Source organism: Salvia hispanica, chromosome 4, assembly GCF_029641045.1.
Source record: "Salvia hispanica isolate PSC_SH4W2 chromosome 4, Shi_PSC_v1, whole genome shotgun sequence".
Lineage (NCBI taxonomy): Eukaryota > Viridiplantae > Streptophyta > Magnoliopsida > Lamiales > Lamiaceae > Salvia > Salvia hispanica.
Window position 1 is genome coordinate 40,521,594 of NC_142695.1, and position 72,089 is coordinate 40,593,682.

The following is a 72,089-nucleotide window of genomic DNA, read 5'->3' on the forward strand; positions in this document are numbered from 1 at the left end:
GTTGTCATGCTGACTCATCCATCTCCGGGTTATTTACAAATGTTATTTCCTAATATTATTCCAAAATCTAGCATGTACTGTGATACTTGTGTTTTTGCTAAAAGCCATCGAAATACTTATCATTTGAGTGATTCTCGTACTGAAACCTTATTTGCCTTAGTACACTCTGATGTGTGGGGGCCCGCACCCGTAACTGGGGGGCAAAGTCTTAAATACTTTCTCATTTTCGTTGATGACTGTTCACGTATGACGTGGATCTATTTTATGAAACATAAATCTGAAGTTTTTGACCACTTTGTCCACTTTTATAGCCTTGTCCAAACCCAATTCCAGAAACCGATCCGAATGCTTCGTTCAGACAATGGGGGAGAATTTTTTAATTCCAAAATGAAACAGTTTGTACTAGGAAAAGGAATGATACATCAATCAACTTGTGCCCACACCCTAGAACAAAATGGAGTAGCAGAAAGAAAAAACAAAATCTTACTCGAAATGACTCGTGCCATCCTCATTGAATCAAAAGTACCAAAAACTTTCTGGCCCGAAGCCCTCGCTACTTCCGCTTACATACTAAACCGATTACCCACTCATATCCTAAAATTCCAAACATCACTTGATGCCCTAGCCTTACATACCAATATACCACAACATCTATCTCTAGAACCCCGTGTCTTTGGTTGCTCTGTCTTTGTTCATATTCCCAAACATGAAAGAACAAAATTATCTCCTTGTTCTATTAAATGTGTCTTTCTCGGCTATGGGATAAACCAGAAGGGATATATGTGCTTTGATCCTGAAACTAATCGCATGTACACCACGATGAATTGTGATTTCCTTAAGTCTGAATATTTCTTTGCCCACCTTAGCAGTCAGGGGGAGAGTGAGAATGATATTAAGAGTAATGTTAGTGACCCACTAAGCTAGGTGTCAATGCCAAGTGCACCAGAAGCGGACCTACCAAAGAAAGCAATACGCAGTTCCGCTGAGCAAGTCTCTGATATAGTACAAACCGCCGCAGACGGTGACATATCTACGAGTACTTCTCCGCTTCTGATATCTGATGTAAGTCCCCCTTTCCCTGTGAATGTGTCTATAGACCCTAATGCTGAAGGTGAAAGTCAGGAAACAAGTGATGAATCATCGGACAAAACAAGTGATGAACAGTCAGATGATACACCTATAGTTGAGGTGGAAAGAATCGATCCAAACACTGGAAGGTATATATTACCTCCCCGAGCAAATAGGGGAGTTCCACCCAAGAAGTATACTCCAGAGAGAATCAACCGGAAAGCACGATACTCTGTTGCAAACCTGGTGAAAGGACATCTGTCAGAAATGGCACAAGCTTTTGAGGAAACACTCTATGATGAGGAAGAAATTCCATACTCGGCGAATGAGGCCATGAAACACAAGCATTGGAGGGAAGCTATGAAAAAGGAGATTGATGCTTTACTCAGAAATCAAACTTGGGAGAAGTGTACGCTACCTGAAGGAAAGAAACCAGTTGGGTGTAGATGGGTATTCACAATCAAAGGGAGACTTGATGGATCAATTGAGCGATATAAAGCTCGACTGGTGGCAAAATGATATACTCAGACATATGGGATGGACTATTCAGAGACATTCTCCCTAGTAGCCAAGATGGATACTGTTCGAGTACTTCTGTCGATTGCGGCAAACCGAGAATGGCCACTTGATGCACTATTTTTTAGCACTATAAATACCTGCATGTATACAGAGTAGGAATAGTATAGCTAAAAGTCAGTACCGGGATATCGAACACGGGGAAGATGAACACAAAGTGTCTATCCTCTACTAAGACTCAATTACCATCTAGAGAACCAAAAGATTTTGGAAACTTTTGAAAACTAAAAATATTTGAAAGCAAATAACAACTAGATGCAAATAAAACACAGAGATAAACGATAGAGATAAGAGGAATTCCAGGGATGTGCGTTCACAGTTATGGTTATACAAATTCCAAACTACAATACCCTAGTGACTCAACTTATTTTTAACACAAGTGAACCCGCAAGTGTACGAGGCTAATGTAGCAAATAGTAAGCAAAGACTATCGTATCCACAGAGACCATCAATGTCAACCTAATTACCACGAACCAACCTCAACTACTATCTAGATGAATCGGAAAGTTTTAATTTTTCTAAATCTACTTAAAAGAAAGGTAAAAGCAATTAAAAACAACTAGAGAACTAAAAGCAAATAAGAGAAAATAGGTGTAGATCAAGGATGAGATAGGTAGAATCCTACGGGATCGATAACAACTATCCTATGCTCAATTAACTTTCAAACTATGCCAACAAAGGGTCTCAAAGGTTATTAAGCTATCACTAAGGTAAAACTATATCTTCTCCCGAGGCATACAATTTGTAGATTGCTACCTAGAACCGAAGTGTCCTTCCTAGAACTAAGGCAACAACTCCTAAAAGCTCCTAAGATACTTAGCTTCATTCAAAGGCTCAAATCTGTCGATTATATTGGCAAAGACGTCAACTTCTCTTCGTTCAAATTAAACTACTCATCTCCCGAGTATTGTAGTAAAATCCACATGCATTTATAAGGTGATCAATCAAATAAATGTATAAGCACAAGAGAAGTCAAAATAACCACATGAGCCAATGCATAGAAAAAGGAAATCAATTAAACATAAAATTCATTGTATCTCCCCCGTAGAACTCTACGAAGGATTTAGCTACTCATGTTAAAAACAAAAGTCAAATAAATATTCAAAGAAATATTCAAAAACATTGTTTGAACAAGAATAAAACTAAAAGTAGAAACTCCTAAAATTGGATTGGGTGGATTGGAGGCCTCGTATTCAATCTTGCGATGAATACTCTTCCTCTGCTCGTTCTTCTCTTCTTCCTAGGTGAAAAAGTGGTATTTTTGGGGTAGGAGGCGTGTAAGTTGTGTTTGGAGGCGTTTCCTAGGCATATATATATACCTAGGGTTGACTTTGGGCCCAAAATGAACTATCGGACGACGCCAGTTTGGGTGTGCGTCGAAGCTGGCGAGTCGCCAGCTGCTTACGACATTTTTCTCGTCTTTTGCTGGCGGGTCGCCAGCTATGTCACTGCTCCGCACAGTTTTGGTAAAACGGCCATAACTTCTTCTATCGAACTCCGATTGAGACGTTTAAGATATCCACACGAAGCTCTTTCGAAGGTGAAGAGAATGGTATGCATTACTTGCGAATCAGACTTCAAAATCTCCAGAAAATCTGTCTCGAATATTGAGCAGCTGCACATCCACATATTTTATACATTTTTCTACATATTCTTCACAAAATGGTCAAAATACCAACATAATAGAGAAGTAGCTATAACCATGTCTCAATATACACAATATATGATCAAAACCAAGTAAAACTACCCTCTAAAATCATGTAAAATCCAAGTGAATCAACTCTTCCAAACTTAAACAATTGCTTGTCCTCGAGCAATGAAGAAAAATAACTAGAAGAAACTTGTATTCAAAAGAGTTTTAGACATCATCATCGTCTCAAAGAATACGGAATAAAGGAGCATATCACAATACAAATTCCATCAAGTTAAGCCGTCGAATGCACTTTTACTACTAACTCGTATATCACCTTGAATTCATGCTCCACTCGAGATGTATATATGTGTGTATATTCACCTCACTCAAAGTGTATAAATATCAAGTAACACTCAAATCAATTAAAAATGCATGGTTTACCCTAGGCTTGCTCAATGTCTAACCTCTCATCTACTTCGTGTGACAATAAATCTAGAGTCCGAAAGGTCTTTTGTTTAGGTTATAATGTAGGCTCTTTGGTAAGGTAGGGTAATATTTAGCTAAAGTGACTAAATTCCCAAAAAGATGTGAAATTCCAAGACATTACACAATCCACTTTCAACAACTTCAACCATTCACCAAAACACTTCTCAACAAAAACTAGACTTTGTCTAATTTCTTCCCAACTTCCAAAGACCTCAAATTATTCTCTATGTATAACCAATTACCAACTTGATAAGCTAAACACAACCAATTTCTTTTAACAACTAAACTCTCCAAATTCTTCTTTTCAGAACTCAACAATTCTAGAGTCTAGGATTCCCAACCCACTTGATTAGCTTGACAAAAGAAAAGGCAATAGGCTCAAACATGGCTATCAAGGGTATTACTCCCTCCGTCCCGCTTTAGCAGTTGACTTTTCTGCCCTCTTTTTATAAAAATGATAAAAAATAGTTAAAGAAGAGAAATGGTAAATTAAGAGAAACAATAGTATAGAGAAGAGTCTTATCTACATTATTGTCTCCCTTATTTTATTATTTCTCCACTTTAACTATTTTTTATCATTTTTACAAAAAGAGGGCAGAAAAGTCAATGGGACTGCTAAAGCGGGACGGAGGGAGTATATAATAAGGTTAGTGTTTAGGTAAATATGAGGCTAACAACGATGGCCTAACATCTTCCCCTATCTTTAAGGTCACTATGTAGACTCAAGAAGACAAGGAGCAAGTTCTAGAAACACATACACAATTGATGATAAATCACACATGAAAGAATTAAAAGCTCAAGTCTCACTGGGCAGATAGCATGAATCAAGGAAAACAAACAATTCGTTACTTATGCATCCTATTACTCAAACTCTCAAGTCAATGATCAAGTGATAGCTCAAAGTGGAAGGTTCTTTTATCATAAATGACTAGTCTTCACCCAAATTACTAACAAGTTTTTCAATTCAATTTCATTTTTTTTTCTTTTTCAATCAATCCCAACCAATCAAAGCAAGCATTCAAGGATTACTAACAAAATAATTCTATCCTAAAACAAAATAAAGCAACAAAAGCAATAAGATACGTACCTCGTTAGTGTCCCTATCCACCATATCATCCCCCCAAACTTATTCAAAGCTAAGCAAAGAATAAGTTTGAAAAGTTGGTGGAGAAGAGAGACTTACATGGTATGCAAGCAACACAAAACACATCAAAAACAATCTGAAACGATAAAAATAAAAGTTACCTACTAGGGGTTACCTCCCCTACAATGCCTTTGGTTATCGTCGTTGGCTCGACGTCCTCCATGAGCTGCATCATGTCACGCCATGAATGGTGGTGTTGGATTTTCTATCAATCTTGGAAGCATATGATCTAGCCAATCTCTTCTTCCACCAAGTAGTTTTCAAAGCTCCATCACAAATTTTGGTTTCCACTTTGGGTGAATTTGCAGCTTTTGTTTTCTTCTCCTTCACTTTAGAATTTGATGCAGTTTCTTCTTTAGAAAGTGATCCACCACATGAACCAAACATCCAACACGGCAATGTAAAATCCCCCAATGTAGACTCAATTGCTTGTGTCTTTTGGACCTCTACAACATGCACAGCTTTGCACTCCATCTTCATAACAAGTTCCTCATCTTCATGACTCTTCATAGCATTATAGATAGACAAAATGTGTCGTTTGTTGCCCATACGAAGAGTGAGCTCTCTCTTTGCTATATCTATCAATGCTTTTCCTGTTGCTAGGAATGGGCGCCCTAGGATAAGCGGCACATTCATGTCTTCCTCCATATCCAACACTACAAAATCGACGGGAAATATGAAGTCATGTACCTTCACCAGAACATCCTCAACAATTCCTTTAGGATAGGTGATTGATCTATCTGCCATTTGCAGTGTGATTGTAGTCGGCTTGAGAGTGCCGATCTTCATCTTTCTGAAAAATGATAATGGCATCAAATTTATGCTCGCCCCCAGATCACACAGTGCCTTTGTCTGTCTGTCATTTCCAATGACGCATGAGATATTGAAACTCCCAGGATCTTTAATTGGCATGTAGCTTCTTTTGAATTATCGCACTACAGTTTTCAGATATGTTCACCGTCTCATAATCAATCCACTTCTTCTTCTTGGAGAGCACATCTTTTAGGAACTTTGCATATGTAGGCATCTCTTGCAGAGCTTCCACCAATGGTATATTAATGTGCACCTTCCTAAAAATATTGAGAAATTTGGAGAATTGCTCATCCAACTTCTTCTTCTTCACCGCAAATGGGAAGGACACTCTAACTGTCGTAGGAATGGAGGGAGGGGACAATTTTTCTGGCATTGCGTCTTTCTTGGTCTGAATGTCCACCTTATTCTTTTCCTTGGAATTCTCTTCTGCTCTGACATCTTCCTCTGGAGTACTCTTCATTTCCTCTACAGGCATAGAAGGTCCTTCATAGCTTTTACCACCTCTCAAGTATATGGCCTTGCAGTCTTGGGATTGTTTATGGTCTGTGCTGGAAATTGCCTTGGCTGATGTTGGACACCTACAACTTGAGAAATTTGACTAATCTGAGTATCAATGCTCTTCATATGCACATTCAAGCTTTGCATGTCGTTTTCAACCTTCCCCAACTTTTGACTAGTGCTCTCCATGTACTTGTCAGTTTTCTCCATGTACTTGGTAGTCTGATTCATGAATGCTGCCAAAATATCTTCAGTAGTAGGCTTTTTCTGCTGTTCTACCCATCCATTAGACACTGTGAATCCTGGCGGTGGTTACAGAGCATTGTTTGGATTCCCATATGAGAGATTGGGATGCACTTTGTTACCATAGTTGTTATAGTTACCACCACCTTGGTTGGGGCGATAGTTGTTGAAGTTCATGTTATTCCCTCCTTGGTGCACATAGTTGACACCTTCAACTCTTCCTTGATGTTCTGGTCCATGTTGTCTCATCTCCATGATCCCCAGTTGAGTGGTCAAAAGATCTAGCTGCTTTGACATTCTATCTATCCTATCATCTTCTGTAGCAGAGGCCACCATGTATGACTTGTTTCTTTCATTATTCCATCATTCATCAGTGGAAGCTACTCTCTCAATCACTTGCATGACATCATTCTCTCCAAATTGAAGGAGTGCTCCTCCCGCGCTCCAATTCAGTTCACGCATTGCATCTGGAATGCAGCCCCTGTAAAAAGCTATGACTTGATGTCCCGGACTTAGACCATGCTTGGGGCATCTCTTCAACAATGTTTTAAATCTGGCCCATGCTTCTCAAATTGTCTCATGAGGCTTCATCTGGAACTGAATTATCTCTGCTTGCCTCTTTAGCACTTCGCTGGGTGGGAAGTACTTCTCCAAAAATAAGTCTACCATGGCATCCCACGTTTTAACAGATCCTGACCCATGCTGTCGTACCAATCTCTAGCATCATCTCTCAAGGAAAATGGGAATAGCCTTAGTCTGATTTGTTCATCTCTCACCCCATTAAGCTTCACTGTGTTACTGATTTGAATAAACTTAGTGAGATGCTTGTTGGGATCTTCATTGGCCTTCCCCGCAAAAGCATTAGCCTCAGCCATATTAAGCAATCCTGGCTTGAGCTCAAAATGATTTGCATCGATCCCATCTTTAAGTGTACATGTTTTGCACTGGCACTGTGGCTTGTTGTTCCTCTTTTTCTTTCAGCTGTTTCACCACATCTGCAAGTTGTAATTGGAGTTGTTGGACTTCCGGATCTGGATGTGGTGTATTGTTCTCTTCGTTGTCCGCCATTGTTATTGCAACAGGAGTAGGCGGTTCTCTCTTAAGAGGCGAAAGTGATCGCCTTTGGTTGAGCCTTCTCTGAGCGTTTCTCCTTCGGTTGGATGCTTCGATCACATGATCGAATAACTCGTTGCCCCTTAGAGCGAGTGAGCATACAACCTGAAAAGAAAAGCACAATGGTGAGAATAACTCAAAAAGAAAAGAAAAAAAAATAAAGCAAGTAAAATCTAAATTAGTAATCTTAATTTTTATCACGATATTAGGCTATAGTAACAAAAAATTGTCCCCGGCAACGACGCCAAAAACTTGACTCAACTTATTTTTAACACAAGTAAACCCGCAAGTGTACGGGGCTAATGTAGCAAATAGTAAGCAAAGAGTATCGTATCCACAGAGACCATCAATGTCAACCTAATTACCACGAACCAACCTCAACTACTATCTAGATGAATCGAAAAGTTTTAGTTTTTCTAAATCTACTTAAAAGCAAGGTAAAAGCAATTAAAAAGAACTAGAGAACTAAAAACAAATAAGAGAAAATAGATGTAGATCAAGGATGAGAAAGGTAGAATCCTACGGGATCGATAACAACTATCCTATGCTCAATTAACTTCCAAACCATGCCAACAAAGAGTCTCAATGGTTATTAAGCTATCACTAAGGTAAAACTATATCTTCTCCCGAGGCATACAATTTGTAGATTGCTACCTAGAACCGAAGTGTCCTTCCTAGAACTAAGGCAACAACTCCTAAAAGCTCCTAAGATACTTAGCTTCATTCAAAGGCTCAAATCTGTCGATTATATTGGCAAAGACGTCAACTTCTCTTCTTTTAAATTAAACTACTCATCTCTTGAGTATTGTAGTAAAATCCACATGTATTTATAAGGTGATCAATCAAATAAATGTATAAGCACAAGAGAAGTCAAAATAACCACATGAGCCAATGCAAAGAAAAAGGAAATCAATTAAACATAAGAATCATTGTATCTCCCCCGTAGAACTCTACGAAGGATTTAGCTACTCATGTTAAACACAAAAGTCAAATAAATATTCAAAGAAATATTCAAAAACATTGTTTGAACAAGAATAAAACTAAAAGTAGAAACTCCTAGAATTGGATTGGGTGGATTGGAGGCCTCGTCTTCAATCTAGCGATGAATACTCGTCCTCTGCTCGTTCTTCTCTTCTTCCTAGGTGAAAAAGTGGTATTTTTGGGGTAGGAGGCGTGTAAGTTGTGTTTGGAGGCGTTTCCTAGGCATATATATATATGCCTAGGGTTGACTTTGGGCCCAAAATAAACTGTCGGACGACGCCAGCTTGGGTGTGCGTCGAAGCTGGCGAGTCGCCAGCTGCTTACGAAATTTTTCTCGTCTTTTGCTGGCGGGTCGCCAGCTATGTCACTGCTCCGCACAGTTTTGGTAAAACGGCCATAACTTCTTCTATCGAACTCCGATTGAGACGTTTAAGATATCCACACGAAGCTCTTTCGAAGGTGAAGAGTATGATATGCATTGCATGTGAACAAGACTTCAAAATCTCCAGAAAAGCTGTCTCGAACATTGAGCAGCTGCACATCCACATATTTTATACATTTTTCTACACATTCTTCACAAAATGGTCAAAATACCAACATAATAGAGAAGTAGCTATAACCATATCTCAATGTACACAATATATGATCAAAACCAAATAAAACTACCCTCTAAAATCATGTAAAATCCAAGTGAATCACCTAGCACAGTTATTACTTTGATAGGACGAGTCACCTAGCTTATGCTCATGCGATACATACGTTGATTACAATATTAGGGTTGTCAATCCTAACACGTAACTCCAAAAAGCTCCTAAGACCCTTGAAAATTCCTTACTCTCAATTAACAGTGTCGTTTTAAGGGAAGTTAACTGTAGCGTCTACTAAGTGGACCTAATTCGCTAGAACTCTCTCACAGTTATGAAGCAAGTTATATTAAATCATACATAATTGTGTCACTCAATCATGTAGCATCAAGATTACTTAGGGAAGGAACAAAGTAAAAACAAAACGAATATTAAATAGAAAACTGGAATTGTATAACCAAAGTCGTTTCTAACACATCCCTAGAATCCTATGAGTTTAGTTACACATAATGGAATAAGCTAAACACATAGATTGAAGGGAAGACAATTTGAATATAAAACTAAAGCAAATAGAACCCGTAGGTTGAATTCTTATCGTTCTTGATTTTCTTGAAATCCTTCTTTAACTCCTTGCACAATGACGTACTCTACCTTTTAATCTCTGGGAATTTATGTTGCAAAAAGAAGCTCTAATTTGATGAAGCTTGAGGTCCTATTTATAGGGGAAAGTCAATCCTTATTGTAGAAGGAAAAGATCATCAAAATATGGTAAATCTTGGAGCAGATTTAGGGCAATTCAGATTCGCCGCCTTTCCCCGGCGGACCGCCGCACCTTGGCCGGCGGTCGCCGCGTTGCAGTCCAAAGTCTCGGTACCTTCGGCGGCGGGCCACCGCATGTCCTCCAGTGGTCGCCGGGTGAGACTCGTTTCCAAGCGTGAATTTCCGAGGCGGGCCCCTACATAACATTGACCGCCGGGCGCTGGCGGTCACCGTACAACTTGCGGTGGTCGCCGGTCGCCGTCTGAACTCCAGATTTCCAGACTTTGCATTTTGACTCCCTTTTTCGGCTCAATTTTGCACATTTCTCACAAAACACGTCAAAATACCAATGAAATATGCGATTATTGGACATGTAGTGACATTGACTTAAAAATCAGACCAAATAATGATCTTAAAATAGTGCAAAATCCGAGCGTATCACTACTATATCAATTCGACGTTACAAATGCCTTCCTTCACGGTGAACTGGAAAAGGAAATTTGCTTGGAGGCACCGCCTGGTTTTTCAGGCGAGTTCAAGATAGGAGAAGGATGTAGATTGAAGAAGACTTTGTATGGACTAAAACAGTCCCCAAGAGTCTGGTTTGGAAGATTTTCGGATGCAATGAAGAGCTATGGATACCAACAGAGTAACTCAGATCATACATTTTTCTTGAAGAAGCGTGAAGAAAAGACTACCTGTCTTATAGTGTATGTTGACGATATGATTATAACAGACGATGATGCAGAAGAAATCAAGTGTTTGAAGGAGAATCTCTTCAAGGAATTCGAAATGAAGGACTTGGGAGATCTTAAGTATTTTCTGGGAATTGAAGTTCTTCGATCGCCACGAGGGATATTTCTGAGGCAGAAAAAGTACATCTTAGACATTCTGGCAGAGACGGGTCTACTTGAGTATAAACCAGCTGATACACCGATCATGGTCAACCATGGATTGCAAATAAAAGAAGGAGCTGAGCCAGCAGACCGTGGACGATATCAACGTATAGTTGGGAAACTCATCTATCTTTCCCACATGAGGCCTGATATTGCCTATGTTGTAGGAGTTGTAAGTCAATTCATGCACCAGCCCAAGACTGAGCATTCGGAAGCTGCACTGCGGATCGTCAGATATCTGATGGGGACAGTTGGACATGGAGTAATGTTGAAGAAAAACGGAAACTTAGAAATACAATGATATACTGATGCTGACTGGGCAGACAATCCAGTGGATAGAAGGTCCACTTCAAGCTACTTCACATTTGTTGGAGGAAATCTGGTAACATGGAAGAGCAAGAAACAGAAAGTGGTGGCACTATCAAGTGCAGAAGCAGAGTTCAGAGGAATCAAAAGTGGTTTGACAGAGATTTTGTGGTTAAGGAAACTATTGACGAAGATCAATTTCCCTCCAGGAAGATGCCAACTATATTGTGATAACAAAGCTGCAATAAGTATTTTAGAAAATCCAGTTCAGCACGATAAAGCATGTGGAGGTAGATAGGCACTTTATCAAGGAGAAAATTGAAACTGGCATTGTTGAGTTGCCATTTGTGCGCTCGGAAGATCAGTTAGCTGATATATTGACAAAGGCGGTGAGTTCAAGAAGCTTCGGAGGAGTTCTCGACAAATTGAGTATCGGCGATCCCACTACTCAATTTGAGGGGGAGTGTTAAAGAAGGAAGAAATCAATTAGTCAAGAAATCAACAATTCCCTAAATTAGGGATTGTGGCAATATTCTGCGTAGAGTGAAGATTGTGGCAATATTCTATGTAGAGTGATTGATTCACATTTATTCCTTACCATGTAAACAATGTACAAACTCCTATTTAAAGGGGACCTACGATAGTAATGAACATATCAAAGCATTACACCAAAAATCTTCTTTTCTAACCATTTAACAAGTTTAAACTTTAACTGATCCAACAATATATTTGAGCTAAAACATTTTAAATATGATTAACTACCATATATATCTCGACTTCATAAAGGAGATGCAAAAAATCCAAACCTCTAATATTTAGTACTTAAAGGGCTTGGAAATTTAGTTGGCAAATTCCATATTGATGTAAAGAGAGAGTTGAAAGCATTATATAAATCTCATGGACTAACTACTCCACTTATTACCGATTAATTTAAGTGTTAAATACCTATATTTCTATCATTCTATATACCATTCTCTATTACCCCTTTTAAATTTTAAAAAAAAACTCACTATTTTTTACAAAACAATATTAAAATAACGAAAATATTGTATGATGGCAATTCAAGTAAAGCAGAGGGACACATGTATTGTATCATATGGCAATATGTTTCTTCAAATTAAGTATGTTTGGAACTGAAGTTGATGGATGTAACATTAGAACAAATGAACGAAGAATAAAATAACATTAGAAGATGGACGGGAGCAAGTAATTCTCGAAGAAGGGGGGGGATCTTATACATGTAGCAATATGCTCACTTTCAAAGCATTAGCATTAAAGAGATAGTGTTGTGATTACAACATTTTATTATTAGTGTGAATCATATAAATATGGATAAAAAGTCAGTTAACTGAAAATCAAAAGGGCTGGGAGGGATCCAATAATCCAATAATTTAAAATAAGACACTGCGCGCCTAAATTTTTGTAATGCCACCATGTTTTGACATCTAATAATAAATCTTCACTGTTTTCCGATAGGATTTTATAATTATTCAAGTATGATTTCCAACCCACTAAAATATTACATACTTTATTCTTACTCTTACTTTTATCTCTTCTATTTTATTCTTTCCTTGTTTATTTACTTTATTTTCTCTTGTCAAACTCAGATGATTTCTCAAATCAAATGAACTAAGTTTGCATCGACAATTTTTTTTTGAAAAAAATAGCTTTGAAGATTTTAAAAATAATTCGAAAATAATTACAAATATGGTTAGAAATTGTTAATTTAGTGATAACTTTGAATTCATTGATCTAGTTGTGACCTCCCAAATTCATCTTTACACGAACGTGACAACAGAGAGGCCATAAATACATGGACCACCATATATAGATCGAGTACTAAATAGGGAGTATCATTTGTACTCCTTTTTCTTTTGATTTTATAATTTTTGAGCGTACAGAATTGCTGTGTCCATCCAGGTTAGATAACAACACATCCATGTTCATTAGGGAAATTAATGGAGTATTAAATTGTGTATCTTTCCAGACATATAGTGGTAACTTTTTGGTATCATAATTATTGATACAGAAATTCATAAACCTGTTTTAGTCTGTTCAAATCATGGCTTCGCGTGCCCGCATGCTAATTATGCTCTTTCTCCCTTTTAAATCAACTACTGTATTTTAATTCTCTTTTACTGTATTTTCTTTTCAACTTCAATATTATAAAGTCCGCCTTTATCTCATATTTTCCTTTTGCTTTTATTAATAAACAAATCTTGCCGAAAAATACATTAAAATTAAATCTTCGGAATTTCTTTTTTTGCCTGATCTTATCGATATGTTTATTTGCTTCTATTTTATTCTATGTTTTTTTTAACTATATTTTTAGTTATAAAATCTAACTAAAAGCCTTGTTCATGCATAGTATGTGAAGCTTGCTTGCAGTACTAATTATGTATATTAGTTTTCGATACCTAATTAAGCTTATCTTTAATTATACTATACTAATATATGTATACTTAGCTTGCAGTTTTTTTATGTTAGTATATTGTGCGTCATTCGCTCTTGTTCGTATATTGAAACAATGAATTTTGATAGCAATGAGAGATAGGATTAATGCTGCTCAAGGGGTGTAACCATCTTATGGTATAGTAGAGAGGCCAAAATTGTTCTTTTTTATTTTTTCTAATATATTATAGTTTTATCAAAATTGGCCAAAATCACATTTAATTAGGTATAACGAAATTGACGCAAAGAAAAAAAACACTGAGAGACAAAATTGGTTTGAGAAAGAAAGAAAAAAAAAAGTGTAAATGAGGAATAGGAAGTCAAAAAAATAATTAGTGACGAAGTTCTTATATAAATTCAGTTTTAGTGAGATTACTAGTTTTAAAATATTATTGGTATGATTTTTGTAAGAAAAGAAGTCTAAATAAAACTCTTAGCAACATTTTTCGTCTTCCGCCTCTACCGCTGCATGACCGATTGATGGCAATAAAAGTGTTAAAACTCTTAAATCGTAATGATCCTAGTTCATCTATATAAATGGATAACCCTCTCACTTATAAGACCTTTTAAGGGATGAGTGACTCATTTGTAATAAAAAGCAATATTTGTAAGTGTTGCTAGTTGTGTTTTGTATGCATAATTAAGTTTTATAAATTTAGCTATCCCTTCAATGAATCCTAAAATTTTTTATTAGCGAGTACCAGAATGGTTGCTAATTTTGTTGAGCACCGACGCTTAATACCTCATCACAACATCAACGTCGCTGCTTCTCTTGTGCATGCTGAAAGATTGAGATTTAATATGTAATTAATCGACGTCATTCTGCTAGATTGGATACCCTTACGGCTGACTAATTCATTGAATAATAACTACTTAACATCTTTAGTTAAAGTTAATGACAGTGATAAGATGCTAATTAGCTAGTTTGGACCATGCTACGGCTTAGGGACCAGGCTACCAAATTTTATTAACTAAACTTTTTTTCAACAAATTGTGATTGAAATTAACATGACATGCAAATCGGGCTGCAGAACGTACCCATAATATAATAATTGCTCAAATCATGAAACCAAACAAATTTCTTAACTTGTTGGAGTACTTCTATTTTCTGTATATTTTTTTGTCATTTATTCTATTGTTACAGTGTTAATAATAATAATAATAATATATAATATATAATATGTGGAATTATAACATTATAATTAATCGTGACAATAGTGTAACCTAGTAAAATTAATCTTGTTATACATTTCATTTTTTCTTTTATTATTTTAGGCGAAAAGGTAAGGATATTAATTTTTAACTTTATCGTGTTACATGTAACTTAATGTATCCCACAGTTGATGGGATTTTTCCATGCATGTTGATGATAATAATAATGGGTTATGATTAATGTTTCAGAAGGAGTACTTGAATTTAAAATTTCAAATATAATCCTTATAATTCTTATTTTCTTTCAAATCTAGCAGAAAAAACAGGGTTTATTTTGGTATAGGAAGTAGGAACTAGTTATTTTTTTGGAGAAAAACAGTGATTGGTAGTCAATTACATGCAATTTTCTTTGTATTTTTTCTTCACTAACCTTTTATTCTAACAACATTATCAACATTATCAACTATGTCGGCGAAGAATACATTATTTAACATTTCAGAAAAATAATTTTCACTTCCATATTGGATGCCATAATAGGTCCAAGATCCTCCAGCACAATTATTTTTCAGTCCCAGCATTAATATTTGTAGTGTGGAGAGGGAAAGAGATTGCGTTTCAACTCAACAAAATTCACCTATTTAAGCCCTATTAGGTCGAGTAGAATATGTGCAGTAAGCCAGTAACTTACTCGAGTGGACCACTATGAACTACTAGTATCTAAGTATATTTTAAAACATTTATTTTAAATTTTAGTTAATTGAATGAAATTAAAAACAATATTAGTATTATATAAAAATTATAAATAAAATAACTATGAATTATACAACTAAAACATATCATAAACTTAAAATTATTAATAACAAACTATTGAAATTTAGAGAGCTCTGATTCATCGTACATGAATCGGGACATTTAAAACATCATTTAATTAAGAAAGAAAAATGAATCAACTTGTAATAGTTACAACATATAATACTAATAATAGAGAATAATATTTTAGTCATTTGACGTTTACTAATATCCTCAATAACAACAAATATATTAAAAAAACATCATCCTAAACAAAATGAATAGGTAGTTGAAAATAGTAGTGTCTTAGAGCATCCACAGCGGTGCTCAAAACGGTGTCCGTCCGTCCATGCCAGCGACAAGGACGACCTCGTCCGTCGCTGCAGCTCGTCCGTCCGTGCCAGCGGCACGGCGCTGTTCTTAACTAAGAGCACGTCCGTGCCGCTGAGCAGCCCTATGTGGCGTTTTCTTATTGGACAACAGCATAGCCGTTGCCAAATTCGTTTTTTTATTATTTTTTTAAAAAATTCGAAATTTATTTAAAAAATATTTTTAAATAAAAAAAAATATTTTCCCACTTTCCAAAAAATTATATCCGTTTTCTACCCACTTTTAATTTATTTTTCAATTTTTTTCCCAAAATTCACATTTTCATCTATAAATACCCCCACTTCAACACAAAAAAAAGCACATTCTCTTCTATTCTATCATCTACATTCTCTCATCTTTTTTCTCATATTCTCTCATCTAAATTCCCATTACATTACACAATGTACGGCTCCGGCGATCACCCCTCAGGCAATCGCGGTTGGAACCACGATTGGTTCGACTCCGACTCATTCCCTAGTCCGGAAACGAAATTTACGGCCCCTCCTCAAACCCAAGGTTCGCAAGCTCCGGGTGGCTACCGTCCTTACCCAGTGCACGACCAAAATGCCTCCGGGTTCGGGTGGGCACTCGAACCCAGATCGGGAGGGAGCAGCAGCTCTACTCTTACTCCTACTTCTATTCCTACTCCTACTCCTCCTGTTCGTGGCACCCGTACCCCGTACACTCCGGGTGAGATGATGACGATGTTCAAAGCCTAATTGGCAGTCTCCGAAGATCCGGAAGTTGGCACGAACCAAACCGGGGAAACGTATTGGTGGCGCATCACTCGTCTTTACAATGAAACCCGGCCGGGGGGAACCATCTATCGCAATGATAGTATGGTGCGCAATCGTCTCTTCAGATGCAACGAGGCAATCGGTAAGTTCCAGGGGTATTACCTCCAGGAAGAGCGGTCGGCGGGGAGCGGCACGAGCGAGCTCGACATCATCACTACCGCCTTGGCGACCTACCAACGCATGGAGTTCAAAATGTTCAAGTACCTCGATTGTTGGCAGGAGGGGCGCCTACATCCGAAGTATAGGGGCGGCATAGTAGCATCCACCTCCAACTCCTCCAGCAAACGGTCGAGGTCGGTAGTCCTATCCGACGGCGCCTCCGATGATGTGGCTACCCAACTTGCTGAAACTAACTTGGTTAGCCCAGACGCTAGCCCGAGCAGTTCCCGTCGGCCGCAAGGAAAGAAGAAGGCAACGACCACCCGCCGCCGCGCCTCGACTCCATCCGCCCCTGCTCCCTTTGTGCCTCCTCCATCCCGAACAACACGTTATGGACCCTCTTGGGTCAACTCTATTTGAACGATACGTCTAAGATGACTCCAGATCAACTTGCAACACATGAGCAAATGATCCGGGGTCTCAAGAGGCAATTGGGGATAGAGGACTAGTCTTACACGTGTGTAATTTTTAATTATTACTCCCTCCGTCCGCGAATAGGAGTCCCAGTTGAGTTGGGTGCGGGTTTTAAGAAAAATTTGAGTATAATAATTTAGGTGTGTGATAGTGGAATGTGGGACCCATTTATATTATTATTTGCAATCAAAGTGGATTAAAATTAATTGCACCTTCTAAATTAAGGGAAAAGTGGGGTCATTTTTTATACTCCCAAGATAAAATGTCTAACCGGGACTCCTAATGGCGGACGGATGAAAATGGCCAACCGGGACTCCTATTCGCGGACGGAGGGAGTATGATTTTAATTATGTATTTTTTTATTTTCTTGGATTTTAATTATGTATTTTTATTTTTTAAGATTTTAATTATGTAATTTTTATTTTTTAGGATTTTAATTATGTAATTTTAAATTTTTAATGCAATTTAATATTGTGGAAATGTTTTTATTTAAATTAAATAATAGAATGGTAGGACCCTTGAGCTTGTCCTTAGCTAAGAGCACGAATGTGGGTGTTGTGCTCTTAGCTAAGGACAAGGAGTAAAAGTGGGTTCGGGCCTACTTCCGTGCTCTTAGCTAAGAGCACGGATGATGATGCTCTTAGTGTCTATAACAACAAAATTTAAATATTTATTATTTACAACACTATTATATTTAATTAATTATTTTTAAAAATAATACATCCAAATCTAAAAATTGCGTTATCTAATAATATAACTTTAATTCGTTCTATACAAAAACTCAAAATAAATTAAGTCAATTATTTATTTTCATGTATTTCTAAGCCATAAGTAGAACTAACAAATAAACAATTAAACGTATACATACCAAAAATATATGAGTAGTAAATTTTTAAATATTAATTTAACTTACAATAATCAAAAGATATACAAAACTCTACAATTTCTCACGAAAGAGGGCACCACCTTCTTCACCAAATTCATTTTTACAATCTAAACTCTTCAATTTTTGTATTTTTCTTCTAAATTTCTCCTCCGTACTTCTCTATCACGCACTAAATTAATTTGAAAATATGATGTGCTTCTTATGTACTAATGAATTAATGTGTCTCAAAATAACAAAAAAATTCCCAACAAATAACATAATGTCATTGTAACTTATGTAAAATTAATTTGTGAAAATGATGTGTTGCTTATTTACTAAAGGATCAACATATATGAAAATAACACCAAAAAAAAATTAAATTCATTTGCTATGAATGTAATTTTAAATGTAATATGTATTAACTTTATAAAGTATTTAGAATTTTCGAACTATTAATTTAATAATATCAAAAAAACATATACAAAAGCATCACCAATATTCTAAAATTCTGCAAAACAATATACAAAAACTATATTAGTACAACAGGAATCTGTCCTACGGTATTTTCCTTTTGCTCAAGATAGGAATCTATAACACTTTCTCATAGTGAACAACAAACTATATTATGCCTGCAACCAAAGTAACTTAAAAAATATATTAAATAGAAAATAAAAACAAAACGATGGTTCAATACTCATTGCGAATCAACAATCTTAATATCGATGAACCAAGAATTAGATTGTGAGATAACCTTTTCGAGGTCGACGATAACGCCAATTATAGCTACAAAAATATACACATAGACAATGTTAATAAGCAAATAATAATAATAATAATAATAATAATAATATAAAAAATTTACCTTAAAGTGCCTATCCAACAACATTTTCAATCTACATTTGATAACATATAATGGTTTTTAGAAAAATTAACTAAAAAAAAGGTAATAAGATAAGAAACAACAACATAAATACGTTCATGAAAAATACATTTCAAGTTAATGACATTTGATTTGTCACCATACTTAGTCATTTCAAAAATACGCACACACCGGACTCGGATAACTGATTTGGTATTGCTAGGCGTTAGATCACGAAGGAATGTGAATTCCGTCGTTTAGAAAATTCTTCTTTTCTCTAGAGGACTTGTGATAAAATATGAGAAGATAAAGAGGAAGTGAAACCTAAGCCAAAAAATGATGGATTTTTATAGGAAAAAAACATAAAAAGCTATCGTAAAACCCACCGTACATCACAAAAATAAAAAGGTCTAATTTATCTAGCTAACAATGAAAATTAAAATAAATAATTGTTTAATAAGAGACCCTAAAACTTCCATTTCAATTGAATAATCATTAATGATTATTTAGTGAAATTAGTGCTGATGGTTAAAAAAAGTCTAAAAAAGTTTATTACTCTTTCAAAATAATCAATGACATAATTAAATTGCTTTCATTGCTTTTAATTGGTTAGCCATTTCAACTGAATAGCGATCATTTTATTGCTCACTATTTAGTAAATTTAGGCGATGGTTAAAGAAAATGCATAGAGAAGTTTTATGATGTTTTTCATATAATCAATGGAAATATAACGTTTAGTATAACACCAAATATAATGATCTTAAGTATTTGTTAAATGCTCATTATTTCATTAAAAGAATTGTAACAGTGCGGTTACTCATTATAATGCTCTTAAAAATTAGTCAAAGTCTTTATTAAAATATCTAAGTAAATATTCATAACAACTACTTGTAAATATTTGAATTCAAGTCTATAACTTATAACTATTTAAATTTAAATCTAAAATTTGTATTTTATATATGTATAGATTGCAAAATTTTGTGTAAAACAAAACTTTATTTTCAAAAATCTGATTGAAGGGTGTGATATGTCTATGGAAGCTCTCTTTTGAAGAGGAATATATGGCCTTAAATGAGTGGAAATCTTATTTTTTCCAGTTATTTACATTGAAACTCAACAAACTTTCCAAAACAATAAATTGATAGAAAAAATAAGATAAAAACAAGGACTAAGTAAGTCATACAGTACTACTTACTCCTTCCGTTTCGCCATAGTTGAGGCGAAACTTTTCGGCACGGAGTTTTAGAAATGAATATTGAGTGTGTTAAATAAATAGATAAAAAAGTAAGAGAAAGGAAAAGGTAGAGAGAATAAAGTATAAAGTGAATAAAGTAGAGATAATAAAGTAAGAGAGAGTAAAGTAAGAAAGAGAAAAAAATTACCATATAAGGAAATGACTCAACTATGAAGAAACTTCCCGAAATGATAAAATGACTCACCTATAGTAAAACGGAGGGAGTACTAAATTTGTTTTTAAATGTTTTGACCAACTCTAAGTAAGTCATACTTGCTAAATTCATAGAAAAAATAAGATAAAAACAAGGACTAAGTAAGTCATACTTACTAAAAATTTTTTAAAAATGTTTTGTCCAACTCTAATTTTTAATTATTGTAGTAAGGCACTCAAGTCATTTTATATTTAAAAAAAAGGGATAATTTTCACCGATAAATTGTACAAATTGGACTATTATCAGGTCAACCTAATAACAATTTAACATGTTAAGGGCAAACCTAGACACAATCTGTTAAGGGAACCCTTAACTTGAAATAACATCATTTTTTCCTCAAATTTAGGGGTGAGCATTCGAATTTTTCCCAATCTGATCCGATCCAAAAATACAATGTTTTTTTACTGATTCGAATCTTCCAAAAATTTGAAAATAAATTTTCTTTTATAAAAAATTAATATCATAAATACGTATATTCAATATCAAAATCTGAAAAATACAACAAAACGATATATTTTTTTTTATTATATACTACCTCTGTCTTTGGAAAATAGAAACTTCTGAATTTTTAATTTACAATTAGTAAAATAAGAAAGAAAAATTGGCAGAATAAGAGAGAGGAAGAGAAAAATTGATAAAGTGAAGAAGAAAAGAAAAAGTAGTCGATTTTTATGTTGACTTCCTAGAATAGAAAATTTAAAAAGTTTTTATTTTCAAGGGAACCAAGTTAGTTATATACTGTACATATTTGTTATGATCTGAAGAATTAGATACAAAAATCCAATGATAATTTCAAATTGAGTGACTACATAAATGGTACCTGATCTTTCACTTTCGCACGTAAATGGTACCTGATTTTTATTTTATATCGTTTTTGGTACCTATAAATCACATTTTTGGTACCTGATGCAATTTTCTTCTCAAATTACCCTCTAAACAAATGCATTTTCTCATTTATGTCATAAAAGATATTTTAGGTATACATAAAATTAGTACCAAAAGTGATATTATAATATCTTCTCTCATTCTCCTCACTCTTTATATTATTATTATTAATAATATTAATATTACTATTTTGATGTTATAAATTAATAATTTATTTATTTTTAATAACATTCAAATATAATTAATTATAATTATAGTTATAATTATATTTAATTATTATAAAAATATTATTGTTATAATACTAAGAACTAGAAGTAATTAATAAATAATTAAAGTATAATTATATAAATTATGAATCATATAATATTATGTAATAAAAATTGTGAATTGTATTCATAATGATATAAAGAGTTCAATATTTTTAGTTAGGTGTTTCAATCTTAAAATGAGTATAAAGTAATTTAATAAAAAATATTTAATTGATTTAATTATTTTCAATAATTAATTTAATTTGACATTTTGTTCCTAATTTATATTATGAATGCAATTGATGCATGTATAAAAAACTAAAAGGAAAGAAGAAGAAATATAAACTAAGGAGAAAAAAAGAGAGAAGAAAGAAAGATAAAATACTAAAAAAAAAGAAGAAAATGAAGAAGAAACTAAAAAAGAAATAAGAAAGGAAGAAAAAATAATCATATATTTGGTAAGTACTCCCTCCGTCCCACAAAAGATGTCACACTTGTGGGACAGCACAGGATTTTAGGAGGTTTTATTTTGTGTGTTAAATGGAAAGAGAAAATATAATTTTTATATTCATGTGAAAGAGAATTTTTTCCCAAAATAGAAACGTGACATCTTTTGTGGGACAAACTAAAAAGGAAAGTGTGACATCTTTTATGGGACAGAGGGAGTACTATTTAATTGAAATTTTCAAAAATATCCTCCATAACAAAAAAATCACATGTTTGGTACTTGGGATTATTTTTGTCACAAGGTACCAAAAACGATACTACCTCCGTCCCTGAAAATTTGATACAGTTTACTATTTTGGTCCGTCCCTGAAAATTTGATACACTTCACTTTTACCATTTTTTGTAGTGGACCCCATATTCCACTAACTCATTCCTACTCACATTTTATTATAAAACTAAGAGCACTCCCAATGCACTCAGCGATAAAAACCGGCGTTTTAACGCCGGATATCGCCGAGTATTCGCCGGCAATGGGGAGAAGTCCGCGTTTTTCCGGCGTTAATTCTACCGAATTAACGCCGGTTCCCGTTTTAACGCCGATTTATCGCCGAGTGAACGCCGGCCACTGTAGGGCGCGTTCGGCGTATTTTCGGCGTTTTTTTTTTTTTTTTTTTTTAGTACCCAACGGCTATTTTTACTCCCCTATAAATACACACCTTCTCTTCATTCTCTCCCCATCCTCATCCCTTTTCTCTCTTCATTCTCTCCTCATCCTCATCCATTTTCTCTCTTCATTTATTTTCTCTATCTCCATCTATATTTAATGAATTCTGAATCATCTTCTCATTCTCGGTCCGACGAGGAGATATCTCATTCTTCTTCCGAAGAGGAGGTACCTCCCGCTCCCACCGGATGGGATGTCGCGGGTTTCGCCAACAACCCAGTCAACAACTATATCTCCCGTTTCATACAAAGCGAGCTTGCTCGAATGCAGCAGCCACCCCAACGGCCAATCCGCAGGCGGCGCCGATACATCCCCCGCGACCACGCTGGTGGGCACGATCGGCTGTTCGCCGATTATTTTGCTGAGGAACCACGTTATCCGACAGATGTATATCGTCGCCGATTCAGAATGCGTCGCTCCCTCTTCCTGCGCATTGTTAATGCGTTGTCCGCGCGTTACCCCGAGTTCCGGCTCCAGCGAGACGCCACAGGGAAGCTCGGTCTATCGCCCCTGCAGAAATGCACTGTTGCCATCCGACAATTGGCATATGGAGGGTCCGCCGACATGTTCGATGAGTATCTGCAATGCGGCGAGACGACTGGCAACGAGTGCCTGAAGAATTTTTGTCAGGGCGTGCGAGAGATATTTGGGGGGCACTACCTTCGCTCGCCAGACGCAGCTGACTGCCAGTTCCTGCTGGATTGGCACTGGAGGACCCACGGCTTTCCGGGGATGCTCGGCAGCATCGACTGTATGCACTGGCAGTGGAAGAACTGCCCAACCGCGTGGCGAGGCCAGTTCACTACCGGCTACAAAGGTACGAATCCCACCATCATTCTTGAAGCCGTTGCCGACCAACGGCTTTGGATTTGGCATGCTTATTTTGGTATAGCCGGGTCGAACAACGACCTAAATGTTCTCAATTCCTCGCCCCTTTTGAACGAGCGGATCAATGGGTTAGGCCCCTCCATCGAATTCACGGCCAATGGCAATGTGCATAACATGGGGTACTACCTGGCTGACGGCATCTATCCGCAATGGCCCGTGTTTTTGAAGACGATCAGATGCCCAATCGGAGATAGTAGAAAGTATTTTGCCCGAGCGCAAGAGTCTGCGCGCAAGGATGTGGAGAGGGCGTTTGGGGTGCTCCAATCACGATTTGCACTGGTAAAGGGCCCGACGCGCTTTTACTACCAGGGGGATATTGCCGACATCATGTATGCGTGCATCATCATGCATAACATGATCATCGAGGATGAACACGAAGGCGTCCTCAACGTCACCAACGACACCAGTGTTGCATCATCGAGTCACGGTGTCTCAACCGAGTCCGAGTCCGTCCGCCGGAGTGTACCGTACAACGAACATGAACGGTTCAAGGCGTTCATGGACATACACCAAAAGGAGGCCCATCGAGCACTACAACACGATATGATCGAAGAATTGTGGGCAAATAGAAACCGCGCCCACCGCCCTTGAGTTTTTTTACTTTGAATTTTTTTTCCATTCCTGTACTATTTTTTTTTTATTAATTTTTCGTCGTTGTAATGTTTACTCGTATTTAATACAACGAACTTTATTACTATTATTTGTTTTGTCTTATAAATTAAATTAGCTAGCTTTATTATATACAAAAATAAAACAATTAAATTAGTAATGATGTAAAAATGAAATGTTGAGTTAGGGAGAAATAAGGGAGAAATAAGGGAGAAACCATTGGAGCAGTTGGCTAAAAGTTGGCTAAAAGTTGGCTAAAAACTGGGGATAAATTTTGGTGCTGATGTGGCGCTGATGTGGCAGGAGTTAGGGAGAAATAAGAGAGTTTTTAGGGAGAGCATTGGGAGTGCTCTAATACTTTAAAAGTAAGACCCACATTCCACCAACTTTTTCAACTCACTTTCCATTACATTTCTTAAACGCCGTGTCGGGTCAAAGTATAGCAAATTTTGGAGGACAGAGATAATATAAAATAAAGATCAAATATCATTTATATGCGAAAGTGAAAGATGTAGTACCATTTATATAGTTCTCTCTTTCAAATTTTGCTTTGGTCCGGATGGGATATTTTAGTCGAAACCAAATAGCAGCAGTGCACCACGCCTTCATCCGCCGCCTATAATAATCAGTGTCAGTCTCTCTCCTCAGACCTCGCTACTCATTCTACCTTCAACGCTGCTATCAATATCTCTCTCTCTCTCCTCTCCATTTAGTTTGACTTTGACCACCAGTTTACAGTTACTCTTCTCTTATTACAGTTACACCCTCATTTCGAAAAGAGCATCCAAAAAAGAAAATCCCTCCTTTTATATGCAGCCATGAAAGCTCAGTTAGCCCAAAGCTGAGTGATCAACCTCTCTCTCTCTCTAGGACTTCATTTTCGCATTTGAAAAATGGCGGAAACAGCAGCTGAATCTAAAGCAAGTGGGAATGAAGAGAAGAAGAAAGAGCAAAGCCTGCCATTCTATCAGCTATTTTCATTTGCGGATAGATATGATTACTTGCTGATGATTTCCGGCAGCCTCGGTGCTGTCATACATGGCTCCTCAATGCCTGTCTTCTTTCTGCTTTTTGGGGAAATGGTTAATGGTTTCGGTAAAAACCAATCGGATTTGCACAAAATGACACATGAAGTTGGAAAGGTTCATTTTTTTATTCTTTCACTCTAAATTTTCTTCTACATTCAGATCTAACCTCACTTTTTTTCTTAATGCAGTATGCTTTGTATTTTGTGTTTCTTGGCTTAGTGGTGTGCTGCTCTTCCTACGCAGGTAAATTATAATTTTATATTTACCAAAAAAGATAAATGGACGAAATTATAACAGACATTTTTTTTCAACTTTAATAGTACTACTACTCATTACTGCGTCTGCCTACACACACCTACTTTCCTTTTGCGTCGAAATTAGTTGTCTTTTTTAACAATTTGTTGGAAAAAAAAAAAAAAAAGAGATTGCATGCTGGATGTACACGGGAGAGAGGCAAGCTGGGAGGCTGAGAAGAAAATATTTGGAGGCAGTGTTGAAACAGGACGTGGGATTTTTTGATACTGATGCAAGAACTGGTGATATTGTTTTTAGTGTTTCTACTGACACTCTTCTTGTACAAGATGCAATCAGCGAGAAGGTTGGTTTTTGCTCACTCTGGACAGCATTTATTAAAGCACAAATGATTGAATAAAAACAAAATATATGTGAACGCGCAATGATGCATTTTAATACATTGCTGTAATCATAATATTGCGTATGCAACAGTTAATTATCAAGCCTAGCTTTCTCCTACACATTTTTTCATTTTCCAATTTGCGTGATTTTTGTAATGTTCATAATTGAGTTTGACTGGACTTTCTAGATTTTACTATGTTTGCTACCCTATGAGTGCGTATTTGGAAATAATTATTCAAACAACAATGATTTTGATGAATGGATTTGAAGTCCATTGCTTGAGCATAATGTTGATACTATATGCAATGTTGAAGCATGTTGAGTTGTGAATTTAGGTTGGAAACTTTATACATTACCTATCGACGTTTTTGGCGGGGTTGGTGGTTGGCTTTGTGTCAGCATGGAGGCTTGCCCTGCTGAGTGTGGCTGTGATTCCCGGCATTGCATTTGCTGGAGGTCTCTATGCCTACACCCTTACTGGACTCACCTCCAAGACTCGCCAATCCTACGCCAGCGCTGGTGTCGTTGCTGAGCAGGTAATGCTAATCTCTTAACCAAAATAACAAATAAATGTTGATACGCTTTTCCTTGATGAATGATGTATGCAGTCGATTGCACAAGTTAGGACGGTTTACTCGTATGTTGGGGAGACGAAAGCTCTGAATGCATATTCAGATTTGATACAGAACACTCTCAAGCTTGGATACAAGGCTGGAACGGCTAAAGGGCTTGGACTAGGATGTACCTATGGCATAGCCTGCATGTCGTGGGCACTCGTGTTCTGGTATGCCGGTGTCTTCATTAGAAACGGACAGACTGATGGTGGCAAGGCATTCACTGCTATCTTCTCTGCCATTGTTGGTGGCATGTAAGTTCCCCACAATCCCAGCCATGAATGTGGAAGGACTAGGACTAGGACTCTGATTCGTTTTGTTTCGTATGTGCAGGAGCCTTGGTCAGTCGTTTTCCAATCTTGGGGCGTTCAGTAAAGGTAAGGCTGCCGGATACAAGTTGATGGAGATAATCAAGCAGAAGCCTAAGATAGTCGAGGATGCATCAGGCGCTGAGTGCCTTACCGATGTTGTGGGGAACATTGAGTTTAGGAATGTGAGTTTCAGCTATCCATCGCGGCCGGATATCCCAATCTTTAGAGATTTCTCCATTTTCTTCCCTGCTGGGAAAACAGTTGCTGTCGTTGGTGGAAGTGGTTCGGGAAAGAGCACGATTGTCTCCTTGATTGAAAGGTTCTACGACCCCAATCGTGGTAAGTTAGAAAAAGATGTGACATTCATAAATTACTTAATTATTTAGGATTACTCCATTTTGTGTTTAAATGGCAGGGGAAGTTTTGTTGGATGGTGTGAACATAAAGATGTTGCGGCTCAAATGGTTGCGGTCTCAAATTGGTTTGGTGAACCAAGAGCCTGCACTCTTTGCCACGACAATACTCGACAACATTCTCTATGGAAAGCCCGATGCAACAATGGCACAAGTCGAGGCTGCTGCTTCCGCTGCTAACGCTCATAGCTTCATCGCCTTGCTTCCTAACGCTTACAACACGCAGGTAGGAGAGCGTGGTGTTCAGCTCTCAGGGGGCCAAAAGCAGAGGATTGCAATCGCCAGAGCTATGCTAAAGGATCCGAAGATACTACTCCTCGACGAAGCAACCAGCGCGCTTGATGCTGGCTCAGAGAGCATCGTCCAGGAGGCTCTCGAGCGGCTTATGGTGGGCAGAACTAGTTTAGTTGTAGCTCATCGCCTCTCCACAGTAAGAAACGTAGACTCCATCGCAGTTCTACAGCAAGGGCAAGTCATCGAAACTGGGACACACGAAGACCTAATTGCCAAGGCAGGTGGGGCTTATGCCTCTCTTATTAGGTTCCAAGAAATGGCGGGAAACAGTGCTTCAACACGCCGTACACGGTCCTCACGCCTTAGCCACTCGTTGTCGACTAAATCCCTCAGCCTCCGGTCAGGCAGTCTGAGGAATCTGAGCTATTCTTACAGCACGGGTGTGGATGGCCGGATAGAGATGGTCTCGAATGCAGAGACTGATAGGAGAAATGGAGCTCCGGACCGATATTTTTGGCGACTTCTCAAAATTAATGCCCCCGAGTGGCCTTACTCTATACTGGGAGCTGTAGGGTCCGTTCTTTCTGGTTTCATTGGCCCAACTTTTGCCTTGGTGATGAGTAATATGATTGAGGTGTTCTACTATACGGATTCGGACGCCATGGAGAGGAAAACGAAGGAATACGTGTTCATTTATATCGGAGCTGGTGTTTATGCTGTTGTTGCATACTTGATTCAGCACTACTTTTTCAGTATCATGGGAGAAAACCTTACTACAAGAGTGAGGAGGATGATGCTTGCAGGTTCGTAATCTGCGTTGTTCGCTCCTGTTTTCAATTCGTCAAGGATAGATTGTTATAGATTTCCATGCTTATATTTCAGCAATACTGAGGAATGAAGTGGGATGGTTCGACGAGCAGGAGAACAACTCGAGCCTCCTTGCAGCGCGGCTGGGAAGCGATGCTGGTGATGTGAAATCTGCGATTGCGGAGAGAATATCCGTTGTGTTGCAGAATATGACATCTCTTCTCGCTTCTTTCATAGTTGCCTTCATAGTTGAATGGAGGGTTTCATTGCTCATATTAGCTACCTTCCCTCTACTTGTCTTAGCCAACTTTGCTCAGGTAAAAAATTACACTTACTACTATTAATAATGAATTGCTAGTTTGTAAAGATTTACAAACTATTGTCTCTAATTAACATATAATTAAAGAATGTTGTGTGTTTCATCTGTTTTTAGATTAGACACTAAGAAGGTGTTCCATCCTAGATTATATCTTGGTACTATTTTATCTAGGAAACCGAACACCACCTAAATTGTTGGTTGATATTTGCAGCAACTGGCGCTGAAAGGGTTCTCAGGAGACGCGGCGAAGGCGCATGCGAAGACAAGCATGATCGCAGGGGAAGGAGTGAGCAACATAAGAACAGTGGCAGCCTTCAATGCCCAAGAAAAGATCCTCTCTATGTACACGCACGAGCTCCGAATTCCACAGCGTCGCAGTCTGCGTCGCAGCCAGTGCTCGGGTCTGCTATTCGGCCTCTCCCAGCTCGCCCTCTACGCCTCCGAAGCTCTCATCCTCTGGTACGGCGCCCACCTCGTGAGCACGGGTCTCTCCACCTTCTCAAAGGTCTTGAAGGTCTTTGTGGTCTTGGTCGTCACAGCCAATTCCGTGGCTGAAACCATCAGCCTCGCTCCCGAGATCATGCGCGGTGGAGAATCCGTCGCCTTCATATTTTCCATCCTCGACCGCCCCACAAGGATCGACCCGGATGACCCTGACGCTGAGCTGGTCGACTCCATTCGGGGCGATGTCGAGCTCCGCCACGTAGATTTCGCGTATCCATCGCGGCCGGAGGTGGCTATCTTCAAGGACTTCAGCCTCAGGATCAAAGCAGGCCAGAGCCAAGCTCTAGTCGGAGCAAGTGGTTCGGGAAAAAGCACTGTCATCGCGTTGGTGGAGCGATTCTACGACCCCTCAGCTGGGAAAGTAATGATCGACGGCAAAGATATAAGAAGTTTGAATCTGAGATCCCTCCGGCGCAGAATCGGGCTGGTGCAGCAGGAGCCGGTGCTGTTCGCGGCCAGCATATTCAACAACATTGCGTACGGGATGGAAGGGGCGACGGAGGCGGAGGTGGTGGAAGCAGCGCGGGCAGCGAACGTGCACGCGTTCGTGAGCGGGCTGCCTGACGGGTACAGGACTTCCGTGGGGGAGAAAGGCGTCCAGCTTTCGGGCGGGCAGAAGCAGCGGATTGCGATAGCGCGTGCGGTTATTAAGAATCCGTCGATACTTTTGCTGGACGAGGCAACGAGCGCCCTGGACGCGGAGTCCGAGTGCGTGCTGCAGGAGGCGCTGGAGAGGCTCATGAGAGGGCGGACGACCGTGGTCGTGGCCCATAGGCTTTCAACGATACGCGGCGTCGACAACATTGCAGTGGTTCAAGATGGACGCGTTGTGGAACAGGGCAGCCACAGACAACTCGTCGGTCGCCAAGATGGGGGCTATTCCAGGCTCTTGCAATTGCAACACCATCGGATTTGAAAACAAAATCATGCATGCCATTATTATCTTTCCTTGGTTTGATTTGTATCATTGACAGTATTTTTATAAACTATATATACGATGGGGATGTGTAATGTGGGTGAATTGGTTTTGGACTCGAGACATTGTGGATTGGTAACTCTACAATATAAAAACTCAATGTAAAATTAATAAATAAAACTTAAAGGAAAATAAGGAAAAAAAAAAAGAAATCCTAATTTGTAAAAGGAAAAACAATTAATATTTTTCAATCTACTAATTCAATTGAAGGAGGAAACCGCCTCCTGGGGTTCAGGTTTAGAAATGATGAGGGTGTTGGTGATCTTCGAGGAGTGAAAACAGAGTTACTGGAGAAGAAACTCTACATCGGTGATGCTATGCATTCAAATTGCTTGGGAGGTTATACCATACGTTGTTAACATACTTATTGTCCCTTTGGTCGTTGGATATGGAGATTCTATAAACAATCAGCATGATCTGTATAGACTGAGTGACTTCCATAGTGCAAGAGTTGATTGGATCAAGAAAGAAATATCATTCCCCGCACTGAATACATGGCATACTGGAGAAGATATGGAGGCTGTTAAAATAAGTTGCCTTTAGTGCATAAGCTGATGTCCGAGTTGGTTGTTGAAAATATCAATCAAACTTTAACGGAAGGCATGATGAAGGATGTAGTTTGAGAAATTTTGAATAGGTTAAGATATTATTTCAATAAAGTAGACTCGAGAACGAGTCTTTTTCAAGTAGGGGAGTATGATACAGTTATAAAAGACAAGACTAGGAGATTAAACATATTATATTTTGGGTTTTATTTATTTCCTAGTTAATTGAATTAGTAGATGAGAAATATAGTAGATGTAAAAATATTAATTGTTTTTCCTCCTACAAATTATGATTTCCTTTTTGCTTATTTTCCTTTTAGTTATTTTCCTTTAAGTTTTATTTTCCCGTTTATGATTTCCCTTTGTCTATATAAAGGCCTTATTGTTGAACTAAAATTACAGATTTTGATTATTAATTTTACATTGAGTTGTTATACTCTAGAGTTCTCAATTCGTTGAGTTCTAGAACTAGTTCAGCCATTCTCCAAACATTTCTGCATCAAATAGTTAACATGATTAGTCAATATAGTTATTCACTTGACTAGGGATGTCAATCCAATCTGAAATCTGTGGGTCGGCCCGAATAGCCCTGTAAAATTAGTAGGTTAGGGTTGTAATTTTGTAACCCGAATACAAAACGGGCTAAACGGGTTAGCCCGAATGGGTTGGCGGGTTAAACGGGTTGGCCCGAACGGATTGCGGGTCGGCCCGATGGGTTGCAACTTTTAATTAAAAAATATTAAGTTTTAGAGATTTTTTTGTATTTTTGAATTTCATGTGGCAAATAATTAGTCTTCTTCATTCTACACTTTTCCACTCAATCCCACATTATCAACTTTCACGTTCCACCTCAACGAATTATTCCATCGTCCCATCATCTGTCACTACTATCTTACCACCAAAGTCAATCAAGGAAAAATTAAAAACTAACCCATAAAAAAACCTCAATATATTTATCATTATAATAATGATTCAAGTAAGATATGTTTTTAAATTTTCATACAGAATTAATTATGAAAAATGCCAAAATAATGACACGAACACAAGCTTTAATTCAAACTGATTGATTTAATTTTGATGTATCTTTTTTTATGACATAGTTGATCGAGATGAAAAGCTTCTCCAACTATTATTGAAGAAAACTATGACAATTTGAAGATTTTATATAATTCTATAACTATTAAGAAAAAAATATCTAAAATTTAAAATTATTTTATAGAAGAAAATTTTGATACAAGAGATTTTTTTCGAAAGCTTTTAGGTCCGAATAGCCCGATGGTTAGCTCGAAACCCGGCGGATTAAGGTTAGGGTTGAAAAATTATGACCCGAAAAATTCATAACCCGAATAGCCCGATAACCCGAGTGGGTTGACCCGAACCCGAACGGGTTAGCCCGATTGACATCCCTAATCTTGACATTGAACTTGAGGACAACAAATCCTAGTAAAGCTTAAGGCGGATGAATATAGAACTAAATAATTTGAATAACTAATGAGTTGATGAAATCGCTGCCCTATGATTCCGTTAATTTTTCAACCTAATAATATATGAGGATGGATGTGATATACACTCTGTAAACATATTTCATGTGTTCGATATTCCGGTACTGACTTTTGACTTTTAGTTATACTATCTTTACATTTTATACTTGCAGTTAGTTTCTATACTAATAAATAGGGCATCACCATTCGAAGACGAGCATGATCACAAGCCAAGGAGTGAGCAACATAAGAATTGTGGCGACCTCAATACCCAAGAAAAGATCCTCTCTCTATACTTGCACGAGCTTCGGATTCCACAATGTTGCAGTCTGCGTCAAAGCTAGCGGTCGTGTCTGCTCATCCGCCTCGCCCAGCTCATCCTCTGCGCCTCTAAAGCTCTCATCGTCTGGTATGACGCATACCTCGCCAGCACAGGTCTCTCTAATGGTTTTGATCAATAATTACGTTTACGAATAATTATATGGATTTGTTTTTATATTTATGGAAAATGGTATACCAATCTGGCGTGAATGGCATCAGGCGTATTGTTTTCTGGGAGAAATAAATAGGTTTTTCGATAAGGAAGAACTTGTAGAGTGAGAATGATAAATATTTTATTTAAATAATTATTTTTAATTATAATAAAAGACTTCACATATATTTATGTGATAAATATATGTAGTACAAAAAGATTTCCTATAAAATTGAAAACAAATCAAGTTCTAATCACTATGGAAAGTAAATCAAACCATAACAACTAAATAATAAATAATAAAATAAGCTAACTAATTATACGGAGAGATTATCAGCTATAGGTCCTTGTCAGTTTCCTAACACGGTTTTCCCTTTTCGCATTCCAGTGCCCCTGCAAATTTAGTCATTTGTTCTACATTAGTACCAGGTGCTGCTTGAATCTTGTCATACACCTCAGGATGCTTCTTTGCCCAACCCTGGTCTCCTGATGAAACAAAAACTGCGCCTCCCAATAATACGTCCCCCTCCGATACCCATGTCCATTTCTTCCATTCCGCTTCTGTAGCCTTCTCCCTTTTGGTCACCTGCATTTCATTTCACACACTCAAGAACATTAGCATGAGACACAAATTTGTATCAATATAAGTAGTTGTTGCACCTCTTTAGTTTGAGGATTGCTGCTTGCAGTGAATCTGTTGCCTTGGCTAATAATGGTGGGAGCGCTGCTCCCACCAATGGCATACATTAACCATTGGTTGTAGTCGTTGTTAACAACATGGAAATAACCAAATCTACACCTCGGCATTCTCTGCACTAGTTTTTGCCCGAAATGGTTGAATGCCACTGTGCCTTGCATTTTCACATCATCTTTGTAATTGTCGTCCGAACCAAAAAGGATTGTCTGCGCAACACCACCGCATCTTATCGACTATCTATACAAATTTAAGTATAGAAAAAGAATATAGAAGCACCTTATCGTGATCGGTCAAGTGGCAGTTGGAGATGGTGACTGCAGTGGAACCTTGGGTTGCATCAATCATCCCATCGGTGCATTTGGTCAAAGAAACATGATCAACCCAAACATTTTGTGATCCAAAGATGGTTATTCCGTCACCTTCACTCTGTTGTCGCATCCCAACATGGTCAACTGAGTCCCTAATAAGTCCACCTGCAGCCTTCACGATGTTACTAATCTTGATTCCATGGATGATCACATTCTTCACAAATTGTATGGTTATTCCGGCGCCTCCCGAAATCTCCACTTTAGCCCCACGTCCGTCGATCGTCTTGTCGCTCTGCACCATCAACTCTTGTTTCAACTTGATTACCATGTTTTTCTCAAATATGATCCACAGTGGCTCTTTCTGGAGCGCGGCGTGGCGTAGGGTTCCTGGTTTAGGATTTTGTACGTCGTCGTCAGAAGGGTCGGTAACCACATGAATCTTACCACCCTTTCCCCCCGTCGTCTTCACCGCGAACCCTAACGGACAGTCGGCCAACTTCATTCGGTTGTCTGCCCAATTGGCTTGACATCTCCAACATTTGTCGATTGGGTTTGTCGCCGTACATGGACCTTTGCTCTGCATTAGATGTCTTCTCGAGCTATTTGACCTTATTCCTTCATCTACTTCTATTTCTTTCAATACTCTGCAAGATTACTTAATATCAAGTCAAATGTTTGTAAGGAGACATAACCAAATGTCTTTAATCAAATGTGCATGTCTATCTTTCCCATAAATATGACAGTTTTATATTCTTCTCTCTTAAGTGAAATCAATGTAGAAACCATTTTTCCAACAAAATCTTTCTTTGTATAATTTACATAGTTTTTTTATATGCACAATTAGGAAGCAAGATGCTAGAAAAAATGGACCTGTTGACGTGCATATTCAAATGATCGACTACATTTCGGGGATTTGGGTGGTAAGCCTCAAGAGTACGGTTCCTGGCCTCATGTTCACGTTTCGTCCATACCTCATCCCATTCTCCTATATTAGCGTTAAGGACAGGCAAAATCCAACCAGCAACAATAACTAAAATTAACCTTGAATTCATTTTATCTCTTTATGTATGTTCAAGTTCAATGATTATATATTTATGTGTATATATAGTGGGAGAAATGCCCCCTTAATTATCGAAAGAGAAGAAAATAGAAAGAATGTATTAGTTCTTTGTACGTCACCACATATAAACAGCAAAACTTTAATGGAATGAGCGATAAAGATGGAGAAAACATCTTTCAAGTTTGATTCCAACGGTTCTCAATAATTACATTTACGAATGTTTATATGGATTTGTTTTTATATTTCTGGAATTTGGTATACCAATTGTTAGGATAGAGATCCAAGTTGATTTTAACAGTTGATGGTTTTAAGCGCTTGGTCGAGGAGTGTTTGTGACTCGTTATCATGTAAATAGATAAAATTCATAATCTGTGTTGTATAGACTTTGGTATTTTTCATTTAACCTAATAATACGTGAAACTATTTTTCTACAAAATAATATAAACATCGATCAAAATTGCATATGATAATTACTACTAAGATTTCAAATAGAGACAAGTATTTTATTGAAAATAAAATATTTTGATTCACCATTTTGTTTAATATTCTATATGATACAAACATCATAGTTTAGCGTCTGTTCAAGAAATTAGCTCTCCATTTTGTAATTTCAGCAAAATTAATAAGTAAATCTGTCTCCCAAATTTTGACAATCTTTGACCCGGCACGGATTTTAAGAAATGTAATAGAAAGTGAGTTGAAAAAGTTGGTGGGTTGTGGATCCTACTTTTAAAGTATTGGTTTTATAGTAAAATATGAGTAGGAATGAGTTAGTGGAATATGAGGTCCACTACTAAAACTAGTAAAAAGTGAAGTGATTTTCAGGAACGAACCGAAATAGTAAACTGTGTCAAAATTTAAGGGATGGAGGTAGTACTTGTTTAATTTATTTATATATTGGGCTAGAGGTTGTTGGATTATTTGATTCACTAAATATAGGAACACTCAACAAGGATGAAATGTGGAGGATAAGTATTTATAGGCTTCTCACAAAAGGATTACAAAATACACACAAACAAAAGTGCTTCAGCAGTACAAAGCTTTCTTCTCTCTTTCTCTCTATGAGCTACGGCTCTTCTCTCTCTAATTCCCACTCACAATTCTAACTTGATTGATTTTACAACAAACAACTACACCTCTATTTATAGGTGTATAAAGTCGGTTAAGCACCGATTCCTAAAACTAGAGACCTTCTAGTTAGCATTAATTCATTAAATAATACAAGTTGATAATTTGCAAACTAGATTACACATATATGCTACGTCTCCTAGCTGTCACTTTATATTTAATGAGGAAGTCTTCAAATGCCACCCACAAAATACTACCGCTTGATGTAGTGCAAATGTGGCTACTTTCTTAGCCATGAATTACTCACAAATTTACACCACCAAGATAAGGTGGTGATGCAGCACCTTCATCACCACTCCTTAATTGTGAAGTAATTGAGTTAATAATTTCAACAGAGGTCACCACGGTTCAAGAACCGCCAGTTCCCGGTTTGGAACCGACGGTTCAGGTTCGAAAAAATTCTAAACCTGAACCGGCCCGCCAAGGTTCTGGCGGTTCCGGTTCTTGGACCGGTTAAGCCACGGTTCAACGCCGGTTCAAGACCGGCGGTTTTCAGACGGTTTCGGGCCGATTCCGGTTTGGACCCCCGGTTCAAGTTCAGTTTTTTTTTTTTTAAATAAATATTTATTCATTTATAGTACTAATTACAAATTACACCTTGTAGTTGTAGTCTTGTACTATCGAATAAATAAATAAAACGAGAATGACTATTGACAAATGGAGTAGAAGTCGACACTGGAGTTGGACAATTGGAATTTTATTGATACAATTATACAAATTTGAACGATATGTCGATATTACAAATAAAAATGTTGAAAATTGAAATTACAAAAGAGTCAAAAGACTTCAACAATAATACTCCCTCCGTCCCACAAAGATAGTCCCACTTTGACCCGACACGGATTTTAAGAAATGTAATGAAAAGTGAGTTGAAAAAGTTAGTGCAATGTGGGTCCTACTTTTATGTATTAGTTTTATAATAAAGTGTGAGTAGGAATGAGTTAGTGGAATATGGGGTCCACTACCAAAAATGGTAAAAAGTGAAATGGGACAAATTTTGTGGGACGGACGAAAATGAAAAAATGGAACAATCTTTGTGGGACGGAGGGAGTAATTAATAAATGAATGATGAATGTAATTTGTAAATATATTATATACATAACATAATACATGCTTGTTATCTTGTATAACAATTTAAATAAAAAACTTGAAGTAAAAAACAATAAATTATAAATGTAAATAGATAGTATATATATATATATATACTCTTAGTCGGCGAATGAGATGTTTCTAGATAACTAAATTGAGAATACCTTTAGCAATTCAACCTTAATTGTTGAGTTTAATTTAACCATCAACAATCATGTTAGAATTGTCAAAAGTCTCCCACATTTAGTCTTATAGAGAAGTCTTTTTCACCGATTAGAGTATATACAAATACAATTATATAATTGTATTTGTATATTTTAAAGTTGAAACAATTGAAAAAAAAAAATAAAGGAAAAGGACTTGAGTCCAACTTAAATTTAAAATTTAGGTTGGGTTGTCTACGTATCCTTAATGCTCAATTACATTATGGAATCAAAGTCCACGTAGTTCTCTTACCTTACTTACCTATTCGGAAATCGGCGGTAGACCTCCCACTCCACCTCATTCTTGTTGTTGTTCTTCTTCGTCGGGGTAGTAGTCTTGGTCGTTTTGTACTTGGGTGTTCCAATCTAGCTCTTGGTCTCTAATGTCAGCCGAACATCAATCGTCAAGTAACATGGTGCCTGCCACCGCCTGCCGCCTGCCGGAACCGGCAAACCGTCGGTTTTGGCCGAACTGCTGGTTACGGTTCTTCATTTTTTGAGAACCTGAACCGGCCCGTCGGAACTGCCGAACCTTGTCCTGATTCCGAACCGGCGGTGACGGTTCCCGGCCGGTTCGGTTTGGTGACCTCTATATTGGGCAATTAAAATTTAGTCATTTGAGTATAATGTATTCCCATCTTTCAAGTAAATTAAATATTTTTTTTTTGGTAAATAAATTTAAAATGCAAATGAATTCTTTTGTATTATGAATGGCAAGCTCTCGAGCAATGTAAATGAAAGTCTTAAATAGTGACATACTATTCTTCGTTTTATATATAGTATTTCTGATCTTCCCAAAGTAAAGAAAATAGTCTTCATAATTTAATATAAATACCAATTAGGGATGCCAAATCGTGCGTGTCGGGTCGTTATAGGGTCAACGTGTTAACTACCTGACTAAATAAGGACACACACGAACACGACATGTTAAGAAAATCTCAAATCCGAACACGAACCCGACTTGCTACCATCAAACCAGAACGCGGAACGAACCCGACATGACCCATTAACGACAAGAACCACCTTGGGTCAACACGACACAATAACAACACGCACATGACACGACACTATAAAAACACGACCTGATAACACGGTTAGAACCTAATAACACGGTAAGAACCTAATAACACGGTAAAAACCTGATAACAACTGCTCTTGATTAACAAAAGTTACGAAACCTTGAATCTGATCGCTAAGAGTCTAAGAACATCCCCATCCATGCTCTTGCCAAAGAGCATGGATGTGGGCCCGGACCACATTTATTCATTTTAAATTTCCATGCTCTTCCGCAAGAGCACAACACCCACATCCATCTTCTGCAAGAGCATGCTCTTAAGGTTAAGTTTGCCTAGTTAACCAGTTTATTTTGTGCGCAAGAGCATGGATGTGGGCCCAGACCCACATTTATTCATTTGGATTTCTTGCTGCCTAGTTAGATAGATCTAGTGATTTAAGGTTAATTCTGTTTGCTTGCATGTTTGCATCTACCTAGTTGAATAGAATTGGCGATTTCTCAAGTATTCAATAGTTTAATCAGTTTAGTTTTCAAGAATGCATGAGATCTGTGTTTGCTTAGTTTCCGCCACTTTGCATGTTAATCAGGATAGGTATTTGTTGCTTTCTGTGTGATTTAGCTGTCGTAGTTTAATTTCTCACCTAGATCTAGATTTAGTGACTTGATTTTGAGTTAGTTCTGAGTTGTTGAGTTTGATTCCAAGCATTCATCAATGGAGTTCTGAATTTCTAATTATTTTCATTGCTTGACAAAGAAGAACAATCTAAGTTAGGACCATTTTGTTGCTTTTATATTTTGTCTTTTCACTCTTCAGCCTTTCTGCATATTTAGGTTTAGGTAGTTAGTTAGCCAGCATTGTCTGTTATTCCCTTTTACTTTTGTCTATCTATTTTTGGTAAGTTTATACTTTTCACATACACACAAGCAGTCCAGTATTCCCGCTCACGTACACACTCCATGGCATGAAGAAATTAGTGACCTACTAGTCAGGATAGGCATAGGTTCCATTCCAGTTTACCATCTAGCTTAACTCAACCCCAAAAGCGTGGTAGCAAAGCAACCATTCCAGAATGTCGTCGCAAGTGCATTACGCTACATCCATTCCTGTGGGATCGATCATTTACTCCATTATACTAACCAATAGAGTGGGTTGAGGTTTTTGATAGGGAAGAAGGATACGGACCCAACGACACAACGAGGTCTAGGTAGCCTCCTAGCTAGTTGACACGCACAACGACTCCAATATATTTTTAAGAGATGCTTATAATTTATACAATAGGGGTATATTTTATTATTATGTTGGTATTTGTAATTCAAAATTATTGTTATATAATCTCTCCGTTATTTAAAAATAACAACTCTTTCCATTTTAGTCTGTTCTTTAAAAAATAGCAACTTTCAAACTTTCTATTTTAGAAAACTAGTGTTATCACCCGTGCTATGCACGGGACATGAGATTTTCAAATAATGAAAATAAATATTAAGTAAAGAGTAAAGAAAAAGGATAAAAGAATATAATGATGTTTAAAGTTAAGAAAATGTGTTAATTACAATAAGTATTCATAACATTATAAACGATTAAAAACATTATAAACAATAACAATAAAAGAAATGTACTTCTCTTAACCCACTCTAAATGTAATATGTTATATTCAGTATACGATTTTATACAATTTAAATTTGTGATATGAGTGGAGTAAAACAAAATAAAACAAATAACTAAAAGGATATGTGCGATAAAGAACCAAATAGAACGTTTGCAACGACTTTGATCACAGAGGCATGGTTGACTTTTTTAGAGTAGATGAACTACATATAGTAAATATTTAAAGTCAAAACAGTAAATCAGTAATCAATAGTTACAAACATTATGCAGGTTTAGAGTACATAGATGCAGATTAAAAAAGATCGAGAAAGAAGAGAACAAACAGAAAGAACAATTCCAAAAGCAAAAATAGAAAAGGTAAGAACAAAACTGTAAAATAGAAACATTAAATTGATAAATTAACTGGCTAATTAACATGTTTTAAACCGTGGGATTGATGCTTAAAAATAAATTGTATTGTAGCATAATAAATATAGATGGAGCATACAGTGATTATCACAAAAGTGGCAGAAGGATGCTGAAAAATTCAATAGACATAAAAGGATTGATTGAAGAGGAATGCAGTAAAAAACTCTGGTCAGAAACAACTAAGGTAAAAAAAATACAGTAGGGGAATACTTGCTAAATACAGATTCAAGATAAGTTATGTTTCAGGAAAAGATGATGCAAGGAAGAAGATAACAGAAAGAACAGGAAGAAAAATATGACCAGAAAGAAAAATATGACCAGAAATAATAAATCCAAAAGGGTATACTTATGAATGAAATAAAAGCAGCATTTACTTGCTAGCTACAGTTGATGACTCTGATTCAAATAGTGATTCTAATCCGTGAAAATACATGTAATGCAGCTTAACAAACATACATCCAGCGGACATTGATGAACAAAGAAGTAATGGAAGGATTCTCCATATATTCAAGGTACAAACAGAAAGAAAAAAAAAACTAAATTCCTAAAAAAAACAGAAACATGCACTAAACCATTGCAAACTAATCACATTTTGAGGTTTGAGAATAAAAAGGAGTGGTACATTTCTATTTTCAAAGAAGAACGAATGGCAGGATATTTGAGAGGGAAGAAACAATATAAGGTAAAAAACTGAAGTTCCAAATACTATCAGTTGCTCAAGTCAGTTGAGAGGAAGATGAACATATGGGTATTTATAGGTAAAATACATGGGCTAATAGGGGAGTGGGCCTGCTCTTCTGTGTAGGTTCCCAAAATAAAAACACAATCATAGAACAAAAGACCTTCCATATACTTCTTCTTTCCCATAATAATTGTCACTCTTTTCCATTTCGATCTGTCACACAATAATTTACACACTTCATTTTTACCATAAATAGTAAATAGATCTCACATTCAACTAATTCAATTCAATCACATTTTATTTTAAAACTAATATAAAAAAGTAGGTCTCACATTCCACTAACTTTTCCAACCAACTTTTCTTTATATTTCTTAAAACTCGTGTCCACAATAAGAGTGACAATTATTGTGGAACGAAGGGAGTAACAAATACTAAGAAGGTTTATAAAACTTAATAAAGATTTAATAGTTCAGAAAGAATCATAAAATTAAAAATACGTTAAATTTTAATATAAAATAAATAACTAATCTGTCATATGAAGAGAATTAAGTATAAAAAATACTACTCCATATATGATTAACACGTTTACTCGAGGTGTGAATATGATTAGAGATAGTAAAATAATTGTTCTGAAATATTATTAATAAAAATATTATTAATATGAAATTAAAAGAATATCAACAAAAGACAAAATTACATTTAGACAGATATAAAAAAAATTAAAATAAGTTCTGAATAAAATAGGAAATTAAACAACTTGAAAAGTTATAAAACATGTTATAATCCCTTGGATCTATTAATCTAAAGACTTTGATTAAATGTCAGTCGGTACATTATTACATAGTTTTCGTACATTAAAGGGCAAAATTGTACAAAACTATGATTTACAACAGTTTTTAAAACTGCAATTCCACGATTTCAGCCATTTTAATTGAAACTGCATTCCCTTTCTCTCTCACCACCAATCTTTCGTCTCCCTCACATTTTCTCTCTTTCAAACCCTAGTATCCCCAATTTCTTTCTTTGTTCATTACTAATCATCACAAATTTTCTCTATTTTGATGTCGCCGACCACTCTATGAAGAAGATACTGCAAATCTCATCAATTCATGATCTATTGCTCTTTATTTCGAGGTATGTTGATTGCGATTCAACCATATTCGATTCAGTCGCCGGTTGACGTTTTGAAGACGACGGAGAGCGTCGGCGGATATTTTCTTTTCATGAACCTTTTTCGAGGGTTATGTAAAAGAGCCGCATTTCTGGTAACTTTCGACCCTAAAATATTTGGGTTTTACTATTAGACGTCTATTCTTCAGTGATTGTATGTGTTTTTTGCTCTAATTGATTCGGATGTTGTCGATTTCTGTTAATTAGGAATTTGTTCATTTTTTTTCAATTAAAGAATTAATATTTTGATGAATCATATTAAATCAAGTGTTCTTGTTGTTTCTTGTTGTCAATCGTGTACATTATTCACACAAATTTGTACATTAATTCTGTAATGTACGATTATGGTTATTTAATATACGATTACCAAACAATCACTGTGAATACATCTTTGAATATAATGTACGATTATGATTGTTTAATGTATGTCACATGCATATTAATATAGATTATAATGATTTTAATATGTTGGCGGAAGTTAAATCCATCCCCGATGGGTTTAACGATCCATGGGGCTAGGGTATAGTACCGACTCACAAACAAAATCTCGTTGTTCATTATTTTGATATAGACTGTTACATTATACAATCTCAGATGTACATTATTTACTATGAACTTGTACATTATTATGTGGATAGATTTCAGAAGTACATTGATGGAAAATATTAGATTAGTCCTTGATATCTGCTATATTATTATGTGTTGTGGTAGTTTGAGTTACTTTAGTGAACATGTTATGTACATTACGTACAGTTGATTATCTACATTATCATTTGATGTACTTTTGTTTGATGTTTCTTAAAATGTAATCTCCTCGTACTTTGGTTTGATATTGCTTGTAGTTTAATATCCTCAATGTCAATATTTTTGAATAGGTACAAAGCGCCCAAAAAATCTTGGTGATGAGGACTTTGAGGAGGACATGCAACCTTTCCCAATCCATGATACATTATACGTGCATAATTGTACATGAATTCAAAATATCATTCAATGCGATATGATGTAGCTATATATGTACATACATTATTCAGTAATTTAATTACATTAATGTCTGAGATTCATACATTCAAATACCATTTTCATACATTAACACCAACATTAAACTAATTCTTTCATACATTAAACTAAGTCTTTCGTACATTACAAAACCATATTAGTACATCAAGTTATGTATGAAACCAAAATCAATGGATAAAAATAGATATTATAGGAAAGTGTTGGTAATATGCCATATCTCCCTGCTCTTGGTGAAGTTTTCGTTAGTCGGTCGGTACTACAACTTATCCGGATGGATTGCTAAACCGAAAGGGTATGGATGCAACGTGCTACAAGACATTAAACTAAACCTTTTGTACATTAAACTAAGTCGTTCGTACATTACGAAGCCATATTCGTACATCATGATCCATGTGAAACCAAAAACCCAAAGGATACAAACAAAAATTATAGGAAAGTGTTGGTAAAATGCCCTAGCTAAATGGATTGCTAAACCCTAAAAGAAAAGAGTTATCTCTCTGCTCTTGGTGAAGTTTTCGTTAGTCAGCCGGTACTACAACCTTGCCCGATGGATTGTTAAACCCAAAGGGTATGGATGCAACGTGCTGTAAGACATTAAACTAAACCTTTTGTACATTAAACTAAGTCGTTCGTACATTACGAAGCCATATTCATACATCATGATTCGTGTTAAACCAAAAACCCAAATTATACAAACAGAAATGATAGGAAAGTATTGGTAATATGCCCTAGCCAAATGGATTGCTAAACCCTAAGGGAAAATAGTTATCTCTTTGTTCTTGGTGAAGTTTTCGTTAGTCGGCCGGTACTACAACCTAGCCCGATGGATTGCTAAACCCAAAGGGTATGGATGCAACGTGCTACAAGACATCAAAATTAATCTTTTGTACATTAAACTAAGTTTTTCGTACATTTCAAAATCATATTCGTATATCAAGTTCCGTATGAAACCAAATCCAAATAATACAAACAGAAATTATATAAGATAATGTACGAAAACAGTATAATAATGCACGTCGTCATTTTTAAACATAGCCATCATAAGGAATTAATGTATTGGTTGATAAAAAGATGCTGCAAAAAAAATTAAATTAATCAACTAATATATTCTACATTAAGAAAGGAAAATAAATCAATGAAATATAACCACCAAATCATGGGAGCGTGAATCATGGGCTAAGCTCACTTGACGTTTTTTGTCTCTACCATCCATGCCCTTTTTGAATTTTTAATCATTTTAATTAATTCCAAGTGGATCTTATATTAACCATTAGATCACACCTAATCAAGGGATATTAGTTTTCCTTTTTAACGATTTTATACACATTAATCTGAATATATCCCTATAAAACAAAACCTAAATGTAGAGAAAAGAAAATTTAAAAGGAGAGAACCCTCCTCTCGGTTACAACAAAGAGAAAACATCAGAACGGGAGATTCGAAGAAATAAATGGCATAAAGAGAAAAATCATAGAAGAATTTCGAAGGTCGGAGAGAGAAGACCTCAAAAGAGAGAAGCCGGTTCCCACGCGTGGACATCTCTGCAAAGCTACACCTGGTTCTACAAAGCATGGGAAGATAGAAGAGGAAGATTAAAAAATGTATTGGAGTATAAATTGGGAATTAGATGTTTAAATATCTGAATCTGCACTACATATAAATTGGGTGAAATTTCTCAAGAATTTCTTAAACATGCTAAAAAAATTCTTAAAACAGTAATTCGTTAGGGATTTCATTCTTGTTAAAAATTCCTTAATTTTTTAATTTTCATCTAAACCTTGATTGTGTGAATTAGTAGGTTTTTTAAAACTGCATAAGCCCCGAATATAATCAAGAGTGTCAACAGTAATATTTAAATGCTGAATTTGTTTTTGCTTATAAATTCTTTGTTGTTTAGAATTGGTTAAAACTATTTTGGAAAATTATTTTGAGAATAAAACTTTACAGTTTCAGGTTTAGATGGTTTCGATAATGAAACTAAATTTTAATTTTTCTATGCTGATTTTAATTTCAGATATAGAAGATGCAAAACTGGATTATTGCAAGTTCTTGGGAAAACATGGAAGACTTTCTTGTTGTTTGTCGTGTATTCTTTGGAAACATAAGATTTCTTGTTTATTGTGCATTCTCGAAACAGACGCACACACACCTGATTTCTTTTAATTAACATGCATTCAAGCAATTCACATAACATGAAATTAATCCACATAATCAGAGCCAAAAATTGACTTTGATACCACTTGCTGGGGTTTGGAGCCCCTTGCACAGCGGAAGACATGTACAAAACAAATAAATCAGATACGGATCTAGTTTACCGATTATGCAATTCACATGTTAAACAGATAATTGCATGCTAGAACGCAAATAATTCATGCTTAGAAAATATAAATCCTAAACATGATTTCTACGGTTTAGAGTTATCGATTTGATTCTCCAAAGAATCGTCGATTGCTCGCGCCTTCTCCACGTGATGATCTTCAATACTAGACCACAGATCTTCTGACTGGTTCCTGAACTGTATCTCGATATCAGGGTGGGCTGATCTTATCAAAATACTAGAACTCGAATAAGGAAGACATAAAATTCCTCATGGAGAAGAGCTGAAGAATTTTTGAACTCCTCTACTAATTAGAGAGGGGGGCGAATATTTCCTCTACTAATAATTGTGTTTCTGTCTTTCCTTTATTCTCCTATTTATATTAAGTTCATATTGGGCCCAGTCAGGGATCTATAAAAGGTGTTGGATATGGGCTCCTCCAATTAGCTTTTTACTAATTAAATTGAACCCCAATTTAATATAAGCTTTTAATTGGAATATTACGAGCAGCCACTACAGAAGTAATATTGCACTCCCCATCCAAATCTGAAATTACAAGTAATCCGGGTTTCCATTATTTATATTATTTATTTCCCACGCTTAAGATATAAATGTCCATTAATTAATTAATGTCTGCTATGGACTTAATTAATTAACATCTTATTAATTCCAAGAGTGGACTTAGCAAGAAACACTTATTTATTATTCATAGAGTAATAAAACTCCAACTGGCCAGTTTCCGAATAATAAAACCTTGTTCAAGCTCCTCTTGAGGACATTATCAAACGAGACTCACCTCGCGCACGATTCAACATAATAGCAATCCTAGCACCGCTAGATATTAATCACCACTACCCAATATATCAGGATTATTGGGTTGCGAAAAACCCGCACCATTTGATAAGTCAAAGTAGTGCATAATCAATACCGTATGCTCAATGCTAACGTATGTAGATTAAGAAATAGTTATTTATCAAGACCTAGTCTTTCAGTAGATAGCATAAAGACACATCTTGCTGTTAGATCCATTCAGTGCTATACCACACCAACGTCATCTTATTTCAGTAAGGTTCAGAAATAATCGGACTGACATTGCAACCTTTCGCGATAGGTAGTCTAAGCCTATCTGGGTTGTGAAATTCTTCTTTTTCTTTTGCAAAGCATTGCATAGAACCGACTGTGTTACCTTAAAGTGGACGACGCCCACAACCAGTCTACTAAGCAAAAGACATAGAATTTGTTTGCTTCTTATACATTTAAATGTTTATAAAACATCTTATAAATGCACAAGCAAACACAATGTAATAATATACTGATTCTATTCGTGCGAAACTGCTCGAATAATACTGAATCGGGTTAAAAATGGATTATAGAGTTTTACGTATAAAAGCAAGATTCTATTCGAGCGAAACTTGCTCGAAACATGCTTTTCAGTATACCAAACCTAACACATACTTCTCCTACGGACGGTAGTACTTCTTATCAAAGGAGAAACTACGAGAAATAGGAATACTCGAATCGTGTAAGTCTATTGATCATTGGGTTTAGCATCCCAGAATCCTTTCGAGGCACTGCATCTGAGTATATTACTAAGGCCAGTGAATACCTTGCCAAAATTAAGGAACGTTTTGTGAAAAACGACAAGGTTGAGATAAGCGTGCTTGATCTCAATAAAGTATATAAGGGCAAGAGCAACATAAGGGAGCACATTTTGAAAATGTCCCACGTTGCTTCACTTGAGCTTGAGTTCTAAAGACTTGTTTGTGCATTTGGTGTAGCACATCCGGTGAGTATCTCAAGAAATAAAGTAAAGGGCATTAAGAGATCGTGTATTGAGAATGCTACTATGGATAAGGGTTTATCACAAAAGAAACAACATAAGGATAATGATAGTTGTTTCTTTTGTGGTAGACATGGATATAAAAAGGAGAATTGTGACGTATATCACGCATGGCGTACAAAGGAAGTTACAATTCTTGTTTGGTCTATTTTGAAGTTAATTTGAATTTAGTCCCTAATGATATTTAGTGGGTAGAATCCGGTGCTACTGCTCACATAAGGTTATCAGTGCAAGGCTGTCTAAGCTGTCGAAAGTCAATTGATGTTGAAAGATACATCTATGTGGGATATGACAAATCGGTGGAAGAAGAGACTATTGGACATTGTAGATTGTTATTAAAGACTGAAATTGTTATGGTTTTGAAGGATACTTTATTGTACTGTCTTTAGACAGAATTTGGTTTCTATTTCTTCTCAGGACAAATTTGGTTTCTCTTGTTCATTCAGAAATATTAAGTTTCTTCCTTCAAATAATTCCAGTATTTGGGCACTGTTTGCTTAAGTGCATATGACATGACAATCTTTACATGCTTAATTATGTTACTTCATATTCAGAAGCTTTACATGTTGAATCAAAGGAATTAAGTGAAAATTAAGTAATGAAAATTTGGTAATTTATGACACAAGTGTTTAGGTCATATTTCAAAAATAAAGGATTGTAAGACTTGTGTCAGATTTTATATTGAATACACTTATCTTTTCAGAACTTGATTTGTGTGTTCAATGCATCGATGGAAAGCAGACCAAACATAAGAAAAGGTACCAATAAAGCTATACATTTAGAATTGATATATACAGAAATTTGTAGTTCATTCCCTTCGGTTTCTTGGAGTTTTCAACAATATTTTATATCAATCATAGACGATTGTTCTCATTATGGGTACCTACATTTAATCCATCAAAAGTCTGAGGTTCTAGACAAGTTCAAAATATTCAGAGCTGATGTTGAGCTTCAACTCAACAAAGGCATTAAGAAAGTCAAATCTGGACGTGGTGGCGAATACTACGACAGAAATGAGTACTTAGGTGAAAAATGTCAAAGACCTTTTGTCCTCTATTTGGAAGAGTGTGAGATCGTCCTTTAGTACACCATGCTGGGATCGTCTAGCATGTGGTGTAGCTAAAAGACGAAATAAAACTCTTAAAGATATGTGAAGGAGTGTGATCTATCATTCTTCCTTGTTGCATTCGCTTTAGGGAGAGACATTAAAGACTGTAGCATATATTCTCACTTGGTCATCCAGAAAAATTTAGGGGCTTTTAAATTTTATGATCCCATAAAAAGAACTAATTTTTTGGGACGAGAAATATAGTATTCCTTGAGGATGTTAAGTTTGGGAGGAAGAATTTATAAGTGGCATAATTCTGAGGAGGTGTCTGTATCGGCACCTACCACTGCTTCTGACAATGTTTAGGTATCAATTACTATCATTATTGAAGAAGCAGATTAAAAACCACATTTAAAGTCAATCTCAACAACCTCAATTAAGACTCTCGTCAATAGTACCCAAAATTTTATGAAACAGTTCTTTCATTTGGATTCAGAAAGAATGCTATTGATGGTTGTGTGTATCACAAGTTCATTGGGAGCAAATGCATCTTCTTGGTATTATATGTCAATGACATATTGTGATTAATGATAAGGATAGGTTGCACTAACACCAAGAATTTTCTCTCAAAGAAATTTGAGATGAAAGGTCTTTGGGAACCCTCTTTTGTATTTGGAATCGAAAGAAATAATTTTCGATTGTCACAGAAGGGATGTGAAAAGGTGCCTAAAGTATTTGAGATGCATAATTGCAAGTAAAGAAATACCCCTATGACTAAGCGAGGCAAAGGTAGTCCCATTCAGTGCCCTAAGATAATTCTTGAGATTTAGAAAATGCAGAAGGTTCCATATGCTTCGGCTATTGGGAGCCTAATGTGTGTTCAAGTGTGTATTAGACCCAATTTGGTTTTAATTTTTTATATGTTGGGCAGATATATCTCAATAACCTGATATGGATCATTAGGAAGCAGCAAAGCAGGTTATGAGATATTTATAGAGAACTAAGAATTACATGCTCGCATACTATAAATCAGATCATTTAGAGAGGTCTTTAGGCATTTTGATTCTGATTTTGTTAGAGGTCAATCCAGTAAAGGATCCATTTTAAGTTACGTGTGTCTGTTGGCTGTGGAACCATTTCGTGGAGAAGTGTTGAGCAAACACTTGTAACTACTTCTGCCATGACAACAAAATTCGTAACTTGTTTTGGGGCATCTAGTTATTGAATATGACTGTGAAATTTTGTTACAAGGCTGTATACTGTAAGGTATTGAAAGACCGCTTAAGTTATGTTGTGACAATAACTCTGCAGTATTATATTCTAAACAACAAGAGCTCTGCTATGTCATAAGTTTCTTGGTTGTTAAATAAAGAATTCGTAATGGAAAAATACATATAGAGCATAAGGGAACGGATTTGATGATGACAAATCCGCTCATTAAGGGACTATCACCCAAGGTCTTTCATGGGCATGTAGCCCAAATGGGTGTTATGTTGTTTAAGGGTACTTCCGTTTCAGTGGGAGTAGTATTTGTTATTGCTCTATATTGTGTTTTGAACATGAAGTTATAAACTCATGTTATTCTCTGCAGAAATAAAGTATTCTGTTTTGTCCATTACTTTTGTGATTTGGTTTTGGTTTGATCTCATTAAGGATTTGGGAGGACTAGTTGGAAATAAGCATGTATGATCACCTTGCATGAAATTTCCATGCTACACTCCATAATTGATTTGTTGTTGATTATATTTGCATATGTGATTACTGATGGGTTTAATCATGAAAAAATATGGTGACTGCCCCTTTAGTCCTATATCGATATGGTTGATAATAAGATTGTTCGGAAATACACTATGTGATAGCACTTTTGAGCGCTCATTCGGTTTGTACACATTTATTTGGTGTCATGTGTTGCCCAAGTGGGAGATTGTTAGAAATTTGGGCTTCCACATGACTAATTTAATGTGTATGGCTATCTTTCAGTTGCCCAATTAAAGTGATCTAATAAAGATTAAAGTTTAGGCTAAAGTGTATTTATTTTGTTATGGAAATAAGTGTAGATACCATATGGGATTTTCTATTTGACGAGGGACCGAATAGAAAATAAAGGGGTTTATATTTAATATAAATATAAGCTAGGGTTATGGTCCCCAGACGTCAGAAGAACATTCGATATCTCTGTATTCTCTCGGCAGACTATTACAAAGAATGTCTCTGATCGTTTGGAAGATCCATAGCCGCTGCAAAGCAATTCCGCCTTTCAATTCGTTATGGATCAAGGTACGCTTCCGCTTTATTATTTATGCTCCTTCTCTGTCGTTCTTGGTTAATCATCATAGAGAGCTTTATATAATTGTTCACTCAATTATTCCAACAAAATTATTATACAATTTTTATTATTAAAGTTTACGTAATGATATTGTTATTTTATTATGAAAATTATATGACCAGAGTGGTGATACTTGTTAGAAAAATATTAGAGTCAACTACTTTCAAACTCTAGAATAATGTTTAGATATTTTATTATGAAAATTATAAGACCAGAGTGGTGATGCTTGTTAGAAAAATATTAGTCAACTACTTTCAAACTCTAGAATAATGTTTAGCTACTCATACACAAGTATACTAAATAAAAAATAATGTTGAAATAAAACAAACTAGATAAATCCTCCTGGAAAAACATGTCGTAGTATGTCTTCCTTAAATCGTATACTTACGTTGCTTTCGATCTCAAATATTCTTGATGGTGTATCCATGTATTGGTGGCTCATAACATGAGTTATGACTTGTGTGGAATGGTGCTTTTTATATTTGGAAAGATATCTGACTTCAAAGGTAACAAAACTAAGAAAGCCCCATTTCAGGCAATATCAGCCCCATATCATGGCCCGCATGTTGTCAACAATACGCGGTATCGATAGCATTGTAGTGGTTCAATATGGAAATGTTGCGAAACAGGGCAGCCATCGAATTTGAAATCAAAATCTATGTGTTCCTTATTATTTTTCCTTGGTTTGATTTGTATTGTGTGTAGATACGGACTTCATGTAGATACGGACTTCATTGCCAGTATTTTTTTAGAACTATAAATTAACTCATTTTATAAACATACGTCTATTATTATGAATTTCAAAATAGTGGCCATAAATTGCGACACTAATAGTCCTCTTTTAAATACTTTTTGTAAACATTAAAACTAACAAGTATACAATATAGAGATAGTAGATTTCAAGGTTAATACTGGATGTCAAACACAACACTAGAAATAGTTTCACAAACTGGCTATCAAGTACTTAGTTCAAATACTATTTGGAAAAACGGGTTTGATTTGAAAACACAAAAAAACTAAGAAAAGCAATTAAAAGAACAAGACAATTCAAAGGAGATTGAGAAAACAGATGAGACAAAAGGATTTCCACGGATAGGATTTCACTACTTCAGTTTATTTAAAACACAATTATGATATCTAAACAATGATTTCAGGGTTACCAGGGTGAGTCCCCTAATTACTGTTGCTGACCAAACATGGTGGATTATTGATAGGGACTCGGATACGCCTCCAACATCGGCATCACGCGAGACACGAATAACAACCGAGAAGAGCAGCCCAGCAGCCGAGACAATTGAGCCACGCGACCAAGCCCAAGCGATCGGGCCTCCGCTCGGTCCAAGAGGAAGAAGATTTGTCGAGCAAGATACAAAGATTATAGTTTTAAGTAGAAAATTAAAGGGAGTGGGTTTTGCACGTGTGTCGTGGGCACGTGTCCCTCCTTTCAACAAGATTTATAGTTTCTCACTTTTGCAACAAATATTACTAAGTATGAGTGGCAAGAGAGGGTCAAACCACAAAGACCATGGACATACTCGAGATTGTTTCTATGACACGGGATTGGTGTTAGCCACCACGCCTGAGCACTTGAGATGGACCTAATTACTAGTGTGGAAAACTTGAGTTTTGAACATGGTTTGAGAGCTTAAACTAATCTAACTAAGCGAGCATGAAATGAAATTTAACCCCGACGTCGGAGTTGTCAATTCCTCCGCCGAGGCTACAGAGCTAAGCTAAGCTAAACTAAACATCTAAACTACCAATTGCGAAAAGCATCCAAGAAAACACGAGTGAATAAATCATCAACATGAAAGTAAATCAAAGCGGTAAAAAAAGCAAGGATCCAACATCGGAGTCGTCAATTCCTCTGCCGAAGCCATTAAATCTAACTAGAAAGCATGGTATGAAGGAGCTTCTAAGATGGAAGCGTCAATTCCATCATCGAATCAACCATCACACTGTAAACATGCACTAAAGCATTGAAAACGTAAAATTAAACTAAAGCTTTATAAAAACTGGAAATAAATCGAGATCCAACGGCGGAGTCGTCAATTCCTCTGATGAAACTCGGGATCTAACTACAACATCTCAAAAGCATTAAAGAAAACAAGGATCCAACATCGGAGTCGTCAATTCCTTTGCCGAAACCATTTAAATCTAAGTAGAAAGCAAGGTGGTGAAGGAGCTGCTAAAATGGAGGCGTCAATTCCACCGTCGCAGCGACCATCACACTACAATTTTACACTAAAACATTGAAAATATAAAATTAAATGTAAACATGAAATGAAATAACCAAAGCTTCAATTAATTTGAAATAAGCGAGGCCCAACGCCGGAGTCATCAATTCCTTCGTCGAACCCATTAAATCTAACTACAAAGCGAGGAGGTGAAGGATCTTCTAAGCTGGTGGCGTCAATTTCACCGTTGAAACGACCAACACCATGTAAATCTACACTAGAGTCTTGAATACATGAAAATAAAATGTAATCCCGGCATCGGAGTCGTCAATTCCTCCGCCGGAATTACGAAGCTAAGCTAAGAAAGTCATATCTAAACTAAACTAAGCTAAGAAAGCTCTCTACCTAAACTACCGTAGCGTTCCGCGCCCTACTTTATTGTGGAAAACTTCTATTCATAGAGCGACTTCAATCTTCAACCCTAAGGCAACTTTTCATCTGAGTTGACCATTTTACCCTTACAGTAATTTAGGATGATTCGGCAGATACGTCTTCATGTGTGAATTCCTCTTGATCAACTTGATCAGCTCATGTCTTCATGTGGTGGCCTAATCAGCTCAGCTCGTCCTCTTGATCAGCTTGTGTCTTCATGTGGTAGCCTGATCAACTCAGTTCTCCTCTTGATCAGCTTGTGTCTTCATGTGGTGGTCTGATCAGCTCAACTCTCCTCTTGATCAGCTTGTGTCTTCATGTGGTGGCTTGATCAGCTCAACTCTCCTCTTGATCAACTTGTTTCCAACTGATTAATTTGTCCTCAGATTTGGCCATTTTTTGCTCCTTTTCCGAGTTGATCAAGTTATTCCGGTATTCTGCCGCTTCAACACTTTTTAGCTCCTGCATACTTAAATTCACCACTTTTTCCCACATTATCAACCCGATTAATGTATAAACACCTATAAAACCATGCATGAAACGAGCCTCATAAAAAATCTTTATGATTATCTTTTACGTTAGATATGTTTTCCTTTTTGATTGAACGTTGTTTTAGAATAGGATTTGTATAAATCTTTTTATAGTCGAATCAAGCAGGGTCCGGATCCTATAAATACTAGGATCCATTAGAGGTCAAAAACATCGAGAAAATATGAAATAAAATTCAGTTCTCGAAACCCCAAAGCATGACCTAGTTGCTGCTAGGTTTATTTTTCTATTTTTCATCACGTACTTCCACAAATCGGTGCTCCAATCTCCGCGATAGGATTATCAATCCTATCAATTATAAACTAGCCTTAAGGTTGTCAATCTTAGTTACTACTTCCTCCGTTCACTATTAAAAGAGCCATTTTGACTACTCGACACGAATTTTAAGAAATTGTTTGACTGTGAAGAAAAGTAAAGAGAGAAAGTGAGTAGAATGTGAGAGTAATTTTTAATATTAGTTTTATATTGAATTGTGAGTGTAAAAAATTAGTGGAATACGAGGTCCGCATACTAAAAGTAGAATAAAGTAAATGATTTTATAAATCGTGGACAATTCAAAATGACAAAATGGTTCTTTTATTGGTGGAAGGAGGGAGCAATTCATAAAAGCACAATTAGACCCTTAAAATGCCCTCACTCTTAGGTTTACCTTGTTTGCGATATTAACATAGTGTCATCAAATAGTTATGTTCACGAATAATTATATGGATTTGTTTTTATATTTCTGTAATATGGTATACCAATCTGGCGTGAATGGCATCTGGCGTATTGTTTTCTGGGAGAAATAAATAGGTTTAAGGAAGAACCCGTAGAGAGAATGATAAATATTTTATTTAATTATTTATTCTTAATTATAATATGTGTGGTAAAAAAGATCTCATATAAACCAGAAAAACAAATCAAATTTTAACCACTATTGGAAACTAAATCAAACCATAACAACTAAACAATAAATCATAAAATAACCTAAATAATTATACGGAGAGATTATCTGCTCACTTGCGGAATAAAGTAAAAGTCTATGTCCCTCAATTTCCTAACATGGTTTATTTACTTCGCATTCCAGTACCCCTGCAAATTTAGTTAATTCTTCCACATTAGCACCGGGCGCTGCTGCAACCTTGTCATACACCTCAGGATGCTTCTTTGCCCAACCCTGATCTCCCGATGGAACAAAAACTGCGCCTCCCAAGAATACGTCCCCCTCCGATACCCATGTCCAGTTCTTCCATTCCGATTCTTCGGCCTCCCTTTTGGTCACCTGCATTTCATTTCGCACACCAAAAACATTAGCATGAAACACAAATTTGTATCAATATATGTACGGTGTTGCACCTCTTTGGCGTCCCCAGCAAGGTATCTGTTGCCTTGGCTAATAATGGTGGGATTGCTGCTCCCACCAATGGCATACATTAACCAACGTGTGTAATCGTTGTTAACAACATGGAAATAACCAAATCTACACCTCGGCAGTCTCTGCACTAATCCTTCCCCAAAATGGTTGAACGCCACTGTGGCTTGCATTTTCACATCATCTTTGAAATCATCGTCTGAACCAAAAAGGATTGTCTACACAACACCACCCCATCTTATCAATACATACGACTATCTGAATAAAAATCATATATAGCATGTAATTAAAAGCACCTTATCGTGATCGGTGAGGTGACTGTTGGAGATGGTGATTGCATTGGAACCTTGGGTTGCATCAATCATCCCATCGATGCATTTGGCCATAGTGACATGATCAATCCAAATATTTTGTGATCCAAAGATGGTTATTCCATCACCTTCACTCTGAGAGTGCATCCCAACATGGTCAACTGAGTCCCTAATAAGTCCACCTGATGTCCTCACGATGTTACGAATCGTGATTCCATGGATGATCACATTCTTCATATTTTGTATTCTTAATCCGGCGCCTTGCGTAATCTCAATTTTAAACCCACGTCCGTCGATCGTCTTGTCACCCTGCATCATCAAGTCTTGTGTCAACTTGATTACCATGTTTTTATCAAATATGATCCACAATGGCTCTTTCTGGATCACAGCGTGCCGTAGGGTTCCTGCTTTAGGATTTTGTACGTCATCGTCAGAAGGGTCGGTAACCACATGAATCTTACCACCCTTTCCCCCGGTCGTCTTTATCCCGAACCCCAACACACAGTCGGCCAACTTCATTCGGTTGTCTGCCCAATTGGCTTGACATCTCCAACATTTGTCGATTGGGTTTGTCGCCGTACATGGACCTTTGCTCTGCATTAGATGTCTTCTCGTGCCATTTGACCATAGATTTTTTTCGTCATCTACTTCTATTTCTTTCAATACTCTGCGAGATTACTTAATATCAAGTCGAATGCATATATATGGAGCCAATGCTAATGAATGACCTAAAATGTTCGTAAGGAGACATAACCAAACGTCTTTAGTCAAATGTTCGTGTCTATCATTCCCATAAATTTACATAGTTTTTTACATGCACAATTAGGAAGCACGATGTAAGAAAAAATGGACCTGTTGACGTGGGCATTTAAATGATTGACTATCATTTCGGGATGTGGGTGGTAAGCCTCAAGAGTACGGTTCCGCGCCTCATCTCTCTGTTTCGTCCATACCTCATCCCATTCTTCTGTATTAGCGTTAAGGACTGGAAAAATCCAGCCAACAACAATAAATAAAACTAACTTTGAATTCATTTGAAATCCTTGTGTATGTTTAACATATATGTATATATTTCATTGCTTATATATTTATGTGTGTATATAAAGTGGAAGTAATGCCCCCTTAATATAGTAAGAGAATAAAACAGAAAGATTGAACTAGTTGTTTATACATCGCCATATATAAATAGCAAAACTTTAATGGAATGAGCGATAAAGATGGATAAAAAATCTGTCATGTTTGATTCCAATGGTTCTCAATAATTATGTTTAAGAACATTTGTATGGATTTGTTTCAATGTTTCATACCAATTGAGTGGATAGAGGTCCATATTGATTCTAACAGTTGATGGTTCTATGCGCTTGGTCGATTTAGGAGTGTGCGTATGTAAATCGATAAAATTAGTATTTTGTGAACCACATATTAAAATGTAATTGAGCCCTTCAATAGGTAGATTGATTAAATAAAAATCGTCCTTATTCATTTATTTCTCTAATACACATTACTCCGTCCCAAAAAAAATAAGGGCATTTAGTAAAAGATATAATTATGAAATACTAAATATTATTGATGTGGGATAACTAATAAAAAAAAATTAACCAATTAAGGATAACAGATGGAAAGTGGTGTTGAATCAATCAAATAAGGGAATTCTAGGGCATTAATTTTTTTGACTCTTCCGTAATTCAATGTGATCAATTGCTAACTTTCTTAAGTTGCTCACTTGCTAACTCATCAACATAGTGTATTAAAAATGTCAACACGATGCCATTAAAATGTCAACACATAATTTTGTTGAACTTCAATATAATGTGTTGATATTATGTGTTGACATTTTGATGTCAACGTGTTGATATTTTTAATACACTATATTGATGAGTTAGCAGAGTTAGCAATTTAAATAGTTAGCAATATAATACCCCCAAGATGATCACAAATATACTTTTAATCCACCTCTCAAAGTATTTAAATAGTAAATTACTATAAACCAAGTCCAATTCTAAACCAATTAGTGTGCAACTCCTAATAGTTCTTACGATCTACTGTCATCACATTTAGATTCAGACATCCTTAGTTATTGTGGATTTGGTGATAATAATTTCGATGCTATGTCTTAATGCTCATCCCTCGAGCTTTGCATAAACACGGTGAATCATTCAATTACTGAGCAGATAATAAAAAACATTAAAGAACAAGAATTATTAAAGAAACAAAAGTTTTGGATGTTGGATATATAATTAAAAAAATATTAGAGTCAACTACTTTCAAATCCCAGAATTCTAAGAGTTTAACTACTTATACACTATCAAACTAGATAAATCCTCGTCGAAAAATATGTCGTATTCTGTCTTCCTTAAATCAGTCTTACTTTACTTGATCGATCTGATCAGATCTCCTTGTTGGTGTATCCATGTATTGGTGGCTCATAATTTGAGTTATAACTTGTGTGGAATGGTGGGAGGTGCCCCAGAGCTCTAGGGGTCTTTATATATTTGAAAAGATATCGGACTTCACAGGTAACAAAACTAAGAAAGTCTCATTTTGGACAATATGATCAGCTGGCAACTGGGTCTGTTGACAAACCCGGATTTTGCATGTTTTTAAGGCTAAAATTTACTCGTTTTATATATCAATCATGCATATTATACTCGTCTTAAATTGCATATGTTATACATGTTGGTATTTTGACGTGTTTGTTGAGAAATGATAGAAAAAGACAGAAAATGGTCCAAAAAGTCCAAGGTGCAGCAGCCTCAGTTCAAGCTGAGATTCCAGGCAGTGTTGATACCAATCAGTGATTAATACATACCATTCTCTTTGTCTTCGAAAGAGCTTCGCGTGGATACCTTGCAAGTCTCAATCGGAGTTATGTGGAGAAAGTTATGACTATTCTACGAACATTGCGCAATGCAGTCAAAGCTGACGGAAATTAGGCGGAAATTCAAGGAAGGAAGAAATTATTGCCCAAATCTTTTAGCATGCTTAAACATTTTTTCTAGCCTATAAATACCCCATAACCTAATTCATAATCTATATCCTCCAATCCTTCTCCCTCTGTACACTTTCTTCCGTCTCATATTCCACACATAATTTGTAACGACCCGCCCTCCTTGGGTATAATAAATTCGGCGGTCGCTACCTAGACAACATAAATACAACGAGAGCAAGGCTAGGGTTTCATTTAAAGAGATTTGACCTAGGCATTTAACAAGCTATTGAGGCAATAAGACAATAGTTAAATCAAGAAAAATCAATGAAGATCAGATAATCGTAAATGACGATCATAGTCAAGGGTTTAACAAAAAAAGTCAAAGGAGAAAAGATAGCATAAACTACGATCCAAAAACAAGGGTTTGACATAAGCTCAACAAAATCCACGACATGTCTCAATCGTCTAAGCCAAGGGGAAAAATAAGTTCAAAATGACTAAGTGGTAATAATGAGTTTCGAAATTTAGCGGAAGCATCCAAGAGGAAGTGAAGCCATGTATGAAGACACGACTACACTCGAGGTTCAAAAATATCCATCTTATTAATTAAGTTTGCTCAACACCCGTCAACGCTCGTCGCCATTCAACCTGCACATAAGGAAAACACATGCGGGGTTGAGTATTTTGAAATACCCAGTGAACTCGTTGCCAAAACATTTTATTTAATAAGTTATGCCACCCTTACCATAGTGAACTCGAGTTTTAAGCAGTTATAAAAGAATATCACGAGTATCACAAAAATAATTTCTTAGACTAGCCAGTCAAACAACTCCCCCACATTTCTCATCCATTATCACAATCACAATCACAATCTTTCCATGGTGCGACGAAAGTGTGGCCACACTTTTCGCCCACGAGACCGGCCGACTAACAAGGACGGCTCCCGATCCCACCGTGTACACAGCCTGGTAGGGTTTGCAGCCCGTACTCAGACCCGAATTCGTTTATACATATCCATAGTCACTGTAGCCTAATGGAGCGTACTCACAAACTAGGCATCAGGCACACAATATCATCAAAACAATCACAGGCATGGCATAACGTTTCAAACCACCCTTATAACACCAATCAATATTTTTGCAAGAAATAAGAGAGTTTAAGAGTAAAGCCCACCTCGAATGCTTAGATTTCAAGTATGTTCTTTCCCTTTGTTATCCTGCTTCGCAACCGAGGTTTCACCTTTTTACCACACATGTACATACCATGTATTAGTCCTAACATAAATTCCTAAATCATGCATGCCTCACGTTTTCCCTTTTCCCATCGGTTTATCTTAATATCACCAATCAAGATCAAGTCATATTCATCATTAAATTTCATTTGCATCTTAATTCTAGATCTATCATCAACATATGTCACACAAGAGTATTTTCCCAACATACACACAACACACACACGCAACGCGCACACACACACGACGCACACTCACATGCACACATATATTCCATATCCCCTTTATCCCACTTTCACTCGATCAAGATGCATGAGGGTTCAAGAATATCGATTAATCGGTTAGATGAAGAAGAATTAATATGGGAGTACCTTTTTGGAGAAAAACGAACAGTAGAAACAAAGTAGAGACTTGGTTCTTCAAAAATCTTGAGGCTCAAACTCTAATTCTTCTCAAAGGATGAAGGATTATTGGAGAAAAGTAGAAGAAACTTGAGAGTGAGGGAAAAAGAGGGAGGGGGCGTGTATAATGGGTGTGGGGCGAAAATAATGAGGGTTAGGGTTAGGTTTTGCTCTTATTTATAGGGTTCAATAAAATCTTTAGGTAATTAAGTAGAATATTTGGAAAGATTTTTATTCTCCACAATTAAATAAAAAAATATTGTGGAGTAGGGAAGAAGAAATTAACAAAAATAAGCTCTAGGGCTCAAGCATGAAATTTTCGAAAATGGTGGCTTTTAATTAGCCAAGATTTTGTTTTGTATATTTTACGGAGTAGAAAAGAATATCACGGAGAAAAATAACATAAAAATCCTCCCATTGGGAAAGGAAAATAGGCGTGTACTATAGGTATTAAATAAGGAATGGATTTTTACTATTCACTAAAATAAGATATGGCAAGATCTCCTTGAGGTATGGTAAGATTTGCTAGAATATTTAATTTGAGGTATGGAAGGAAATCAATAAGGGATCAATTAAAAATAAAATAATTCTTTCCTTCCCAAGTATAGGTGATTTTCGAAAATCACCTAGAACAAGTGGGGGCCGATTTTTCTCATTAAAATAGGGAATAATTGGGTCTTGGATTTAATTTGGATAAATATCCCAAGAATTAAATTAAATCCCGAAAAAAAGGATTTTTCTCCAATAAAATGAGGGGTTTTCGAAAATTCAAGAAAATAAGGTTATGGCAAAATATCCTAATAATCTCACTCACCCATAATAAACACATAATTCATCACATAATTCCTTAAATTCAAATATTCGCATGCCACGTCATATAATCAACAAATTTGACTTTTCAAACTTCCAATGCAACCCTAAACTCGACTCGGTCATAATTTCATTCCTCAATTAATTCTCGTCTCCTAAGTCATAAATGAAGGGGTTGGCAGCGGAAGCGCATGCATAAATCAATTACATAATAATCAGATCTATTTAGCGGATTATTTAGACAAATTCTATTCGCGTAATTATCTCACGTATCATGCTGATAACTCAAATAATAACATGCTTTAAATTAATATAAACCTAAAACATGCTATTCTAAGGTTTAGCCATTATACCTTGATGATTCTCCAAAGAATCGAAGATAGCTAGCGCCTTCTCCTCGTGAAGATCTTCAGTACAAAACCACGAATCTTCTGACTGGTTCCCGGACTGTGAACTGATATCAGGGTGGGCTGATCTCACCAGCGCACTAGGACTTAAATAGAGAAGACAGAAATCCTTTCCCTCGGAGGAGAGAAAATTTCGACTACTACTAGGAGTAGGGGCCGAAAATTTTGAGAAAATAATTAGTGTATTTTCTGTCTCCTTTATTCTCCTATTTATAATAAGTCACATATTGGGCCCAAACAGGGATCTATGGAAGGCTTTGGATATGGGCTCCTCCAATTAGCTTTTTACTAATTAAATTAAACCCAATTTAATATAAGCTTAAAATTGGAATATTACGAGCAGCCACTACAGAAGTAGTACTGCACTCCCCATCCAAATCCGAAATTACAAGTACTTCGGGTTTCCAATAAATTATATTTATTTCCCGCGCTTAAGATAAAAACATCCATTAATTAATTATTGTCTGCTATGGACTTAATTAATTAATATCTTATTTATTCCAAGAGAGGACTCAACAAGAAAATCTTATTTATTATTCATAGAGTAGTTAAACTCCAACTAGCTAGGTTCCGAATAATAAAACCTTATTTCAAGCTTCTCTTGAGGATGTTATCAAACGAGACTCACCTCGCGCACGATTCAACATAATAGCAATCCTAGCACCGCTAGATACTAATCACCACTACCCAATATACCAGGCTTATTGGGTTGCGAAAAACCCGCACCATTTGGTAAGTCAAAGTAGTGCATGATCAATACCGTATGCTCAATGCTAACGTACATTGATTGAGAAATAATTTACGAGACCTCGTCTTTCAGTAGATAGCATAAAGACTGTCTCGCTGTTAGATCCATTCAGTGCTATACCACACCAACGTCATCTTATTTCAGTAAGGCTTAGAAATAATCGGACTGACATTGCAACCTTTCACGATAGGTAGTCTAAGCCTATCTAGGTTGTGAAATTATTCTTTTTCTTTGTTTAGAACTGACCGTGTTACCTTAAAGTGGACGACGCCCACAACCGGTCTACTAAAACAAAGACTTAGACTTTGTTAAATTACTTATACATTTAAATATGCAATTAACATCCATTAAATGTAAAATATAACAACATTATGACAAAAATAATCTGTTTATTCATTTGGAAAATAAAATAAGAGTTTTAACAGTATTCAATCACTCGAAGGGTGATTTCTAGTATACAAACTCTAACAATCTCCCACTTATACTCAAAACAGCTTTCAAGTATACAAAATAAAATGTGCACTACGTCTAATTCTCCCACTTATACTGAAAGCCAGTTGAGGTCTCGAGCGAGTCGAACTCCCGTTCCTTCTACATGGCGCTCGAACGGTTTGACCGCCAATGCCTTAGTAAAAGGATCTGCCAGGTTGTTCTCTGACGCAATCTTGACCACTTGTATGTCTCCTCTCTGCACTATATCTCTGATGATATGATACTTCCTCTCAATGTGTTTGCTCGCTTTGTGAGCTCTTGGTTCCTTCGAATTAGCCACAGCACCAGAATTGTCACAATAAATGATGATGCTCTTGGGCAGATTCGTAACCACACCTAAGTCCATAAGAAAGTTCTTGAGCCATACAGCCTCCTTTGCAGCCTCCGAAGCGGCCACATATTCGGCTTCCATGGTAGAGTCTGCAATGCATTTCTGCTTTACACTCTTCCAAATTACGGCTCCACCTCCTAAGGTAAACACATAGCCAGAAGTAGATTTCCTCGAGTCCTGATCAGCTTGGAAGTCTGAATCAGTATATCCCAAAGGGCACAGCTCACCTGCTTTGTAAACTAGAACATAGTCCTTAGTCCGTTTAAGGTACTTGAGTATGTTCTTTACTGCAGTCCAATGTCCTTGGCCAGGATTTGATTGATATCTTGCTACCATGCCAACAACAAAGCAAATATCAGGTCTTGTACAAAGCATAGCATACATGAGACTACCAACTGCCGAAGCGTATGGTATCCTTCTCATCTCTGCTATCTCAGATGTTGTCTTGGGACACATCTCTTGAGATAGATGGATGCCATGTCTAAAAGGTAAGAAACCTTTATTGGCATCTTGCATGCTAAAACGACTAAGTACAGTGTCGATGTAGGGTTCTTGGGATAAGCACAACGTCCTTTTCTCACGATCCCTAAGGACCTTGATACCTAGGATGTGACCCGCATCTCCCATATCCTTCATCTCGAACTGGTTAGACAACCAAGTTCGAACTGGTGACAACATCTTTTCATTGTTTCCAATTAGAAGAATGTCATCTACATATAAAACCAAGAACACCACATTCCCTTTTTCTACCTTCTTGTACACGCAGCTTTCGTTAGGGCATTTCTCGAATCCAAACTTATGAATAGTTTGATCGAAGCACTGATTCCATGATCTAGATGCTTGCTTGAGGCCATAAATGGCCTTCTTAAGCTTCCAAACCATGTGCTCTTTGCCCTTGACGGCATAACCCTCGGGTTGTTCCATGTAGATGGTCTCCTCAAGACTACCGTTCAAGAACACAGTCTTAACGTCCATCTGCCACACATCCCAATCCATGTAAGCTGCTATAGACAACAGTATCCGGATCGATTTGAGCATGGCCACTGGGGAGAAGGTCTCGTCGTAGTCAACACCTTCCTTTTGGGTATACCCGTTAGCCACTAGTCTTGCCTTAAAGACTTTATCTCGTCCATCGGGTCCACGTTTACGTTTGTATATCCACTTGCTCCCAATGGCGGTACAGCCTTCGGGTAGGACGGACAAATCATAGACGTCTTTGTCTATCATAGATTGTAGTTCCGAATCCATTGCTTTCACCCATTCGCAATGATCGATATCCGCCGCCTCTGCAAAATTCCAGGGATCTGGTACACTACTGTCCGAGGAGTGATCCATAGATTCTTCCAAACCAATGTACCTTTCGGGCTCATGAGAGACCCTCCCACTGCGGCGCGGCACTACAATATTAGGTGTAGAAGTTGAAGGTTCGGGAATTGGTTGTACTATAGGTACTTGTTCTTGGTTAATGGAACTTGTGACTGAAGTAAGCTCTTCAAGAGCTACCTCACTGCTGGTTTTATGATTCATAACAAAGTCTTCCTCTAAGAATGTCGCGTGAGTACTCACAATGACTTTCTTGTCTCGGAGACTATAGAATTCATAAGCTTTCGAACCTTTGGGGTACCCTATAAACAAACATACCTCTGTCCTTGAGCCCAGCTTAGTTGGATCCTTTTCCAAAACATGAGTTGGACACCCCCATATCTTGAGATGTTCTAGATTGGGCTTACGCCCAGTCCACAACTCATATGGAGTAGCAGGAACAGATTTTGACGGTAAATTGTCTAAGATATGACTTGCGGAAAGCAAGGCATGTCCGCAAAACGAAATGGGCAGTCGTGCATAACTCATCATCGATCGGACCATGTTTAACAAGGTCCTATTCCTTCTTTCAGCTACGCCATTCTGCTGAGGTGTGCTCGGCGCAGTCGTTTGGGATTCAATTCCCTCTACTGATAAGTAGTCCAAAAACTCGGCACTGAGGTACTCGCCTCCGCGATCAGATCGCAGGCTCTTGATACGTTTTCCATGATGCGTCTCAGCATAAGCCTTAAACTCCTTGAACTTGTCAAAAGCTTCAGACTTAAAGCGCATCAAATAAACATATCCAACTTTCGAGTAATCATCAATAAAAGTGATGAAATACCGAAAGCCGCCCCTTGCCTCGGTTGACATTGGTCCACACACATCAGTATAAACGAGTTCCAGTGCTTCCTTGGCCCTATTACCTTTCACCCTAAAAGGTTTCTTAGTCATCTTGCCTTCCAAACAGGATTCACACGTGGAAAATGATTCAGTATCTAGCCCTTTAAGAAGGTCTTGATCCACGAGAGTTTGAATCCTCCTTTGGTTGGCATGACCAAGTCTAAGGTGCCATAAGTACGTTTCGTTCATTGAGCTTGAAGGTTCTTTTCTTTTCTTAGAAATTTTTGATGCATTATTGAGTTCTAATTTGCGATTATTAAATTGTATAGATATGATTTTGTACAGATTGTTTTCCATGATACCACGACAGATATAAGAACCATCTTTCTTAATAACACAACTGTCATTAAAAGAAATCGAATATCCATCAAAAACCAATTTAGTAACTGAAATTAAATTTCTTCTAAAAGAAGGTATCAACAAAACATTCTTCATAATCAAAAATCTATCACTACTAAAACGCAAATAAACGTCTCCCACTGCAACGGCCGCCACTTTAGTAGCGTCGCCCAGCTGGACTTCGATCTCTCCATCATATAGCTGTCTTGTCACCTGCATTAAGTCAGGATCAAAACAAATATGATCAGTAGCTCCAGTGTCAATAACCCAAGTATGAGAAGAAGTCGAAGCCAAACATGACTCAACAACTAGAGCTTGGTGCATACCTGTAGCCTTGCTCCTTTTAGGGCAATCTGGCTTCCAATGCCCCTTCTCTCCACACTTGAAACACTTTCCGGTTTGCTTCTTTCCCGACCTCCTCTTTTTCTTTCCCTTAGCATCTTTAGGTGCGACCTGGTTTGTCACTTTCTTCTTTCCTGCGCCAGGCCTAGGGCCAGAGGAACGATGTGACGAACTAACCACCGCAGCCTTAGCTTGGTTCATGAGATCTTCCGCCGACTGAAGTTCAGTCAACAACTCAGCCATGGTGTAATTCCTTTTGTTCATCTCAAAGTTGATCTTGAACTGCTGGAAGCTAGGGGGCAGACTCTGAAGGATAATAGTAACGTGGGACTCGGCATCAATGACGCCTCCCAAAACCTCAATTTGATTGAGGTGGCTCATCATCTCGAGGACATGGTCCCTCACAGACGAGCCTTCCTTCATAGACTTGCACATGATACTCCGAAAGGCTTGAGACTTAGCCATTCGATTCTGAGTACCAAAGAGATTCGTGAGATTTTCCATAATCTCGGTGGCAGTTGCCATGGCGGCATGCTGATGTCTAAGCACTGTTGACATGGAGGCCAACATATAACACTTAGCCATCTCATTCGCCTTGTGCCACCGTCTATGGGCATCTCGCGCTGCCTGCGCGGCGTTAGCTGCCGACACTGGGGGCCGAGGAGTAGTGAGCACAAACTTGTACTCATCAGCCGTGAGAACGATGTCCAAATTTTGTTTCCATTCTATGTAATTTTGGCCCTCAAGTTTGTTTTCTTTAAGAATTGCAGAAAGAGGATTGAGTGACATTTTTGACGATTTAGGTTGCACTGCAAAACAGAATATTTACTATTTGTCATAAACTTATGTGAAGAAATTGAGTAGATTAAACCATAAAACTTTTCAAATTCTCACAACTGTAAAATTAAAATTTTGTACCCTCAAGCAGAGGTCAATACGCATTAAAATTTTAACATTTTTACTGGTCACAACACCGACGAATAGTCCAGAGACCGCAGCACGGCATGGCCGCCAAATGTTGCCTAAGCACGACCATTAGATTTAGCATTACAGAATCTCGTTTCTACAACACACTCCCATAACAATGCTCATGTGTTGATAACAAGACCAAGCTATCTCGTAAATTCTGTTTGAACTTCTGAAACTTGTAATTTCTTAGGATTATTGTCCCCACAGCATGGGTGGCGATAATATTGGAAACTACTTTCTAGTCCATACTATTTACAAATGAGAAGTCCACCTATATGAACTCGCTATTTCTTAGGATTATTGTCCCCACAGCATGGGTGGCGATAATATTAGAAATTAGCTTCATAAGTTGCGGACCAATCGATGGAGACCATATACAAACTTAGTTCGTAATTATCGCTTAGATATTTAGGTTATGGTTTTTCATTAATTATCCTTAGCCTTAGTGCAGATTAAAGGCTTAATTAAATTCTGTTGGTATTTAATTGACTGGATAATTAAATCTTTTATAATCTTTTAAACATCTTATTAAAAGATAATATATTAATTACTAAAGTTTAATCCATATTCATGTCTTCTATAAGATTTATCTAAAATAAATAATTATTTATATCTTTTACGGACATGAATAAATAAACTTAAATTAATTCCTTATTAAGATTGGGAAGAGAATATATATTATTATTTAATGAAATCCTACATATCTATCCTAATTAGGATTCTAGATATATAATATAATTTAGGAAACTATTTAATTATTCTCATCTATATCATCTAGGATATAAAATATTCATAGATATAGAAAATAATCAAAATATTCCTAAAATCTAGGGAAATCTTCCCAAAATATTTTATTTCAATTAAATAATAATATTTTAATGATTACTATTAATTTAGGAATTAAATAATCAATAAAATAATATTTCTTCGTTATCTCATCAAACGAGGTTCGCACGTACGATGAACGACAAAATCACACCGGGGTTGATCCGCCGGGACGACGATTTCGCCGCCCAGCCACCGCCGGCAGCCCGCGCTAGGCGCGGCTGCTCCCGCTTCTCCCACTGTGGCGCGAACGCGCCGCTACTCCCTCCGTTGTCGTCGCGCAGCGCGTGACTGACGCCGCGCAGCACCGGCGAATTGCCTCCAGTGCCGTTCGCCCTCACCCCAGCCTTCAACGCCGGAAGTGGCGTCGCAGCTCTTGGAATTGGCGACGATCAGCCGTGAGTCGACTAGGGTTAGGGTTAAAGCTAGGGTTAGGGTTCCGGGTCGGAAGAACCGCTGCTGCTCTCGGACGAGCAGCGGCTTCCGGCCGCCTCCCTTCGTCGATCGCCGTTCAGTTCAGGGCGAGGGCCGCCGCGGTCCACCCGGCGGCGTGAACGAGCCTACGCTCGTTTTTCACGTCGCCGAGAGATCGCACGCCTACTCCCACTCGATCGGGGCATTCTCTCGGGATCACCGGCACAGGCGGTCACACCAGCGGCGTGCATGAGTCCACCCTCGTCTACGCGTCGCCAGTCGATTGCCATCCGAGCTCCCACTCGCTCGACAACCCTAATTGGATCGCGTGTCGCACGATTCGTCTCAGCGCAAGCGCCGACGAATCGCACGTCTCTAGCGTTCCAAAATTTGAGTTCTTTGTTTCGATAGTTCATGAGTTCATCATGTATAAAAATATAACAACTAAAAACAAGAACATGCTTCGAAAACAAAAACGCATGCATACATGAATTTCGCGAAATTTAAATCCAAATAATCAGAGCCAAAACCTGGCTCTGATACCAATTAAAGGGGTTGGCAGCGGAAGCGCATGCATAAATCAATTACATAATAATCAGATCTATTTAGCGGATTATTTAGACAAATTCTATTCGCGTAATTATCTCACGTATCATGCTGATAACTCAAATAATAACATGCTTTAAATTAATATAAACCTAAAACATGCTGTTCTAAGGTTTAGCCATTATACCTTGATGATTCTCCAAAGAATCGAAGATAGCTAGCGCCTTCTCCTCGTGAAGATCTTCAGTACAAAACCACGGATCTTCTGACTGGTTCCCAGACTGTGAACTGATATCAGGGTGGGCTGATCTCACCAGTGCACTAGGACTTAAATAGAGAAGACAGAAATCCTTTCCCTCGGAGGAGAGAAAATTTCGACTACTACTAGGAGTAGGGGCCGAAATTTTTGAGAAAATAATTAGTGTATTTTCTGTCTCCTTTATTCTCCTATTTATAATAAGTCACATATTGGGCCCAGACAGGGATCTATGGAAGGCTTTGGATATGGGCTCCTCCAATTAGCTTTTTACTAATTAAATTAAACCCAATTTAATATAAGCTTAAAATTGGAATATTACGAGCAGCCACTACAGAAGTAATACTGCACTCCCCATCCAAATCCGAAATTACAAGTACTTCGGGTTTCCAATAAATTATATTTATTTCCCGCGCTTAAGATAAAAACATCCATTAATTAATTATTGTCTGCTATGGACTTAATTAATTAATATCTTATTTATTCCAAGAGAGGACTCAGCAAGAAAATCTTATTTATTATTCATAGAGTAGTTAAACTCAAACTAGCTAGGTTCCGAATAATAAAATCTTATTTCAAGCTTCTCTTGAGGATGTTATCAAACGAGACTCACCTCGCGCACGATTCAACATAATAGCAATCCTAGCACCGCTAGATACTAATCACCACTACCCAATATACCAGGCTTATTGGGTTGCGAAAAACCCGCACCATTTGGTAAGTCAAAGTAGTGCATGATCAATACCGTATGCTCAATGCTAACGTACATTGATTGAGAAATAATTTACGAGACCTCGTCTTTCAGTAGATAGCATAAAGACTGTCTCGCTGTTAGATCCATTCAGTGCTATACCACACCAACGTCATCTTATTTCAGTAAGGCTTAGAAATAATCGGACTGACATTGCAACCTTTCACGATAGGTAGTCTAAGCCTATCTAGGTTATCAAATTATTCTTTTTCTTTGTTTAGAACTGACCGTGTTACCTTAAAGTGGACGACGCCCACAACCGGTCTACTAAAACAAAGACTTAGACTTTGTTAAATTACTTATACATTTAAATATGCAATTAACATCCATTAAATGTAAAATATAACAACATTATGACAAAAATAATCTGTTTAATAAAATAAGAGTTTTAACAGTATTCAATCACTCGAAAGGTGATTTCTAGTATACAAACTCTAACAATAAATTAGGGAATTAAATTTTTGGCTCTAAAATTAGGGTTCGAAAAAGTGGGGTGTTACATAATTCATCCATCTTCCATTGGAGCGGAGCTCTACAAATCCAGGCAAGAGAAGATTGAAGATTCAACCTTGGGTTTTATCAATTTTTTCATGTCTTTGTACTTTAATTGTTGTTTTTATTTTTTCTATGAGTAAAATCTTTTATGGAATTTTTGGTGAAGATATTTAATTGATTTTCTGTGTTAGGTCTTGTAGTTATTTGATTTATCTTGTGTTTTCTATATTCGATTTATTAGCTACATCTTGAATACATGTTAGAGTTGATTAGAGCATTCGGGAGACGAAATAATTGACTTGGAAAAGGGATAATTCTCACTTTGATACAATAAAACTCGGGAGAGTTGAGGTTTCACGTGAGGTCATTGGTCTTAACGATCTCTTGGGAGTTAGATGTTAGAGATTTAGAGGGGACTTTGGTTTCAACAACTAATCTACGGATTTCTCACCTCGGGAGGGGATTTAATCTAATACAGTGACCGACTTAGTAACTCTAGAGACCGTAATTCAGGGAAGTTGTTTGGATAATAACTCATGATTGTGTTTTTGGATCCTAAAATTGTACATTCATTTGTCTGCTTTGTATTTTTTATTTTTATGCTTTCTTTTATTTGTTTATTTATTTATGTTTAGTTTAAAAATTCAAAACCAAAAACTCCGTTCTCTAGATAGTATGTGACGCTTAGTATATGATAGCCAATAGTAATCTTATTCCATGTGTTCGATATCCTGGTACTGACCTTTATTTATACTAGATCTACCATGTATGCTTGCAAGTATTTTTAGTGCTAATAAAAGTCCATCAAGTTTTTGGTGCCGTTGCCATTATTGCTTTAAGCTGATATTGTAAAACTGTTGATAATATTAATTTAGAGTGTAACATTTTGTATATTTTTTTTTTTATAATTTTTCTTTATTTGTTTTGCAAGGGTTGCTATTTGAGGAGAGCACGAATCACAATAATGGTTAACTCTACGCTCTGGTACAAGATACAATCATCTGGTATAACACTTGATATGTCCGTAGAGCGTTGGTGAGATATAAAGTTCAATGATGATAGCTCTTTGGTTTTTATTTATTTTTTATTAAGTTTCTAGTTTAGTTTTTTTTTCCTCCTTCGTAAAGCTGAAGCTTAATTCTTTTTTTTTTCTTTGTTTCAATTTTTTTTTCCTTTTTTTTCTTTTAATTTTCATTTAAAAAAATAGAACCTCCTTCCCTCTCTTTATATTTTGTTCTCTCCACATAATTCATACACTCACATTTCAAATTCATATTACTTAATCAAGTTCATTGGATTCTACCAATTATTCTTGTGCTCAACTGTCAACCAACACAAGGTATGAGTTCTTCTTGTAATTTCTGTGCGTTGAACTTGAATTCTTTCATTGAATGAATTTGTTGTTGATATGTATTGGTAGTTCGGCTTAGAGTTTGATGGGGAATGATGAATTTGCATGTTTTGGATTTTTGGAACTAATTATTGTCGGGTGTGATTGAGTATATTTGACCTTTGTGGGTGAAAATTGAATATCACTTTGGCTTGATTGTTGATACACATAGTTCATGCTCATAGTATTGTGAGGCTATTTTATCTTGCATGAATTGTGTATATTTAGAGCTTAATTATTTTGTTTGATCTTGGTCTATTGTTGAAAATTTTTGCAATCAATTGGGGGATAGAGAAGATAATGTGGGAATGAAAAAACGATCATGCTAAGGTAGATAATTTGATTTGCATATTTTAGGCATTAATTTGAAATAAGGATTGTCAACAAGTTACTTGTTGTATCCTCCTACAATTTTCTTCATTCTATGCTCTCACATGGTGAAATTGTAGGTAGAAAAGGCCTCCCAAAGGAAGTTCCGAGAAGGGGGATAACTTATGAGCTTCAAAGAACGTCAAACTAAATACGTTAACCAAGCGTTTGTTGGGAGACAAACCAACATTGGTATCATTTTTTTCATATTTTAATATTGTTTTAGTTTAATGCGTTTTCTTAGTTTACTCACATCCCTACCGACTTTTCAAACTTATTCTTAACGTAGTTTTGAATAAGTTTGGGGATGAAGTGGTGGAACGTGAGCTTAGTTGTTTTTGCTTATTTTTGTTAGTGTTAGATTAGTATATTTTTGTTAGTTCTTTTTTTTATTTTTAAAAAAACCCGAGGCAAATATTGTCATGAGCATAACATAGAAAACTTAGAAATACTCATGTTTAGGGACATCAGATCGAGTTGCCCATGAAGAAAGTTCCTTTATGTTTTGTTTGAGTTGGCTTGATACATTGATTTTAAGATTTGTGAAAATGTGCATAATTA

At 36.8% G+C, this 72,089-nt stretch overlaps 4 protein-coding genes and 1 long non-coding RNA gene across 5 annotated transcripts; 2 read left to right on the forward strand and 3 right to left on the reverse strand.

Moving 5' to 3' along the window:
- Positions 1–6,824: 6,824 nt before the first annotated feature.
- LOC148928650 (uncharacterized) lies at positions 6,825–7,336 on the reverse strand. Its single transcript, XM_089056740.1, has 2 exons — positions 7,128–7,336; positions 6,825–6,942 (listed from the first exon to the last, which is right to left on the reverse strand). The coding sequence occupies exons 1-2, from the start codon at positions 7,334–7,336 to the stop codon at positions 6,825–6,827; spliced, it is 327 nt and encodes a 108-aa protein (XP_088912866.1).
- A 17,541-nt stretch (positions 7,337–24,877) lies between these two features.
- On the forward strand, positions 24,878–30,091 carry LOC125192263 (ABC transporter B family member 19-like). Its single transcript, XM_048089787.1, has 9 exons — positions 24,878–25,346; positions 25,421–25,475; positions 25,655–25,830; positions 26,204–26,404; positions 26,477–26,736; positions 26,816–27,132; positions 27,209–28,243; positions 28,323–28,564; positions 28,778–30,091. The coding sequence occupies exons 1-9, from the start codon at positions 25,098–25,100 to the stop codon at positions 29,984–29,986; spliced, it is 3,744 nt and encodes a 1,247-aa protein (XP_047945744.1). The 5' UTR covers positions 24,878–25,097; the 3' UTR covers positions 29,987–30,091.
- Positions 30,092–32,684: 2,593 nt separating this feature from the next.
- Positions 32,685–34,605, reverse strand: LOC125196544 (putative pectate lyase P59). Its single transcript, XM_048095107.2, has 4 exons — positions 34,420–34,605; positions 33,518–34,193; positions 33,205–33,447; positions 32,685–33,130 (listed from the first exon to the last, which is right to left on the reverse strand). The coding sequence occupies exons 1-4, from the start codon at positions 34,599–34,601 to the stop codon at positions 32,903–32,905; spliced, it is 1,329 nt and encodes a 442-aa protein (XP_047951064.1). The 5' UTR covers positions 34,602–34,605; the 3' UTR covers positions 32,685–32,902.
- A 7,152-nt stretch (positions 34,606–41,757) lies between these two features.
- Positions 41,758–42,965, forward strand: LOC148928651 (uncharacterized). Its single transcript, XR_016137830.1, has 2 exons — positions 41,758–42,005; positions 42,786–42,965. It is a non-coding gene; the product is annotated as an uncharacterized LOC148928651 (long non-coding RNA).
- An 11,466-nt stretch (positions 42,966–54,431) lies between these two features.
- On the reverse strand, positions 54,432–56,334 carry LOC125196674 (putative pectate lyase P59). The gene is made up of 4 exons (XM_048095281.2): positions 56,131–56,334; positions 55,264–55,945; positions 54,952–55,185; positions 54,432–54,877 (listed from the first exon to the last, which is right to left on the reverse strand). Exons 1-4 carry the CDS (start codon positions 56,310–56,312, stop codon positions 54,653–54,655), a joined length of 1,323 nt encoding a protein of 440 aa, XP_047951238.1. The 5' UTR covers positions 56,313–56,334; the 3' UTR covers positions 54,432–54,652.
- Positions 56,335–72,089: the final 15,755 nt, after the last annotated feature.

Bases quoted from the DNA above. Each gene is read 5' to 3' on its own strand.
- LOC125196544 (XM_048095107.2), bottom strand. From the start codon at position 34,601: ATGAATTCAAGGTTAATTTTAGTTATTGTTGCTGGTTGGATTTTGCCT. The intron at 33,448-33,517 runs GTGCTTCTATAT...GGTGTTGCGCAG, and splicing joins ACTTGACCGATCACGATAAG to ACAATCCTTTTTGGTTCGGA. The intron at 33,131-33,204 runs GTGCAACAACTA...AATGAAATGCAG, and splicing joins GCAATCCTCAAACTAAAGAG to GTGACCAAAAGGGAGAAGGC.
- LOC148928650 (XM_089056740.1), bottom strand. From the start codon at position 7,336: ATGGCTGAGGCTAATGCTTTTGCGGGGAAGGCCAATGAAGATCCCAAC. The intron at 6,943-7,127 runs GTAGACTTATTT...AGCTTTTTACAG, and splicing joins TTAAAACGTGGGATGCCATG to GGGCTGCATTCCAGATGCAA.
- LOC125196674 (XM_048095281.2), bottom strand. From the start codon at position 56,312: ATGAATTCAAAGTTAGTTTTATTTATTGTTGTTGGCTGGATTTTTCCA. The intron at 55,946-56,130 runs GTCCATTTTTTC...GTAATCTCGCAG, and splicing joins TTAAATGCCCACGTCAACAG to AGTATTGAAAGAAATAGAAG. The intron at 55,186-55,263 runs GTGCTTTTAATT...GGTGTTGTGTAG, and splicing joins ACCTCACCGATCACGATAAG to ACAATCCTTTTTGGTTCAGA.
- LOC125192263 (XM_048089787.1), top strand. From the start codon at position 25,098: ATGGCGGAAACAGCAGCTGAATCTAAAGCAAGTGGGAATGAAGAGAAG. The intron at 28,244-28,322 runs GTTCGTAATCTG...CTTATATTTCAG, and splicing joins GAGGAGGATGATGCTTGCAG to CAATACTGAGGAATGAAGTG. The intron at 28,565-28,777 runs GTAAAAAATTAC...TGATATTTGCAG, and splicing joins TCTTAGCCAACTTTGCTCAG to CAACTGGCGCTGAAAGGGTT.